We start from the raw sequence: 71,504 nt of genomic DNA, 5'->3' as shown, positions 1-71,504 counted from the left end.
TCCAACCATGATCTTGGGAACAAAGAGTCCCATGTTGAGCTATGGAATTCTTCTCCATAAAAGAATCAGCCCAGGTCGGTGAAAAGTGTGCCAAGTTCCCCCACTACCTGGATACCCCTGCAACCACTTCGCAGGCTCCACCCTCATTGTTAGACTTCTGCTGCACGGACTCCCTGCGATTCTCAGCATCTCACTCACCTTGGGTCAGGTAGTATTAACCTCTTTCTCTCCCTATCCTTGTCTCTTCCCCCTCATTCTCATAAGAACATAAGAAAAGCCCTGCTGGAACAGACCAAGGCCCATCAAGTCCAGCAGTCTGCTCACACAGCGGCCAACCAGGTGCCTCTAGGAAGCCCCCAAACAAGATGACTGTAGCAGAACCATCCTGCCTGTATTCCACAGCACCTAAGATAATAGGCATGCTCCTCTGATCCTGGAGAGAATAGGTATGCATCATGACTAGTATTCATTTTGACTAGCAGCCATGAATACCCCTCTCCTCCATGAACATGTCCACTCCCCTCTTAAAGCCTTCCAAGTTAGCAGCCCTCACCACATCCTGGGGAAGGGAGATCCACAATTTAACTATGCATTGTAGGAAGAAATACTTCCTTTTATCTCGCCCTCCAGCTTCAGCAGATGACCCCGCGTTCTAGTATTATTCTCAGTTTTGTGTGTGTCCATCTGTTTCGTGGGAATGAGAGGGTGGTCTTATTCTGGGTTTCACTTGTGTGATTGTGTTTGTGGTCTTACAGATTAGAGGCAATTTTGGTCTACCTCTAGTTGTGTGTCTGAGTGCTGGTAAATAAATATTTTGTTTAGTTTGAATCGATTGGTCTCTGTTGCTTTTTCTTTTGGGAATATTATGCAGGAAGAAAACCTCTGAATACATGGGCAAAAGATCCCTTATTTATCTGGCTGGAGACTGTGTAACATGCTAATGTCCCCCTCCCTGGGTCCAGATGTAGGGAAACTTCCAGAGCTTTGCAATGCTCCAGAAGCTCAGCTGGAATAAGGCATAATATCAATCAATCTTTATCGTCCAGCAAACATACAAATTACAGTCAGTAGTTGTAAAAAGAAAAAGAAAAAAAACTGTATAAAATCTAAAAACCCTGATGGAATAAATAGGCTAAGGATAGCTATATAACTATCATAAGTAAGTTATGTGAACAGCAGCTATGATATACATTAGTACTGTGAATGTAAGGCCATTAATCCACCTCCTTAATTGTGAGTGAGTTTCTCCTCTTAATAGCCAAGCAGCAGAATTTTGCCATTGCATGGGATACGGCAGCCTCCTTATTCTCAAGCAATAGTTTGACCAGGGCTAACTCTGTCCCTCCCCCCACCCCAGAAGGCATAATATCAGTAAAGGGCAAATCCCTCACTTGCAGTATCTAATGGCATCAGCATGAACACTAGGTAAAGCCATCAACCCTGCAACCAGTTGGAGGGACCTGGATATGGGGCTTCAAGACATTACCAAGCCCTACTGTCTCTTTCGGACAGGCATATGGTAGGTATCCACCCTACATGTAATTAGATCCCCACCAGCAGGAAGTCCCGGGGAGGGGGGGACAACTTGCTCCATTCTTCTCTCTGCTTATTGATTTCAATAGATTATTCAGATATTTTAATTAATTGAAAATGATCTGTATCCAGTTTTTGCAATGAAGGCAGATTACACAGCCTGAGATGTAACGTTTATGGAATGTAAGTACAATTTCGCTAGACTCTTCAATTCTGAATTTAGGCAAATCGCTTCCACTTCTGATATATACTTAAATTTTCCCGTCTGCAAAATCAAGATTATATTATCTCCCCACTAAGATAATTTAAAAGCCTTGACTCACATTTTACAGTAAAGGCAATAAAGTAAGAAGTACAGTGTTAATGCACCTTTGTACATTACTCTGTGAGACTAGCAACTGCCTGTAATATCTCCACAATAAACTTTAGTTGTTGTTTTTTGTGTGTCTTAGTCACCAAAGGCTCAGAAGCTCTCCATTAAAAGACTGCAGGTGAAATCACAGCATACCAGCAAAGTATTATGTAGCTTCTATTTGTCAATATTTTATTTTAACAGGGCAGAACATTTCTGAAGTATGATAAATATTTAATCAAAAGAATTTCAACCTTATTGAAAAATGTTCACCTTCTGACCCAGCTTTCTGAAGGAAGCTTATGGCATGAATCCAATGCTCAGTACACCAGTAGCACCCAGGCTTTTTACTTACTCTTGGTAGACTAGCACTTGGCACAACTGGAGCTGTGCTTTACTAGGCAGCCACTGAAACCCTCGGATTGTCTTCAAACATGCTTGAATCTGAGGGGGAGAAAGAATATTTTAAATTTAATATTAGCATTGGGGTAGAGCTATATTAACCATTTTTATGCTCACATGTAATAATTAGTGGAAGTAACATGCATTATGGCTAATTACAGGTAACGAATAGCTAGGGTTGCCAGGTCCCTCTTCTCAACCGGCAGGAGATTTTGGGGGCGGAGCCTGAAGAGGGCAGGGTTTGGGGAGGGGAGGGACTTCAATGCCATAGAGTTCAATTGCCAAAGCGACCATTTTTCTCCAGGTGATCTGATCTCTATTGGCTGGAGATCAGCTGAATTAGCAGGAGATCTCCTGCTACTACCTGGCAGTTGGCAACCCTACGAATAGCAGAGAGCTGTACTGCAGCAGCCAGGACCTTCCAAGAAGTCGCACAACAGAAATGCCTCCGCAGCCAGATTTTAAGGGGCCAGTTTTGCTGCAAGTGAAACAAAAGTTTGTCTGGCTGCAAATAAAGAAAGATGCAGAGTTGGTTTTTATATGCCTACTTTCTCTACCACTGAAGGGAGAATCAAACCAGCTTACAATCACCTTCCCTTCCCCTCCCCACAACAGACACCCTGTGAGGTAGGAGGGACGGAGAGAGTCTGACTAGCCCAAGGTCACCCAACTGGCTTCATGTGGAGGAGTGGGTAAACAAATCCAATTCACCAGATGAGCTTCCGCCACTCATGTGGAGGAGTGGGGGAATCAAACCCGGTTCTCCAGATCACTTAACCACTTATACCACATTCTTAACCACTACACCATTCTGGCTCACATCTTAACATCTTAAATACTGTTTAGGTTGCACTTGTTCTGCTTTCGACAGTCAGTATCCTGATATAATCTTAATGGGTCTAGTAAGATAAGCAACACACAAGACCTTGATGGCCTAGACTGGCTGGTTCTTGTCAGATCTCAGAAGCTGAGCAAGGTGAGCCCTGGTTAGTACTTGGATGTAGTGTTGCCAGGTCCTTCTTCGCCACCGGTGGGAGGTTTTTAGGGCAGAACCTGAGGAGGGCAGGGTTTGGGGAGGGGAGGGACTTCAATGCCATAGAGTCCAATTGGCAAAGCAGCCATTTTTCTCCAGGTGAACTGATCTCTATTGGCTGGAGATCAGTTGCAATAGCAGGAGATCTCCAGCTAGTACCTGGTGGTTGGCAACCCTACTTGGACGGGAGACCACCAAGGAAGTCCAGGGTTGCTATGCAGAGGCATACCACCTCCACTTGTCTCTTGCTTTGAAAACCCTACCGGGTAGCCAGAAGCTGGTTGTGACTTGGTGGCATTTTCCACCACTAGGCCTCTTCCAGGGCCCCTGACACTCAAAACTAGCATGCATGTCACATGGGATGCATGTCACATGGGAACTTTACAGAGAGTTCTCTCATCGGGAGTATGAAGGCATCTTTAACAGAAAAACTCCACATTTTATAATTATAATGAACTTTCCTTGCATCCATTTCTAGGGCAAAGCTAGTAATTGAATCTATACACCTGCATTACCAGATACAACTGCCAGGTGACGGATGGTTTAAATTTGTTAACCCTAATGGTTTTGAGAAATAATGATTTATACAGGACATTTAAATAATTCCAACAAATAAATTTCTGGCGCGGAGAGGCCACCATACAAAAGAACTTCATAGTTTGTTGTTTATGGATACAGTACATAAAGCAACATCTTGTGATGCAACATTAAGAGGAAGAAAGTTTTGTCAATATTTGTCAAATCTACATTGAGCCATGCTTACAAAAAAGCTTTTTATATTGAAACACTTAAAACAAAAATCTATGAGCTCTAAAGGCCTGTTTATTTTACAGATAGCTAACAAAATGAATTATAGGTCTCTTTATAACCTAGTGTATGAGAGGTGATTACCCAATTTACTTAAGGATGAAAAGAGGGGAGGGAGAACCTTCCACACAAGTCACCATGGACAAAGGGAAATAGCCAGTCCTATATAAATACTCACTACACATATCTTATTATTTAATAGCCATTTTTATTATAGAATGGCATGATTAAAGACTACTACATATAAACAACAAGTTTTATCTGTATCAAAACAAGCACGTTCCAATGTATCCAAGTATAATAACATACCATAACAGAGGCTTTTAAAAATCTCACACCCTGACCCTAAATTAGGGTTGCCAACTGCCAGGTAGTAGCAGGAGATCTCCTGCTAATTCAGCTGATCTCCAGCTGATAGAGATCAGATCACCTGGGGAAAAAATGGTCGCTTTGGCAATTGAACTCTATGGCATTGAATTCCCTCCCCTCCTCAAACCCTGCCCTCCTCAGGCTCCGCCCCAAAAATCTCCCGCCGGTGGCAAAGAGGGACCTGGCAACCCTACCCTAAATGCATTTCTTTAGGAACCAGTCTCACTGACTATAGGTTTTGGGAATATAATTGCCGTTTCCAAGCACATTTATCTAGAATGGAGGTATGTAGTTGAACTATGATCCTTCTAGGCCTCCCCTCTCCTTCCTCCTTTAATTTAAGAAACAATCCTCCACTAACTTTTCATTAAAAACATAAATACCTTGATCCAGTGGCTAAGTTTCTATGCTCATATCCCTCGAATCATGTTATATGCAAAAAACAAAAACAAACAACCCACCCCAAAACACTCTGCATTCAGCACCTGAATCCACATGCAGATTCCTTAAAAAAAAAAAAAAACCCTCCCTGTAAGAACTTACGCATTTTAAAATGACTACCCTGAGAATTGGGATAATAATTAGATCATTAATTATAATCACACACTTTTAAGTTTATAAAATGAGTATTTTCAACAAAATCCACAGGATGAATTGTGCTGAACTTATCATTTTTCATATGACTACTTTGAATACTGTTATTTATATAACAAGCTGTTCTTACTCTTACCTGCAGAAGGTCTTGCTGACTTCTTTGTTTTGGGCAGATGTGTAACAGATGCTTAAGCTTTTCAAAACCTTTCTTCTGCTACACAAAGAAAAGGCAAACATTACTTTCTCACTGACTATAGCCTAGCTGTTCTCTTGGATGTTTGAGGCAACTTGAACAGCATAATGGTAACCAGTGCTGCCTTAGACACATCTTTCACCTCTATGTTTAATGTTCATCCAGGTATAGAATATCTTAAAAACAAATATTACTTTGTAAATATAATAAAGCTAGAGAGTTAAATCACATGTAGCACAATCTTATGCATGTTTTTTTAGAAGTAAGTTTCACTGAATTTAATTGTCGAGTGTGCATATTGGCTACCTTGCTATCCACTGTCACTTAGGAATAAATCAAGTTACCGTAAATTCAGTGGGACTTACTTCTAAGGAAACAATCACTGTACTGAGTTCTTAAACTTATGGACTGCACTGTGCAAGTAACAACTCTGGTAATAACCTTGGTATTCTGTAGTTATTACATGCAGAAAGTTCCAGGTTCAATCCCCGGCATCTCCAGTTAAAGGGGCTAGGAAAGTACGTGATGTGGAAGACCCCTGCCTGAGACCCTGGAGAGCTGCTGCCAGTCTGAATAGACAATACTGACTTTGATGGACCGAGGGTCTGATTCAGTATAAGGCAGCTTCATGTGTTCATGTGATTTCCCACCTCCCAATTCATTGTTTGGACACAGAATTTCAAAGGGAGTTCTACTTGTACAACAGGACGCTCCTTTCTCTTTCACGCAATCCCTGAAAAACTAACACAGGGCCCTCTGGCACCCAACATGGCAAAGTGTGTTATGAGGTATCAGTGGAAACTGGAGTACCTTTTGCCCATGAATAGAGTCTCTGAATCAAAACTATAATAAGCTTACTGGAAACATATCCAATTTAAGGTCTTGTTCTGCAAGATGCTGAGCACCTAATTCTTGAACAAAAGCTATTCCCACTAACATACTCAGCACTTTCACACTGCAATCAAAGAAGAAGAGTTGGTTTTTATATGCAGACTTTCTGTACCACTTAAGGGAGAATCAAACCGGCTTACAATTACCTTCCCTTCCCCACAACAGACACCCTGTGAGGTGGGTGGGGCTGAGAAAGTGTGACTAGCCCAAGGACACCCAGATAGCTTCGTGTGTAGGAGTGGGGAAACAAGTCCAGTTCACCAGATGAGTGTCCGCCACTCATGTGGAGGAGTGGGGAATCAAACCCGGTTCTCCAGATCAGACTCCCCCACTCCAAACCACCGCTCTTAACCACTACACCACCCTGGCTCTTAAAATAACCAAAGAAATTTTTATTTATCAAAAGCGATGTTTTGATGAAGAAAACACATTAACAAGTTATACATGTCATTTATTAATGTTGATTATTAATAGCACACTTCTTTGTATGATTATTTGTTTTGCTGGGCCAGAAAAATAAATACTTCAGGTTGGGCATGGCATCTATCACTAGGTATGCTGTTACACAATGTCACACTTCACAGAATGCAGACTGGTATAAATTATTACTAGAGGAAGCCATCCCACAAACAGTGTCCAAGCCTTGGTGCTATTACTGCCATTTGTAGACAGGAAAATGAGGCTGAGAATTCATAACTAGCCGTTATGTGAATCCATAACAGAACTTAAAACTGAAACCCAGTTTTTCCTGGGTCCACATGTAATATTTAAGACATGCTGGTTTACAAATTAAAATGCCTCCCCAGATTTGAAAACGATTTTAAATTAAACAAAAGCACATGGCTTCTGGGGGATTTCAAATGAGCAACTAAGCACTGGAGTGGGGCCAAATAGTATATAATTATTAGATCTGAATAAAGAGAATCACAGAATTCTTAAGACAAAATATTCTAACTGGCACCCCGTCACCCCTCAAATGCATTCTGTATCCCAGCTGTAAACAATGTTCTGAGTGATCTACCAACCAGTCTGTCACACATTTCAGTAATAATAGTACTTAGCATGTATATCATATTTAGGGTTGCCAACCTCCAGGTAATAGCTGAAGATCTCCTGCTATTACAGCTGATCTCCAGCCGATAGAGATCAGTTCCCCTGGAGAAAATGGCCGCTTTGGCAATTGGACTCTATGGCACTAACTCTAAGTCTAAGTCCCTCCCTTCCCCAAACCCCTCCCTCCTCAGGCTCCGCCCCCAAAACCTCCTGCCAGTGGGAAAGAGGTTCCTGGAAACCCTAATCATATTTCAAATGTTCTCAGTAATCCTTATGACCACCTTGTAAGGGAGGCCAATATTATTCTTCCCATATCAAAGACAGGAGGCTGAGGGGCACCTAAGGGCCATTGAACAAGAGCCCCAGCGCCCTTAGACATGAAACACCTATGAAATATCATAAATACTCACAAACTGTTTTTTAGAATAATCACTGAGGTTGAACATGAGGTCGCTTTTGAAGGTCGTCAGCTTCTCCAGGTAAAACATTGCCCACTGCAATACCTGACTCCTTTCAATGTAGCTGCACAAGAAAGTGAGACAGTCTGAAAGTAAAAAGCTCGAAAAGTAGCACCTGTAGAAGTCAATAGGCTTAGAAGGGCCCAACTCTGTTGAGGGTTGCACAGTTAATTGCTAAAGGGAGCATGGGCCACATTCAAATCCAGGTGAAGTCAGCCCTCACTAATCTCACCTTTATGTAACTATTCAGCAAGGAGGGTAATGCATTTTGCACATTCTCAGAGTCATTTGTTTGTTACCACTTGCTGCCACCACTTCTGATCAGTTCAGATCAGAGAGCCAGCATGGTGGAATGGTTATAAGCAGTGGACTCTAATCTACTCTACATGAGCGGCGGACTCTAATCTGGTGAACCGGGATGGTTTCTCCACTCCAGCAGGGTGACCTTGGGCTAGTCACAGTTCTCTCTGAACTCTCTCAGCCCCACCTACCTCATAAGGTGTCTGTTGTGGGGAGGGGAAGGAGATTGCAAGCTGGTTTGATTCTCCTTAAAAGGTAAAGAAAGCAGGCGTATAACAACCAACCCTTCTTCTCTACCACTGAAATAGAATCCAGGGCTCACTTCTGCTTAAAGGAAGACTCAGTCAGGAGGGGGTGGGAAATCCTGGGTCTTCAGGGTGGTAGGAGACAACAAGGGTTTGCTGTCCCTAGAAACCATTAAAGGAGCAGGAAGAACTTCCTTGCATTAAACACCCTCCCTTTAGCACGTGGGAAGCAACAGCGCCAGGGTCTCTGTGCGCGTTCAGAGTGCATTCCCTTCACCACTCCCTAACTGCAACCCTGCCTGAAACGAGGCAGGCAGCCTTTCACCCCAGCCTGCGGAGGTTGCAAACTGGGTCTCCAGGGATCAGGAAGGGAGGGATGTCGATGTTACCTTTTGCTCCTGGCGAGCAGCCCGCAGAGGTGGGCGACCATCCTGGCTGCTCGGCGGAAGCGCTGCACTCCTGTCGCTCCCTGCGAAGAAGAATTGGGCAAGGATGGAGAGAGGGAAGAGAGAGCCAGGTCGGAAGGAGATCCAGCCAAAGCTTTTACCTCCACCTTGGCCACTGTGTGAACAGCCTGCTGGACTTGATGGGCCTGGGTCTGATCCAGCAGGGCCTTTCTGATGTTCTGATGTTCTTACCTTCTCGGCCCCCTCCATCACCGGGTCTGCAGCAACCCCAGCTTCGCTCTGGGCAGCCCTAAGCAGGCTCAGTCCTGCAGGAGCACAACTCGACGGACAGAGGGGAGTCGCCGTCTCTTCCCCTGTAAGAAAAAGCCAGGGCGGGGACTTGCAAGCAGTCGCCTCGGCCCCTTTGCCTGAGCAAACAGGGATGTTGTGCAACTGCTGACAGATCCGCCCTAGGCGTGGACCGGCGCAGGTGGAGCAGGATGAGTTCCAATCTCCCCTCAACCGTGTATGGGGTTGCCAGCCTCCAGGTAGCACCTGGGGATCTCCCGCTACTACACTTGATCTCCAGGCGGCCAAGATCAGTTCCCCTGCTTTGGAGGGTGGACTGTATGGCGTTACACCCAGCTGAGGTCCCTCCCCTCCTAGGGTTGCCATCCTCCAGGTAGTAGCTGGAGATCTCCTGCTATTACCAATCCAATCCACCTTTATTGGCCTATACCCAGAAACGTACCATTAGCAGTGCACAAAATTATCTGACCCTTCGTTTTCAGTTTAAATACAGTTTAAACTTTGGTCCTAGTTTTGACAACTTCCGTCAGAAATCCCGCCACTTTAGAGTGACTTCAGGAATAGAATCATTCAATAAAAAACAGCGTTACGACTAATCTCCAGCTGATAGAGATCAGTTCACCTGGAGAAAATGGTGGCTTTATCAATTGGACTCTACGGCATTGAGGTCCTCCCCTCCCCAGCCTTGCCCTTCTCACACTCTGCCCCAGAAACCTCCTGCCGGTGGCGAAGAGAGACCTGGCAACGCTATCCCCTCCCCAAACCCTGCCCTTCCCAGGCTCCACCCCCAAAATCTCCATGTATTTCCCAACCCAAAGCTGACATCCCTAGCCGTGTATAAAACCCACAGGGTAGCTTTAGGATTTCAAGTGTCCCCCCCCAAAAAAAAATAGGGTTGCCAACCTCCAGGAGATCTGCTACACTATGGATCCTTACCCTGTTGGGGATGTGTGATGTAATCTACAAGGCATTGATAAAGTTATACAAATATAAGAAGACCATTGCTTGAAGGACTGATGAAGAATTATTTATTAAGAATTTGAAACAGCCGTATCCTCATCAAGACTTTGGCTTCAAAAAGACTACATGAAATTGCAATCCAAGGATATTTACTGTACTCTGTAAAGAGACAATTTTGAAACTTTCATGCACATTTGTCACTTTGTTTGTCATATCGTAGGTCATGTCTATGTATGTTCACTTGTTTATGTAAATGTATGTAATTTAGTAGCTTATAAAATCACTTTTTGCACCTTGTTCGTAAGCATCTCGCTCTTGTACTAATTTTCTAATCTATTGATACTAGTACAGTGGTGCCTATTTTCTCCCCAACCTCCATGAGATGGCTGGAGATCTTCCACTATTACAAGTGATCTCCAGGAGACAGAGATCAATTCACCTGGAGAAAATGGCTGCTTTGGAAGGTGGACTCTATGGCGTTATACCCCATTGAAGTCCTTCCCCTCCTCCAAACCTTCCCCTCCTCAGGCTCCACCCCCAAAATCTCAAGGTATTTCCCAACCTGGATCTGGCAACCCTACCCCCCAAACCTTACATTTAAGTAGGAGTCACTGTTTGGTTTATACACATCTGAAAAAGCGAACTGTGACTCAGGAAAACTCATGTTGAAACAAATGTTAGTCTTTACGGTGTTACTGCAGTCCAAGCTCTGCTCACGACCTGAGTTCGATCCTGACGGGAGTTGGTTTCAGGTAGCCGGCTCAAGGTTGACTCAGCCTTCCATCCTTCCGAGGTTGGTAAAATGAGTACCCAGCTTGCTGGGGGTAAAGGGAAGATGACTGGGGAAGGCACTGGCAAACCACCCCGCAAACAAAGTCAGCCTAGGAAACGTCGGGATGTGAGGTCACCCCATGGGTCAGGAATGACCCGGTAGTTGCACAGGGGACCTTTACGGTGTTACCAGACTTTTTTATTATTATTTTGCTACAGCAAACTAATACAGCTACCCTTTTCTAGCTCCCTGGCCCTGAATTTATATTTGGGAGAGCACTAGATTTCTCTAACGCCAAGAACACAAAGTGAAACTTCTCAAATAATTAATTAATTACAGTTAAATATGTGGTAATTAAGACCCAACAGGAGATGGACTGACTCAATAAAGGAAGCCACAGCCTTCAATTTGCAAGATCTGAGCAAGGCTGTCAAGGATAGGACATTTTGGAGGACTTTCATTCATAGGGTCGCCATGAGTCGGAGGTGACTTGACGCCACTTAACACACACACACACACACACACACACAATTAAGGTTTGCATTTAGGGTTGCCAGGTGTCCCCCCCCCCCGGCCACTGGTGGGGGATGGGGGGGTAGGATGGCCAGATCCAGGTTAGGAAGCTCCTGGAGATTTGGGGTACAATGCCACTTCCAAAGCATCCATATTCTCCAGGTGAACTGATCTCTGTAGTCTGGAAATGACCTGTAATTTCAGGGGATCCCCAGGTCTCACCTGGAGGCTGGCATCTCTATTAATATGGAAGTGCAATTGAAGAGACAGTCCAGTAATATATTCTAGCTAGCATTTTTGTCTGTCCATTTAATTTTGAAATATTCCTGATTCTTTTTGGGGGTTTTCATGGCAAGAGACTAACAGAGGTGGTTTGCCAGTGCCTTCCTCTGCACAGCAACCCTGGTATTCCTTGGTGGTCTCCCATCCAAGTACTAACCAGGGCTGGCCCTGCTTAGCTTCCAAGATCTGACGAGATCAGGCTAGCCTGGGCCATCCAGGTCAGGACAGGAAAAGACTATCCTTCCTGAAATGCAAATGTAAACCCACTTGTTTGGATGGCTACCAGTTTAAAAATCAGATCTCTGTGCATATTCATTCATGTTTACTGTGTGAGAGGGCACTTTGAAAATAAAAGGATGTAACTGGGGTCTGATGCACACGAAAGGACCAGAAATCCACGTACTAATCGCGTTGTACCATCTCTTTTCTAGCCAACAATCTCCTGTTTTACATTTTCAACTCACAGAACTAAATAATCATTTGAAATAACATTAAACGGCTAAAGCATGTATTTTAAACATCTAGAACATACATTAAAAAGGTAAAGGTCCCCTGTGCAAGCACCGGGTCATTCCTGACCCATGGAGTGACGTCACATCCCAACGTTTACTAGGCAGACTGTGTTTATGGGGTGGTTTGCCAGTGCCTTCCCCAGTCATCTTCCCTTTACTCCCAGCAAGCTGGGTACCCATTTTACCGACCTCGGAAGGATGGAAGGCTGAATCAACCTTGAGCCAGCTACCTGAAACCAACTCCCGTCAGGATCGAACTCAGGTCGTGAGCAGAGCTTTTGACTGCAATACTGCAGCTTAACACTCTGTGCCACAGGGCTCCTAGAACATACATAGATATATACACTACTGTGTATATAGAACATACATAGATATATACATAAAACTGTGTGATAGTCATTTCATCCAAGCGTGCCCCTGAGTCCAGTGAGACTTACTAGTATTTGCACTCAAAGATGCCTAAAAGTGTCTTTGAGCTTTCTGTGCATGTGTGAATGTTATTAATGCAGGGCCGAAAGTGGAAGACAAGTTCTTTAAAACCGAAGGTGCCTTCTAGCCAATATATATTCTGCATTTAAATTACAGGTACGGGAAACGCAGAGCTGATTTAAGCATCACTTATGAAAATAGCCTAAAGTGGATGTGTGTTGTTAAGGATCTCTGAGTGTTTGTGGGTGAGAGGAGGCAAGTCAGAAGGGGGAAAAAAGGAAAGCAGTTCTACTAATGAGCGAGATGAATTAAAGATATTATTCAAAATCAATAGTGTATGCAGATGCTCTTTCCAAATTGTACTGGCAAGGCTCAGATGGCCGGCTTAGGGTAGCGTGCCAATCTAGCACTTCTAGACATTACTTTTTCCTGAGGGCTTGCTGTTGCCCCTCTTGAAATCACAGAATCAGTGGGAAGGGTCCATACAGGCCATCTAGTACAACCCCCTGCACAATGCAGGATCAGCCTAAAGCATCCCTGACAAGTGCTTGTCCAGCCTCTGCATAAAGACTGCCAGTGAGTCACCACCTCTCCAGGTAGCTGATTCCACTGTCAAACGATTCATACTGAAAAAATGTTTTCCTAATATCCAGCTGGTACCTTTCCGCCCTCAATTTAAACCCATTATTGCGAGTCCTATCCTATGCTGCAAACAGGAACAGCTCTCTGCCCTCCTCTAAGTGACAGCCCTTTCAAATATTTAAAGAGCTCAATCATGTCCCCCCCCCACCTCCTCTTCTTCAGACTAAACATTCCCAACTCCCTTAGCCTTTCCTCATAGGACTTGGTCTCCAGGCCCCTGATCATCCGTGACACTCTCCTCTGCACCCGCTCTATTCTTCAGACAAGTTTGTTAAATGTAAGGGGCAAAAAAAAAATATAGAAATTAGGAGGGAATGAGCCGTTAAGGTTGAAGAGAAAAAAATTAGTGGTTCAGATAATAATTTCCTGCTACACAAGATCAATTTATATGATATATTTTGAAACCTTTGGTATCGCATGGGTATAAAATGTTAGCAAGGAAAGGGTTACAAAGCGAAATATCAGCTTTCCTCAATACTATGGCACCATGATAGGCTGGACCCCCCCTCCTTTGCTGGCACATCTAAGAGCAGAGATCTGGATTAGTGCTGAAGCTCTTTCTGAACTGGCAGGTGGTTTTACTGCAAGGACTGGCTGGCTCTTCTGTGCCTCTGCACGTAGACTTGTGGGGAAAGTTAAGTGATCGGGAGCAGCGGCTGTGCCGCCGATGGGGGGTGGGTGGGCGAGGAGATGCAGCGCCAGCTCCTGTCTCCTCTCGTGCCAGTGGTAATATCCTTAATGGAAGGATCATCCCAATCAATACCTCGAGGCAGCTGTTAACTGACTGGGATAATGGAATCAAATGAGTTAGCGCGAATGGAGCTTTCTTGCTGCTTTGGTATGAAAGATGTCTCTGCCCTGTGATCGTCAGGGGGCTGCTAAGACCCACAGGGGGGGATGCCTTGGCACCCTGGTGAACTATAGCGGAGCAGCGGAGCTTTTTTCATTGGGCTGGATGCCGGATGGGGTTGCTCCTGCTTCTCTGGGCAACGAACTGAAACATTTGAAGCTGGGAGCTGTGGCCTGATAGCTGTGTAACCGAGTAAAACCCCTAACTCCTGGAGGGACCCGGGAAGGAAGGAAAACAAGCAGCGTTGGCCTTGACCAAAGACACGGCGATGTCATCGTTGGTGAAGGAGGATCTTAACAAGAAGCTGTTCAAATCCCTCGGGCAGAGCTTATACGAGTTCATTGAAGTTGAGTTCTCAGGCCAGGACCGCTTCTACCTTTGTGCTTCAGGTAAACCGCACAGGACTAAGGGGAGGGGGGCTAACTATTACCATGATCCAGGGTCCAATCGGACATAAATAGGTAGCAAAGAATGTGAGTTCGGAGTCAGGAAATGCTGGTTCAAAACTCACCTCAGTCAGAGACTGGCTACATAAACTTAGGTAAACTATTGTTCTGCAATAGGGAGATGATAATATTGACCTACTTTACAAGGGTGTTGTAACAAATGACTGAAATAATACATGTGAAGTGATTTAAGCATTCTATATAAGTGTTAATTGTTATTTAGCAGGGACTCTACAGGTAGGTTGTTATCCTGTACAATTCTCAACTGTAATTTATTTGAAAGTGGTGTGTTTTTTTAAAGTCAGCAATTTGTTTATTTGGAAGCAAAATTCACAGGAGTCAATAAATTGCCAAATATGACGACGACTGGCTATAAGTCAAGCACTCCCCTCCAGTTTGATCGCCAAAACTTATAATTTAGTTTATTTGGACATTTTTATTGTATCCCACTGTGTGAAATATGGGGGGAGGAGTTTTAATATTGTACTAGCGAAATGGACGTGCCAGTTCTTGAATGCTGGCTGCACTATAAAACACATTTCAATGGACTTGTTTTCAGGTCAGTGAGCTCAGGGTTAACTTGTCTATCTTACGAAGCACTTTTAGCATCAAGACAGCCTAAGTTACCACTATTTATGGTTTCCTTGTATTTTCAGGTTGTTGGGAACTGTAATTAACCATATGGATCTAATAATTAATTTTCCTAAGAGTCAAATTTCAAGAAACAACAAGACACATGGATTTGTTTTAGTAGGTCAGATACATTTTGTTTGTTGCTGTATCTAATGCACACGGTCAAAGCAATTTCCTGAAACTCTTAGTCTGTGGATTTTTTTGGGGGGGGGGCATCATATTTCTGGCATTTAATTTCCAGCAAGCACTGCAGAATTTGTTTTTTGCTTTTGCTTCTGATTTCAGTAATGCTGTACACTTGTTTAGATAGTTAACAAACTGTTGGGGCCCTTAATATTTTGAGGTTCAACAACAGAAATGAAATGCTGTGCAATAATTTTATCTCTGTATGTTACCACAAATTAATTGATGATAGTGCAGAGATAATAATTGGAAGTACTTCAGGGAGATTTGTGTGCATGTTTCTGGATATTTGAGTATGTAAAAATCTCTTATGAAAAGATATTTTCTTGCTCGTAAGAAAAACATTTTTTATTGCTAACTTGATAATATGTGACATCATGGCACAGACACAAATCACTTTTAGTATGCCTATAGTGTAACCAAGTAGATGGAGATAATGATTATTTTGATTGTATTATTTCATTATAGTTTACTGTTTACAACTGGTTCCTCATTGTGACTAAACCTTGGAGGGTATATGTAATTAATATAAGGAAGCACTGATTCTGCCTTGATAGGTATTTCCAAATAAAATGAAAAACCAACAACACTGTGTAAAAACAGGTGGCTGGAAGGAAGATCTATGCAGCATTTGGCTGTAGAATGTAAGCAGAAGTAAAGCTGGGAACTCTCACCCACATTATTTTCATTGATTCAAATCACTGAATTGATGTGATGAATAAATAGAAATTGTATTTTTAAAGAAGGAGACAATAAATGGAAGCATAGTACTGGAGTATGACTTCTTTCATGATCGGAAGCTAATGACATGAAATTGCTAGCCATTATAAAGGAGTCTGCTCCTAAAAAAATCTTCATTTGTTGTTCCTGGCTTGGCATATTCATGTTTTTGGTGGTGGTGTTTTTCAGTCTTTAAAGAGGCTGTTGTCTAAAGCTCTTCCCAAACCATCATCATTCTTTGCTTTAATGTCTGCGCATTTCTCATTTACATCCAGTATTTGCTTGCTCTTCGGCAGAGCAAAAATGACCGAAGCTTAAGTAAAGGGTGGGAAGTTCACTAGGGGATTTCAGAACCTGTCTGTATTGCTGAAATCCACATGGGTAATTCACATTCTTCAGTTTGCTTTACTAAGGGCTTCACCCTGGCCTCGATGTTCCCATTAACTTTAAAAGAAAACTAAATTTCAATCAATATATTTGATAGCAAGGCTGTGCAAAAAGGAACTATATAATATTCTCTTGTTCCAAAATCATTTCAAAAGGAAGATTATATTTATCTCAGACAGCCCAATGAACAATTCAAGGATGGCCTTTTAAGTTGTTTAAAATTGGATTGGAAAGTGTTCAGTATCAGTGGAGTACTGTCAGTCAATCTTCCCTTAACAACATTAGAAACTATTAATCTCTTCTGGGGTTTGCTTTCAACAGGTAATTTGTGTATACTATTGGACTTTTAAAAAGTTGTACACCCCATCCCAAGCAGATATGCCCCAGTGAATTGAACTATTGTCCCTCCAGGATCAAGGAACATGCTAGACATCAGGATTTTGTTTTTTTAAACAGCCACATAATATACCACTTTGGAAACTATAGGACTTTCCAAAGCAGGTTTTGACGTGCCATGATGCTTTGCTGTAAAAAAAAAAAAAAGGCAAATCACACTAGGCATTCCTAAGCTCTTCAGTATGCCTAAAGTAGTTCTTGAAATTTTGGCCAATGTATTTAGGATTTGGGGTGTTGGTAAAATAGCAATCCTACCCATACCTACTTAAAAATAAAAACCGCTTTAGTGAATGAGGCTAACTTCAGGGTCCCCTACAGGGTCCCCTGCAGTGGGAAAGGGGTGGCAGTAAAGTTCCATTTCACTGATGGAATATGTATTCTAGATCCAAAAATGTTGTCTAGGTCCAGAGTGCTAGACTAGATGGACCTCTGGGCTGATCCAGAAAGGGAATCAATCATGAGTGTAGATCATGATTTTGTACCCCAACAAAAAACCTTGCCCCCAAGTTCTGTGCCAGTTGCCTCTATCAACACTTATAAAAAATAATAATAACCTTGCTCCAAATGTCAGCTGGATCACTGTTAAATAAATTTACATTAAAGTAATTACAATCTATATTCCCTAGAAGTGTGTTTCAGGAAAAATGACATTCTAGTATCAATAGGTCTAAATGCTGTTTTTTATAGGTTAGCTTTTTACTACTAGGTAAGCAATACCTAGCAATAAATAAAAATAAGTGGGCAGGAGGGACTTTATTTTGCTAGGAAGATGTGGGAGCAAGCAGTGTATAAAACTAGGCTACGTGGCAGCTTTTAATGCTGCAACTTGTCTTTTCAAACAACGGCACACACATATTAAACAACTCCTGTTGAGTCCTGAAAATCTCCTTGGAGTAGTATCCTTAATCATATCTGTTTACTCTGCTGCTTTTTTGCAGTACTCTGCTACCATTCAACATGACCTTTTCCAAGCAAACCAATGGGAATGCAAGTTGTAGAAACAAAGCACAGTTGTTTGAGAAAGTTGTCCTTTATGGAGGCAACCGTAATTCTTAATGAACTTTCAGTTTGTTCCAGATTGTGAGGGCAAACAATACTTTTCTGTTTTTTTGTACATCTCAGAAAACAGTTGGCTTCTCAGCTGAGCCCCAGTGAAGACACTTGCCTTCTAATTAACCTACCCATCTGTAAACCTCAGTCAGCACCCTGGACAGTTCCATATGCGCTTGAGTTTAGGCGGTATTACAGGGGCCCACAAGCATTTGGCGGGTAAACATGTTCAGTATTGCCAGTATTGCACTATTTCACAGTAAAATGGCAGATTAGCCAAGCATAGCTAAGCCAACATAATCAGTGAGTGCAGCAGATAAGCCATGGTAGCATATCATTTGTGCATGCATAGAAAAGAATGTATGAAAGCTACAGTGCCATCAAACACAAATGTACGAATGAACTAAAATTTCATTGCATTGCATTTTCAAAATGTATTGAAATTAATTCAGTAGTCCAGAATGGAAGACTGCAGGGTGTTTTTTTAAAAAACAACAACACATTATTCTCTTGTGTTTCCATGCTGCTGAAAACAGCACACAATGTCTGTGATGTCGTCACATAATTTAATTAGGAAAATTAAGTGGGTGGCCAGTGAGCAAAACTCTTCTTACGGAGCATTCCTAAGGTGCACCCGCGTCCCAGGCGAAAGTGGGCCCAATGCTGGCGAGAAGGGCCAGACGCTGGTCGTGGGGCCCTGCCATGGCACCGCTGCCCCAGGATGCCAACTGGGCCTTCCGGTGGTGTCCGAACCCTGGCAAAGGCTGTGCCGGTGTTCCAGGAGGCGATCCTGGGGAGGACTCCTAAGCCATTTCAGCCCAGGAACACAACACCCCCGCCCCGAGATACACCACCTTTTAGGTATTTCCCATGCAACCCCATGAGGGTTGCATGGATTGTTTGTCCCCAGAGGCAGCGCAGCCGCGTTGCCTCCTAAGCCCGGTGCAGGCACTCCACTTAGGAATGCTATATTAGTCTTGGTTAGGATCCCAAAGGCTCCATGACTAACTTTGATTTCACAGTAAGTCTTCTGCAACCTACTCTCTCCCATTTTCAAAAGGAAATCCTTTCAACTGCTTAATAAATTGGTCCTGATTGTTATACGGGCAATGCAAGGAATTGCAGGGAGAGGAAGTTGGGACAGAGAATTCTGGGGGTACACAGAGACACAATGGAATGTGCGCATAAAGATTTTAGAACAAGACACCTTCTTTCCATACAGTTGCACCAAAGACGTTGACATTTTAAAAATAAAGTTAGAGCAGCATAGTGCTCAGAGTATCTATCTAGGATCTGGGGGACCCAGGTGCTGCCATGGAAGTTGGCTGGGTGAACATGGACCAGTCACTTCCTAACCTACCTCACAGGATTGTTGTGAGGATAAAACAGAGAAAGGGTACAAGGTTGTGTGCCTCTCTATGTCCCTAATGGGGAGGAACGTGAGATATAAGCAACTAAATAGCTGGACAGAAGGGAGGAAGATGGCGACTGACCTATGGCTTGGTGATTAGCTCCATGGTAAAACTAAATTTTACTCTTCTCGGCTTGCCTGCTTGATAAAACGGCAACTAAATAACTTTAAAAAGCATGTCTTCTTCTATTCACAAATTAAAAATCAGCTCAGTTTGACCTCTGGGGCATGAAGAAGTTTTAGAGCATGCTAACACCAAAAATCTGGTCACATTTGATTGCATCTTTTGTCCATCACTGTCATGATATCAGCCTCCTCATATTTGCATATATGCATTTTTTTACCCTTTTTCCCCTGAATGTATAGCCCATTCCTGAAAGGGGCCCTGAATGCCCATAGGAGCCAGCATGACCCCTATGCCAATGTCCATGCCACTTGCACCATGCAAACTAGCACGGATGCCAGCATAGGGTGACTTGGGGAATCAAGTAGGGAATCAAACCTGGCTCCCCTAGACCCTGGCGGCAGTGCGGTGCTCGGATGCTGGCACAGCCTCCCGCTGGCGTTTCCCAGGCATATCTCCCCGCTCCGGCATCCTGGAAAGTGTTCCCTGGGCATTCCTGGGGGTGGGGCTGCCAGCGTGGTGTAGAAGTTAAGAGAGGTGGTTTGGCGTGGTGGAGTCTGATCTGGAGAACCGGGTTTGATTCCCCACTTCTCCACATGAGCAACGGAGGCTAAACTTGGGAATGGAATTCCCCCCCCCCCCCACTCCTACACATAAAGCCAGCTGGGTGACCTTGGGCTAGTCTCACTCTCTCAGCCCCACCTACCTCACAGGTTGTCTGTTGTGGGGAGGGGAAGGGAAGGTGATTGTATGCCAGTTTGATTCTTCTTTAAGTGGTAGAGAAAGTCGGTATATAAAAACCAACTCTTCTTCTTCTTTAGGCAGGTTCTTAACCCCTTTCACCCTGGGAATGCCCCCTCACGCTGCGGCATTAATACACCAGCTATTTTGCTGGCATAGCCTTGCTAAAGGCAATGGGGCTATTCTAAACTTTTCAATTTTGAATGAATGTTTTTCATTCTGGCAAGGAAGCCTTTGTGGAGGCAGCACGGCGGCGTTGCTCACAGCAGCTACCTAACTCCCCTCCCCCCTTCAGGAATGGGCTGCCCAAGTAACAAATTTTAATGCATGCTTGCAACCCATGCTTTCTCTGGCTTCCAAATAATACAGTATTCTGAAAAGAGGAGAGCCATGGAACTTCAAGTAGCCAATCTCTGGGATTATGAAGGAGCAGACAGGTTTAGCTAAAGAAGAAGAAGAGTTGGTTTTTATATGCTGACTTTCTCTACCACTTAAGGGAGACTCAAACCGGCTTACAATCACCTTCCCTGCCCCTCCCCACAACAGACACCCTGTGAGGTAGGTAGGGCTGGGAGAGCTCTAACAGAGCTGTGACTAGCCCAAAGTCACCCAGCTTGCTTTGTGTGTAGGAGTGGGGAAACAAATCCAGTTCACCAGATTAGCCTCTGCCGCTCATGTGGAGGAGTGGGGGAATCAAACCTGGTTCTCCAGATCAGAGTCCACTGCTGCAAACCACCGCTCTTAACCACTACACCACGCTGACTCTCTAAAGGAATTCAGTAAACAATAACATGGGTGCAACTGTTCTAATTCATCATTACAAAAGGCTTTAATAGTATAAGTTGAAAGAGTATCACAATGACCAGGAAGGGGATAGGTTTCCATTCAGATCGTCTGTGGCAAGGTCTGTACTGCTTTAAAGGGCTACAAGAGTTCACATGAAAAAACACAGAAATGGACCAATACATAACAAAAAAACCACTACACTTTTATCATCTCGTGTGATTATCTATAGTAGATGGTGGCCTGAACAGTTTGGGCACACATTTTTTGTGTAATCTGTGCCACTGTGGATGAATTACTAAACAAGACCAGAACTTGCATGTGTTTAACTACGAATTTACTTCCAAGTAAAATTTCTCCAGTAAATTTGCTTGTTTTTATTTTTAAAATACTAACCATTTGCTTATGACGTTTTCTTTTGCTTTTCTCCCAGAAAGACTCACGGCAGGCTCTCAATTAACCATTCACATTTTAAAACATTTTACCATCTCTAAAAAAGCTATTTACATTATGGTCTGCTGCTTATGGTTTTTTGTCTGTAAACGTTATAGGAATATGGGATACAGTATATCTGCTAAAAGCAACCAAGCTTAACAAGTTTCAAACGCTTCCGCTCCCCACTTGCCATCATACATGTTTTTAACAGGATCTATTTTCAGTTGACTTGTTCTTCCCCTTCCAGTGACCAAAGCAGAAGAAGTACAAATATCTATGGTGAAACATTTTAGAATAGACCTTGATGAGAAGTATGAAATCTCTGAAAAATGGTTTCTCAATGACCTGGAGATGATTGATGGGAAAGAAGCAGATACCGTGAGTGCTGCATTTGATTATAAGGCATATTTGTTCTTCCATTTGTGATGAGTTATTATGTTAAAATGGCATCGTGGGATTTCAGGCTCAATATTTCTCAGCATCTCTATATTATGCTTGCTCGGCTTTATAAGCAGTCTAGGATACAGAGGGGAAAGTGCCTGCCAAAAACCTTTTATGGTTGCTCTGGGCTCCATAAAGTTTAGATAAAGACGAAGCACACACACTCAGATCTCCAGAATCCCTGCTAATCTAGCTGCTTAGAACAAAATAACTTTCTATGAAGAAACTCCCTCTCCCTCTCCCTCAATACTAGAACACGAGGTCATCTGTTGAAGCTGGAGGGTGACAGATTCAAAACAGATAAAAGGAAGTATTTTTTTCACACAACGCATAGTTAAATTGTGGCACTCCCTGCCCCAGGATGTGGTGATGGCTGCCAACTTGGAAGGCTTTAAGAGGGGAGTGGACATATTCATGGAGGAAAGGGGTGTTCATGGCTATTAGTTAAAATGGATACGAGTCATGCTGCATACCTATTCTCTCTGGTATCAGAAGAGCATGCCTATTATATTAGGTGCTATGGCTTCCTAGAGGCACCTGGTTGGCCACTGTGTGAACAGACTACTGCTGGACTTGATGGGCCTTGGTCTGATCCAGCAGGGCCTTTCTTATGTTCTTATGGGCACTGACAGCAAAATGTCATCGCTACATAAAAAAATAGATATATTATGGGATTAAGTTGGTCAGTGTCTCTTTACAGAATGGATTGGATTAGCATTCATAGGTTAGAATCATAGAGTTGGAAGGGGCCATACAGGCCATCTAGTCCAACCCCCCTGCTTAATGCAGGATCAGCCTAGAGCATCCCTCACAATTGCTTGTCCAGCCTCTGCTTAAAGACTGCCAGTGAAGGGGGGCTCACCACCTCCCTAGGTACCCGATTCCACTGTCAAACAGCTCTTACTGTAAAAAACTTTATCCTAATATCCTTCCTCCCGCAATTTAAATTCTTTGCTTTCATTCTACCGGATATGTTGTTTATATGTGTGTGTTAAATTAATATTGTGTCGTACCCTACAGCCGTTCCACTGGTGGAAGCAGACCTTTCCCACTTTTCCCCCCAGTAGAATCCTTCAACCATCAAAAAAGGCATTGCTAGGGGAAATGGAATCCTCAAAGAGTAAAAGTTAAGGTCCGAGTGCTACAGTGAGGAATCTTATTGGGCTAGAACACCCATTTTCTCTCTTTGTCAGGAGAATGGTAATAGGATACAATCCTTAACATTTGTCATTGTTCTTTAAAGTATATTAAGTCTCCTGAGGTCTTGTTGGTGAGGCATTAATCTTAAAATAAATTTAAAAATAGGAATGCCAAGGATTTCTTCTGATGTTTTCTATGTTAAAACAACATTTGATGCTTGTGTTGTTTCTAGATTCCCAACAATAACAAGGTGCTTACATAAAATAGATCAAATTCACACAGGCTCAGACCTGATGTACACAGTCTAAAAAAGTAAGAAAGCTTAAGAGGACACAGTGGAAGGGAGGGACAAGATAGAGGTGATAGGAGATGACCTATTTTGAGAATTTAATGAACTAAACTATCTTAATATCGACCATCGTAGGGATGAACAAATTACTCAGGCAAACCTGTGGAGATTCTGTTAAGAATGTTATGATCAGCTTTACTATAAGATTGCAGGAACCTAAAAAGCACAGGGATATGGACATCTTATTCCAGACATTGGGTTTTTAAAAAAAGTATCGGCTGTTCCAAATCGGCCAGATGTGATTGCAATGATCCCAGTGCTGATCCTTACTAGTCCAAATAGCAGATGAAAGACTGTCAGGATCTGGAAAGGTTACATCCTCCAAAGTAGTGAGAGTGGCACAAAAACGGTGTTGGTTGAGACCTTTTGCACGTGGTACCTCCCCCCTTTAGCTAGTCTCTTGTGTATAGCAGGTTTAATGTGCTTTGGGTGGCTGCTTCTTCAAGCCATACATTTCATTACGTGATGATGATGAGTGGAAAAATTCCGATAATTCTGCTCTTGTGATGAAAGTTGATCTGGTTACCAGATGGGCAGCCCATTCTTGAAGAGGGTGTGTATGCTCCTTAGGACTTGGTGTGACCCCACGCCAGTGTAGGTGCCACCTTATCACAGAATAAGGTGGCACCTACGCTGGCACGGGGGCAAACACACCGGTGTCCGGGAACTGCCAGTCCCCACTGCCAGTGCAGCCATGCTGGCAGGGATTTCCCTGCTTTGGGCAGCTTCCTAAACCTGATTGCCCCGGGAACGTCCCCTCAACCTGGAGGATGGCTATTCCACCTTTTTGGGTGGCTCAGCCTCACTTTGTGCAATGGGGCATTTCCCCCTTTATTATTAATTTTTTAATTCTTTTTTTGTCTCCGTGGTGGCTGGGAAGCCTCTGAGGTGGCGGCATAGCTGCGCCACTCCCAGCCACTGCGGATCTACTCCCCCTTCGGGAATGGGGGTCTACTGCTCTATCTCTTGTCCATGTGTAATATGATAGGAATTTACCATGTGTTCAGAGCCTGTTCTGGATTTGTATGGATTGACCTAGTTGTTGCACACGTATTTCTGTACATGCTGTTTGGTTAGAATAAGATGTACCTATCCCTGTGCTTTTTAAAAGGTAAAGGCAGTCCCCTGTGCAAGCACCGGGTTATTACTGACTCATGGGGTGACATCACATCCCGGTGTTTACTACGCAGACTATATTTATGGGGTGGTTTGCCATTGCCTTCCCCAGTTCCTGCAATCTTATAGTAAAGCTGATCATAACATTCTTAACAGAATCTCCACAGGTTTGCCTGAGTAATTTGTTCATCCCTATGATGGTCAACATTAGGATAGTTTAGTTCATTAAAGCTATTCTAATGTCACTCTGGCATTCTCAAAATAGGTCATCTCCGATCTCCTCTATCTTGTCCCTCCCTTCCACTGTGTCCTCTTAAGCGTTCTTACTTTTTTTAGATTGTGTACATCAGGTCTGAGCCTGGCCCTACGAAACCTCTACTGCAAGTCCATTGCAGCGATATTCTGCTTCTAGTTGGTGGCAACGGAGGTACCAAACAGTAACCAGGTTCTGTTGGCGTGATCAATGAGATTTCCAAAAGATAGAAAACCATTATTGGCCGCGGAAGCTGTTCTAAAAAGGTACCAACTTAAGTACATTTTCCCCAGAGTATTATTAGTGTGGTACATTTCAGAAACACATTTAAGAACTATTTAAGGAGGCAAAATTTCTATGTCAGCAAAAATACTACTTACTTCTGTGAATGTATTTCTTTCTGCTTGCGAAGGATTGGCATGGGAACAGCTCAAGTTTTGGAAATATTTCCAAAATCTATTTTGGCTTAATAAATATTTTATGAATCCACAATAATGTGCCAAATGCTATGAGGAGGTTGAGTATAGAATGATAGAAGTTTTCGGTGCTGTAGTATAAATAATAATTATTCTCTCTTGTTTTTTTTTTTAAGGATAATCCCTGGTTTGATATGCATTTCAAGAAAGTCTATAGTTGGGAAGCTTACAGCTGCGCATCTAAATATTCATTTGCACGAACATTAAATAAACTGAATGAGATGTACCTCCAGAAGGACCTGAAGATTGTGAACTTTGATTTTACCTACATCAACGATGATTCATTCTGGTCATCCAACTACGGGGACTGTTTGGTTCTTATGAGGATCTGCTTCTATGCGTCTAACCTTCTTTGTCTGTCTCTGTGCCCTCTGCCCATAGGGTGAGAAACTCTCATTCTTGCCTCATTTTGGACAGAAACGCTAACGGGAGTTGAGTACTGTAGCAGTTATATTTTTCACTATCATCACAGTTGTTTAAGCATTTGCAGACATTACAATATATGTGTGTTTACATATTAAATTCCCACCTAGCTATCTCAGCACCTACCCAGCTATTTTAGTTAATATGGATACTAGTCCTGATGCATACCTATTCTCTCCAGGATCAGAGGAGCATGCCGAATATATTAGGTGCTGTGGGACACAGGCAGGATGGTGCTGCTGCAGTCATCTTGTTTGTGGGCTTCCTAGAGGCAACTGGTTGGCCCCTGTGTGAACAGACTGCTGGACTTGATGGACCTTGGTCTGATCCGGCATGGCCTTTCTTATGTTCTTATGTAGCGCCATGAATCACATGTGTCAAATGACATCTACACTACAAACTTACTTCTGTTCTAAAGAATTCTGGGAATTGTAGTTTAGTGAAGATTCTGGGTGTGAAGTTGTGCTTGCACGTGTGCATGCAATGAATTGTATCAGAGGGGCCATATTAGTTAGTTTTAGAAGATGATCTTCCATTTCTGATTCCTCTGGTTCTTCTAACAGCTTAGGGTGCAAAGCACAGCCATTCATTCAATGTTCATTGCTGGGGGACTGACTACAACAAGTCTGCACAACTTGTGGTGGGCCAGAGCCTTGACAGACCTGCTTGAGACGCAAGCCTAGGAATGCATAACACTGGGCTTGTCTGGAATTTGGGAGACTGAAATTTGGCTTTGTGGATCACAAACTGCGCAGGGTTAGATGACAACTAAAGCATTTCCATTAAATCTGGATTGCAGCTGGCTGTGAGTGGATTTTGCATATTTTGGAAACAAGCTCTACATAAGCTTCCTATATTATGACATACGACCCTTTTGCTTATGCACTGTTGAATAAAGCATAACGTTTTTTCCCTTCAATGTAGTTATTCTGTAAGAGACTATAGTTCGGGGTTGATTGTGTGTTGTGTGTGTATTGGCCTCTCGGTAGGGTTGCCAACCTCCAGGTACTGTTGTATACAGTAATAGTATGAGGCTCTCAATGCTTATCAAAATGCTATATTATACTTGTTACAAAAATGTGGTGAATACATACAGTGTCCAAATTTATACAATTCTATACAGTGTGACAACTAAGACAATACAAAACATAAAGACAGAGAAACTAAGTAGTGATATCTCTTTGCTACAATAGTATCAAAATGAATTATATTTCACTTCAGTTAATAACTTTTTCTTTTATAAATTTTGTTTCAATCATCAACTTCTTCAAGGGAACATGGAAGGAAGCATATTGAAAAAAATGGAAACACTGTCCGGATGAACAATCGTGCTTTCACTACCAAAGGCAGCTTCTTCAGCCAATAGCTTTACATATATTGTTGTTCCTTATTTGCAGTCAATTAAGGTATAGAATTATTCAGTGGTTCAGGTTCTCAGTGCGCCCAGCTGGCTGCTAATCTGTTGCTGTAAGAGACTATAGTTCGGGGTTGATTGTGTGTTGTGTGTGTATTGGCCTCTCGGTAGGGTTGCCAACCTCCAGGTACTAGCTGAAGATCTCTTGATATTACAACTGATCTCCTGCTGATAGAGATCAGTTCCCATGGAGAAAATGGCTGCTTTGGCAATTGGACTCTATGACATTGAAGTCCCTCCCCTCCCCAAACCCCACCCTTTTCAAGCTCCGCCCCCAAAACCTCCCGTTAGTGGCGAAGAGGGACCTGGCAACCCTACCTCTTGGGTTTAATTTCCAATCTCTCCAGTTAGGGGACTATATACTGGGGCTGGGAAAGGTTATGCTCTACCTTGAAGGCCTTTCTTTCAGCGGTGAATTTGATAGGTAGACTGCCTGATTCCAAATGGGATTTTCATTCTAGAAACATCTTTTAGCCTTTTGCACATTTGAACGCTGGAGTGAATGTCTACTTCGTGGATCTGCTGAAGCGGGCCTTAACCACACAAGTTCATTCCCAATATAAGCTTTGCCTTCATTGTTTTAACATGGCTACCCCTGTGGAATGTGAGAATGTTAAAGATGCTGGAGGACAGAAAGCACAAGAGACAGAGTTATTTGAACATCAACTGTGTGTTGAAATTACAGGCACAGAAAATATAAGCTTCACTTTGAAAACAGTCTGACAGCTCCTTCTAGCCATCAACTTTATACTTAATAGGGCTTGAGGAAGTACAGAACGTTGCAGGAATTAAATAAATGAACAAAACAACTGTAAATGGTCCATACCGTTGTTCCTTATGAAATGTACAGACAATGGGTTATGGGTATCTTTGACAGGCTTTTTCGTGCTAAAGATTAACTTGTTATGTGAAACTACTTTTGCTCCTCATTGGGGAAGAGGGGCAGTCCAATTCTGAAGCGGGGTGGGGGCAGATCCGCACCAGCTGGGAGCGGCACAGCCGCACTGCCTCCTCAGAGGCTTCCCGGCCGCAGTGGAGGAAAAAAAAGGCTTAAAAAAAATAAAAATAGAGAAAATGGGGGAAAACCCCCATTGCCTCCAATGGGGCTGCACCACCAAAACAGGTGGTGCAGCACCGCCACAGTGCAAGTGGGAGTTCCCAGGGCGAAAGGAGGGAGGAAGCGGCCTAATGGCAGCTCCTCCCCCAGGAACGCCCTGGGAACTAGGGTTGCCAGGTCCCTCTTCATTACAGGCAGGAGGTTTTGGGGTGGAGCCTGAGGAGGGCGGGGTTTGGGGAGGGGAGGGACTTCAATGCCATAGAGTCAATTGCCAAAGTGCCTATTTTGTCCAGGTGAACTGATCTCTGTCGGCTGGAGATCAGTTGTAATAGCAGGAGATCTCCAGTTAGTTGTAATAGCAGGAGATCTCCAGGCTGGCAACTCTACTGGGAACGCCATCCCCTCACGCTGGCGTGGCTGCACTGGCAGTGGGGGCCAGTGGTGCCCAGACACTGGCATGTTTGCCCCCGTGCCAGCGTAGGTGCCACCTTATTCTGTGATAAGTTGGCACCTATGCCAGCACAGGCTCATGCTGGATCCTAAGGAGTTTGCACCCCTCCTTCAGGAATGGGCTCTATTTTTAAAAAATGTATATCCTGCACCTTCCATAATTTCAGGGCAGCTAAAAAATACTGTATACTTTCAAGAAATAATACACTAATGCAGTATATACCTTGAATACATCTCCTGTGAAAAACTGCCTTGTGTACAAGGTAGCTCATTTAAAACCACTTTGCATGTTAGCTCAGGCATCTTTGTGTTTACTATTACAGCAAAGTATTCTACAGTAATGTAATTTGTAAAAGGTTAGGTTTCATTGGTTTTGACTGAGAATGAACAAATGCTAAGGACCTGTGCCTCAAAACAGAAACATCAATAAACTGTGGGATAGTCCACAGTTACCACCAGCGGCTTTGGAGTATGCAGGAATTGCTTGTGAACTTCCAGCCAGGCTGTGCTCATTGAAAGATGTGATTTGTATAATTGGTCCTTCTGTATGTGTGGAGACTGTATATACAGACATTGTGTTTTCTGCGGTCACAATGGCACTTATGTTCTATCCCTTTATAGTCTTCACACAAAGGAGCCAGATCAAGTCAAATCAGGTTTTCGTATCAGGGCAGTCTAGGCATGAGTCTCTGATGTCCAGAGGAGGGCGACCAGAATGGTCAAAGGTCTGGAATCTATGCCCTACGAGGAGAGACTTAATGAGCTGGCTTTGTTTGGTCTGGAGAAGAGAAGGTTAAGGGGTGACATGATAGCCATGTTTAAATATTTGAAGGGATGCCATGTTAATGATGGAACTAGCTTGTTCTCTGTTGCTTCAGAGACTGGGACACGGAGTAATGGATTTACTAAGAGAAAAACTAAGAGAAAAACGATCCCACCTAAACATTAGGAAGAACTTTCTGACGGTGACGGCGGTTCGATGGTGGAATGTGCTGCCTGGGGGTGGCGGTGGAGTCCCTGTCTTTGGAGGTCTTTAAGCAGAGGCTGGATGACCATCTGTTGGGAGCGCTTTAATTGTGGGATCCTGCATGGCAGGGGGTTGGACTAGATGGCCCTTGTGGTCTCTTTCAACCTTGTGTGATTTTTGTGATTATGTCACTGCGCGTTCCCATGGTGTGAACAGGCTCTGTTTAATGAAGAGAGAACATTAGAGGTTTTAAAAAACAATAGTAGAAGATAGAGGCTGCAGTTCTAAGAACACTTTCCTGGGAGTAAACTGCACTGAATAAAATGAAACTTCTGAGTAGAACAGCATGAGAGTGACAACTGGGAGTACTTTTGGAATGTCAGAGACTCTGACCTGAAATACCCTTCTCCTTGGGATAGGGTTGCCAGATCCAAGTTGGGAAACTCCTGGAGATTTGGGGATGGAGCCTGGGGAGGGCAGGAACCTCAGTGGAGTACAATGCCATACATTCCACCATCCATTTTCTCCAGAGGAACTGATCTCTGTAGTCTGGAGGTGAGCTGTAGGCTGGAGATGTAGTCTGGGGGGGGGGGAATCTCCAGGTCCCATCTGGAGGCTGGCATCCTTACCTTGGGAGAAGGGTGTTGTGACTACATTGTGGGGAGAAGGGGGCATTATTATTATACCCAGAGCTAAACAATGGAATGGAAAAGGGTCCAAGTGGTAGGCATGGGACAGACTCTACCTCAGTTCTTAAGAAATGAGTCACCTTCTTAGGAAATGTGCCATTGATTTCAGTGGAGCCAAGCAAGTGAGTCAGGGATCCTAGCCTAAATCACAAACTCTAGTTAGATGATTTGAAGAAAATGTCATTGAAAATATCTTAAATGTAAAACTCTCTTCTATGAAGCCAATGCTAACATGTTGGTACAACAATGTTCTATAACTGGATTTTACAACCAACATGTTAGTATATTCCACCTATTCTTTTCCAATAATATAAAATCTGGCTTCTGTAAACAGTTTTAAAATAATAATAATAACTTTCATTTTGACAAATCTGGGTCTCTTCTCACATTATCTTTTTAGATGTACATATGTGGATGTGACACATCTACGTGTTTGCAAAATACCTGTTGTACAAGGACGTTCCTCTGAAAACCAGGCTTTTCTGATATTTGCCTTGCATAATACATGAGATGCCCCTAGAGCATGGGTCGCAAAAGTGCGGCTCCCGAGCCGCATGCGGCTCTTTGAGCCCTTGAGTGCGGCTCTTTCCATGTGCGGGCCTGACTGAGTAGCGAAAGGGGCGGGGGGCGGGAGAGAGTCTGTGCAGGAGGCGCTTGGGTTACGTAGAAGCGACCATGTGCCGTTGCTGCTGCTGGCGGGCCTGCTGTGGGGAGAGAGTCTGCGCAGGAGGAGCTTGAATTACAAAGGAGCGACCACGTGCTGCTGCTGCTGGCTGGCCTGCTGTGGGGATTGGGGGTTTCTTAAGCAGCGGAGGAAGCGGCTGCCGTTTCGATATTTGCACGGTAAGCCCGCCTGCTGCCTCCTGGCTTCTACTGTCAGCTCCTCGAGTCCCTCTTCAGAAAGGCTCAAGAGAAATTCTCATTGCTTTGGGTGTGCTTCGCCCGGACGAGGAATCCCTGCGCGGCGCCTTTCTCGCTTCAGGCCGCCCGCAGCCCGGAGGGGAGGGGGAGGCAGAGAGCGAGCTGCCCCGGTGGCCGCCACCTCCCCTTTCCTTTCCACGCGGGCCTCTCTTTCAGTACGGCTGCTCTCGCCCCCGGGGCTGCAGAGCGGGCCCAAGGCCATGCTCAGGCTGCCCCTGGGAGGGGGAGGGGGCTGGCGCCGTGGCCTCGAGGGAGGGGAAGTTGGGGGACTCTCCTTCCCCCCCCCCGTGGAAGCCGCCTGGGCGCGCGGCCCTGCCTGCCTGCCCCCCCCAGCTGGGGGGGGGGGCTCCTCCAGCCAAGCCACTTTGCTCGGGCGCCCGCCTGCCTGGCCTGAATCTGGAGCCCGTTGGTCCCAGAATGGTGGGGGGGGTGAGCACCTGCCCCTCCCTCTGGCCAGGAGGGAACTGGCATGTCCGTGGCGGGGGGGGGGAAGGATGGATGGACTGTGCATCTCCACCTTGTTTGTTTGCATGGAACACACACAGACCGGGGACCTGCTGGCCTCTTCCTTTGTGCCTGGGATCCCTGGACATCTGGACCCTCACTGGGTGATCGTGGGGGGGGGGGAGGAAACAGTGGACCTTTTTGTCTGGCAAATGTTAGCCCTCCCCTGGCCTATTACTACAGGTTTCCCCTCTTCCTGCTACTTTGTGCCTCTTTCAAAAGGAATGGGGGGGTTACACTCTCCCCACAGCCATTCACCACCCCACTGTGCAGTAGGTGCTCTACTGGTTTCCACTTCTGCTAAACTTTAATTAAAGTTTATTAAGTTAATAAACAGTGTACCTACCTATATAGTTTGAGTTTAAAAAATTTGGCTCTCAAAAGAAATCTCAATCGTTGTACTGTTGATATTTGGCTCTCTTGACTAATGAGTTTGGCGACCCCTGCCCTAGAGTAACAAAAAGATCTGCAGGAAAAACAGGGGAGGAGAAATAGTAGTAGTAGCAGCAGCTCCCAAGCACAGGGAAATATTTACATGTGGGTCTTAGATTTAGGAGCCTTATAGTGCGACCCTAAGAGCACTTTCCTGGGAGTAAGCCCCATTTAATAAAATGGGAATGGTTTCTCAGTCAACCTGCTTAGGGTCTTTTATGCATGGCTGTTTCACTCGTGGTCACCCCTCTGACGACTTCGGATCTTTGTGTTGATTATGCATGCTATTTCCGACCCTCAGAGGTCGCCACGCTCTTCCCCTGTGTTTCCCAGCGTTTTCAGAGACCTGTTTTATCTCGAATTTGAAAACGTGGCAAAATGCGGGGAAAGGCAGGGGCAACCTCTGACAGTCAGAAATGGCACTCATAATCAACACAAAGACCCAAAATCATTGGAGGGCCGACCACAAGTGAAACAGCCAAGCATAAAAGACCCAGGATTGTTCCCTTAAACACCTTATTTTGTTTTCAGGCTAGTACAGTGGTATTGTGGGATTATTTTCTTGTGTCATTAAGGTTTGGGATGGTAGAACACAATTTCCCTGCAGATCTGCAATCAGCAAAATTTATAAACAGCCAATCTCTCAAATCATATAATCCACCCTAATGCTAATGGAGAACAGTTCCCTGCACTGCTGCTTTAGAAAATGCTTGCAACACACAGTTTTGAATGTTTGGCACAGTATAGCTGAAGGATTTGGTATGACCAGTGGGAGATTAGGCCACAGTTTTATCGGCCGTTTGGGGGAAAAAATGAAAAGTTTTATGAATTTCTAGAAAGCATCAAGGATGGAGTGGTTTGCCTCCATGATTACAATTTGTCCTAGAAGAATTAAATTTAAAGGGAACCGTCTTGCTTGTCAAGATGGCAACTATTTTTCAAGACTACATTTATTGATGTGATCATATAGCCCAAAAGATGTTCTGAGCCACACCAGGCCATTTGGCAAGTGGAGAATATAGGGTTGCCAGTCTCCAGGTGGTGGCTGGAGATCTCCCAGAATCCCAACTGGTCTCCAGATTACAGAGATCAGTTTCCCTGGAGAAAATGGCTGCTTTGGAAGGTGGATTCTGGAATTACATCCCACCGAGTTCCCTCTGCTCCCCTAATCCTGACCTCCCCAGGCTTTACCCCCCAAAATCACCAGGAATTTTCCAACCCAGAGTTGGTGACCGTACGGAGAAATGGCTTTCTTTAGCCTGTGGTGTAATCTGGTAGCTGAACAACCAACATGAATATGCAAATTTCAGCCACGTTGCCAAGGCCAGCTGGAACCATCCTGGATGGTGGTGGTAGCATGCCGGCTAGGAATTGGGCCTCCAAAACTGGTCTGGATTTGATGGAACTCAGGAGCAGATTGATGTTGCGAGGAATCTTTTACTGCCTGTGTGTTTGTTTCTTATTTGCTAAATCTGGATACTTGTAAATAAATCATTACAAAGATGCCATCAGTCTTCAGTGTTCTTTCTGTCAAAGGAAGCTACAAAGGATGTTAATATTTATTTTTCCCCTAATACCAGTCATCATGGGTGCTGTGTGACCACACTCAGTTAAACTGGCTGGTTGCTGGTGGCCAGGGATGATCAACTGATATTTCCTCAACGGAGATTAAAGGATGGGAGATCTTTTTCCTGAACGAGCAATTCACCCACACAGAAGGGGATCTGGCAAACCACCTCTGTTAGGGGTCGCCATAAGTCGGCTGCGACTTGACAGCACTTTACACACAGTAATAATATAATATAATATATAATACAAATCCAACTATTCAAACATACAAAATATACAATCATGTAACAACCAGGTATAAATAAATCCACTGAATAAATCCACTGTAGGGAAACAACATGAGTCCAACACGATGCTATAGGATTTCAAAGTTTGTCCAGTGTTGTCCACAATCTTGGCAGGATACAATCAAGTTGTCAAATAGAAGGTGGTAGAAAGGCTTTCACGGTCGAAGGCTTTCACGGTCAGAGTTCATTGGTTCTTGTAGGTTATCCGGGCTGTGTCACCGTGGTCTTGGTATTTTCTTTCCTGACGTTTCACCAGCAGCTGTGGCCGGCATCTTCAGAGGAGTAACGCTGAAGGATAGTGGTAGCATTTCCACTCGCCAAAACATAGGCAGAGGAAAGTTCATAAACCCATCAAATCAAAGACAGGGATCAGTTCCCCTGGAGAAAACGGCCGCTTTGGCCATTGGACTCTATGGCATTGAAGTCCCTCCCCTCCCCCAAACCCCGCCCTCCTTAGGCTGCGCCCCAAAAAACCTCCCACCAGTGGCGAAGAGGGACCTGGCAACCCTAATCAGAACCCACTTCATCAGATGCCTGGAATGTACAGCAGTATGAGATATATTTGTTATCTCCTAGGGATATACGCTCCATTGCGTCTAATGACGTGAGGTCCGACTCACGAAAACTCATGCTGGAATAAATGCAGTTAGTCGTTTAAGGCGCCCAATGGACTCCCTTGTTTCAGTGCAGTTCATTTACAATCATGTTCTCAGTCGGGGGTGTGTATGTGTGTGTGATCAAAGGAAAGAGCATATCCCGCCCTTTCGATTCATACTTATGGAGATGGATGTCCCCTTTCTCCTCTTTGCACCTTGTAACAGCAGGACAGCAGGCTGAAAATCCGCAGCCGGGGCAATTTTGCAATTTTGGGTTCTAAGTTTTGATTGGGATTTTATTATTTTAAATTTAACAGCAGGGTAGCAAGCTGAAAATCCGCAGCCGGGGCAATTTTGCATTCTAAGTTTTGATTGGGATTTCATTATTTTAAATTTAACAGCAGGATAGCAGGCTGAAAATCCGCAGCCGGGGCAATTTTGCAATTTTGCATTCTAAATTTTGATTGGGATTTTATTATTTTAAATTTAGATTATTTTTTAATTGACGTTGCAATGTTTTTATATGATGTTTCCCGCTCTGAGCCGGCTTCGGGCGGGAAGGGCGGGTTATTAATCACAAAAATACAATTAAATAATTAATTAAATAAATAAGTTCTTGGCCGGGAAGTGGGAAAGCCGCACCTGTTGATTTCTGCCTGCCATGCTCCTGTGAACGGCAAGGCTTCCAAAGCCGAGGAACAAGGCGCGGGGAGCGAGAAACGGATGCACGCTCCCGGTGCAGAAACACGACATACAAACTTGTTAACGCAACGCCGCTTTTGCTCTCCTTGGGACAGAAGGCGAAAGAGAGCTTCCCCTCCTCTCCTCTAGGGGCCGCGCTTCCTCCAGCCCAAGCTTTTCCAGCCTTTCCGCATGCTGCGGTCATTCCCTCTCCCCCGCCCGCGGTCTCTATGGTGCACGTGCGCGCGCAGCTCCGTATTATTCCGGTCCTGTCACGTGAACGGAAGCGGGAAGTAAGGAGTGGGCGGGTGTGGGAAGCTCAGCCCCGGGTGGCCGCCGTGGAGGAGGAGGAGGAGGACGGGGGCCGAGAAGGGATTTGGGCTCGGCTCGAGCTTTAGGGTAAGGAGCGGGAAGCCGCTTTCCGAGGCGGGGTTGGGGCGCGGGCTTGAGTTCCTGGAGCCCTGGGTCCCATTGACGGTGGCTCGTTGGCCTCCCAAGGCCTCCCCCTCTCCCCCTCACACCACAGTCGCCCCTTTTCCTATGCACCCTTGGGCAGGGGGGCACCCGCAAGAGTCTCCTCTCTTCGGTTTTGTGACAGGACCCCAGAGATCTCCCGGTAATAATTGGCTTCCGGACTGCCAGGGAAGGAATTTCTGCCTAGCAACAAGCCTGCTCTGTGCACTGGGTCGCTGGGCTAAGAGGCATGGGGTGTCAGAGTGAACGATCAACCGTGATAGGAGAAACGGGAGGCAACTGCAACTGTCCTGAGTCGCCTTTCTGTCTGTAATACAATCAGAGAGGCAGAACTTGTTGATGCACATCGGCATAACTTGAATTTGGATCAATCTCTCTTCCCCAGTATCAGCGGGACTCAGAGATTTCTGCCCATTTCTGCCCATTAGAGTCAGCAGCTGCAAATAAACTGTTTTCTTGATAACGATCTTGGGTCTCCCTCTCCCCCGCGAACCCCTGTTTTACTGCAACAGTTTCTATGGCAGCCCGGTGCAAATGGGTATCTGTGCATGTCACGTAGGCTTAGCTCTGTGCTTATCTGTTCGAATCTCTGGCTGTTACCACACTAGGTATTCCCAGCGATGTATCAAGAGTTTGGAAATGTTACAAAAAACATCGCTTTAAAAGGGTTTTTGGATACTACGGCAAAAAAAATGGTTGGAAGACGTCTTCGCAGCTAAAGGGGCCAAACAAAGGGGGTTACCGCACTAGGTATTCCCAGCGATGTATTAAGAGTTTGAAAATGTTATAAAAAATACTGTTTGCACTTTCTATGTATTCCCACCAATGTATTAAGAGTTTGAAAACGTTATAAAAAAATACTGCTCACACTTTGTTTGGCCCCTTTAGCTGCGAAGACGTCTTCCAACCATTTATAAGCCGTGGTATCCAAAACCCTTTTAAAGCGATGTTTTTTACAACATTTTCCAACTCTTAATACATCGCTGGGAATACAAAGTGCAGTAACCCCCAAAGTGCGAACAGTATTTTTTATAACACTTTCAAACTCTTAATACATCGCTGGGAATACCTAGTGCGGTAACTTTCTGCTGCCACTTTCTCTCCCATGAGCTGGCTGTTTTGACACGTATACTTTAAAATCTTGGAGACAGAACACCTTTGGCTACTTTTACACTGTAAATTGCTCTGTTCACACTTAAATCTGGTTCGTTTTCTTTTAAGTGCAGCAGATTTTGACACAGACAATTGAGTAACCACTGACTTAGTTGTGATTGCTTTTCTGTGTGGTTAAGGTTATGGCTTATATAGCAGAGATTTGTAAACAATTCGTAACGCTAACCATTTTTTCCCCTCTGGTAGAAAAGGGAGGCTAGGGTTCCCTTTGATGAACAAAAAGGCTGTGCTGGGAATCCTGGGTGCTGCATGGGCAAAAACCGCATGGCACTGTAGTAAGGAGAGAAATTGGATGAAATTAAGTGAAAAACCTGTCTGGCCCCTTAGTATGTGTGAGAGTCCTCTATGTAGTCCTGCATTTGGCATGTTAAGCTGATGGTTACACATATATTATGTGTTTGGGAAAATACTTAAAATATGAACTGTTGATATTCCTCTAAAAATTAGTTGTTCAGTTGCACTTTATGGTAAGGGTTTTATGCTTTCTTTGAATTTCAGAGTAGTGTATGTTGTACCATTCATTTTTGAACCTGAAGCGTTCATACATCTGAACAGTTCTTTCTTTGATTACAAGGAGATCAGAGTGTCTTGTAAGTGAACCAGACAAGCAGAATATATTCAGCTGTGGTGAACTGAACATTATCCATAATCTTTACAGCTCAGAGAAAATGACCGCCATCAAGCATGCCTTACAGAGGGATATTTTCACTCCAAACGATGAACGCTTATTGAGCATTGTCAATGTCTGCAAAGCAGGAAAAAAGAAGAGAAACTGCTTTTTGTGTGCCACAGGTATGGATTTTTGAAGCTTTTACAAGTATTTTCTTACAGCCCTTCTATGATTTACACTGAAATTAATTATTTCTAAAGCTTACAGTGAATCTGTCTCCTTGCACTGCACAGGGAACATTGCATAAGTGCTGTTCACATTGATGGCACAATATAAAGTAATATAATTTGATGGGGAAGTTTACGGGTACAGGTACTTGTGTACTGCAGCTTATTTTATATTTTCAGTTGGAAGGCCCTCCTGTGAAAGCTAGCATAGAATGTCGTCATTTAAGGTCATGAGTAAGTGGTGGTTTAGAGTAACACCCCAAACCCTAGTATATACTTTGCTTCTCCTTTCTGTAGAAGAGATTCTTGTCAAGTAAGGCAAGATGAGTAGCTTTGCATTTATGGACATTTGAGAAAAGCTGAAAGTTGAATGTTACAGTGGATACTGGACTGGAAAACTTGCAAGTCTTTATCATCATCCTTATTCAGGGATAGCAAACGATGCCAGATTTCTTGGTCACCGACATTTTTTTATGCCTGGAATTTTTCAAGCCCTATTTGTTACATGGGGACTTCTTACGGATGCCATCTACTTCCCACTGAAATCATAGTCTATCTGAAGTGGTATTTCAAGCCTATGGTCTTCTGTCTCATTACAGGAAAATGTAAATCTCATATGGTTGCAGAGCTGGGGAATCTGTTTTAGAGCTGCTGTCTTCTCTAATGCAGCAAGGGGGAGAATCAGCCTCTGCTTATATAAATGCCTTCTTCTTCTAGAGATTAGTTAACGTACTTTTCTTTTCAGTGACGACTGAACGCCCAGTGCAGGTGAATGTAGTAAAGGTGAAAAAGTCTGATAAAGGAGATTTCTACAAGAGGCAGACTGCGTGGGCACTTCGCGATCTTGCGGTTGTTGATGCCAAGGATGCCATCAAAGTATGTCCTAGTTGTAATGGCCTTTGTTGCAAAATCTACATTCTGCTGAGGCTTTGAAATCGCCAGTTAGCTTCAAGGCCAGGGTTACAATCCTGTGTGAGTTTACTTGGGGAAATAAATCTCACAGTTCTTAGTGGGACTCACGGGTGAGAGTAGAGGCTAGGAATTCATATGTAATCTATTCAGGAGATGCCCTCTTTTGGAGGGACTTTAGTTTGGACACTTGTTTTCTTTGCTTCCATGTACGAACTAAGACATTTCTACTGGATAATGAGCAAACATTACTTAGAAACGTTCTTCTGAATAGCAACATGTTTGAATTTGTGTGTTGCTTGTAAGAAATATGCTGATCTAGAATTCATCAGGAGTTCTAATCACCAGCCTTTCATTGACTTCCCTATGGGAAGTATTAAACCTTTGTTCTCTTTTTTGGGATAGGGACCATGTCATTTCCATGTTGCAGAGGCAGCATGTTGCACACTGTTAGTACTCGAAACAGTCCACGGTCCTCTATAACATGGCCCTGTTTCTTGCCTGTTTTTAGGAAAATCCTGAATTTGACCTACATTTCGACAAGGTGTACAAATGGGTTGCCAGCAGCACTGCAGAAAAGAACACTTTCATTTCATGTATTTGGAAACTCAACCAGCGGTATCTTAGAAAGAAAATTGACTTCATAAATGTTAGTTCTCAGCTTTTGGAAGGTAAAATGTTTAGACTGATTTTTTTTTCATGGTACATTGTGGTTGAAAAATTAATTCAGCCTACAAACTAAGGTGTTTTTTTTAAATGTGCATTATTAATAAATGCATGAATGAGAATAATCCTAACAGTAAGTGAGGTTTATTTTGAACTGTTGTATGTCTTGCACTTTCATCCTAAACACACTGCAGTGATTTCAATGGGACATTCACCTAATGGTTGTGTTCTAGAGCTGTTGCCTGCTCCTATTTTATTTATTAATCTTAAAGCAGAAGCTTCAGATGGGTTGCAGCAATTTTCATTACATTTGTGCCTGCCTGCCTTCCAAGGGGTTTGAGGCAGTGCCGTAGGAATAGCAGCAGTAATAATAACTTTGCCACTTTATCCTTTCAACAACTGAGTGTGATAGGTTAGTCTGAAAGACATTGGCTGGTCATCCAGTGAGCATGGCTAAGTGTAGAGATTTCAAGACAGGATTCCTTGGCCCAAGTCAAACACTCTGTCCATCATTTCACACTGGCTCTTATAAAAAGTCTGATGAATCATTCAAATCATATCATAAATTCATCAGCCAATACGACAGTCTATCAAAGTTGCCAGAACGGCTCATAAAAAGACTTGGCAAAATGGTTCCTCGTGCCTCCTGAAAAGGAAAAGGAGTAAGCAGTGAGCAATGTCTCTGGGAGTGGGGGGAATTCTGCAGTTTCATCCTCCAAAATGGAAACATGCCTGCCCTGCACAGCCGCCGATCACACACTAGCACAGATGGAACTCAAACAGCGAAGAGTCTTAACATGTTTGGAAGCAGGGTGTTTAATATAGGGAGAAGTGTTCTTAGAATGTACAAGCATTTAGAGCTTGTAAAGGTACTAATTGGTGCCTTTAAATTGAGCCCCTAAGCAACCTGATAATTGAAACGGTTGAGAGAACGGTTGTGTTCTTGATGCCTCAAACACGAGAAACAGGCAGCAGGTTTGTGAAGCAGTTATTAGCATCTGTGCTGGCCAATGGCTGTAACAATAAATGTAAATGTTATTAGCATCACTCCTGCTAGGGCTTGAGGTGGATAGATTTCTCTAGGAACATCGCTCCTTAGCCGGCACGGAGGGGAAGCCCTGCTTATGCATGTGAAATGAATGAATGATTCATGCATTTGCTTCATTGGAAGCACCATTGAAATCAGTGATTCTTGAGAGTGCTGCAGTGTTTTATAAGAACCATGAAGGACGTTCAGCAGTCCTAGTAAGTGGTGTGACTCCTTTGCAGAGAAAGAGCCTGCATAACGCTTAATGTTAAATTTGAGCGGAGTAAATAAAGGGCAGTCAGAGGTTAACGGTCAGAATAACCACTGGATACATATTCAGAGTATTGAGAGGTCTTACAGGTGGTTTGTAATAGTAATTATAAACTTGCATGCTGGCATGTCTATAACATGGTAATTGACTACATTCACTTCCTGCAGTCTCCCAAGCATTGTGCATGTCAAGATATGATATGGTTTTTTTTGGTAATTGTAAAAATTCTCAACTTTTCAAACCCTTGAGACTGTAACTCTCAAAACTTGTTGCCATTTAAAAAAAATGTGTTTATTCTCTGCTTAGCTAATATTCTTTGCTTCCTTTCTTCTGCTTCTTTTATACCTTTTAACTCTCCAGAACTTCCTAAAGTTGCAGAAGGTGCGTAACACCTTTTTCCTTCCTTTTTTCTCCTCTTCTATATGACCAACTCAGTTGCTTTTTCTTCTGTTAAAAATTGTCTGTTCTTCTAGGTAGGAAAGTTAGGAGTATATAGAGAATATTATTTAAACAGTTTTGAAATCAGTAGTTTTTCAGAGATCTTCATACTGTAAGGAAAAGTTAAGCTGTTAAATTGGGAGTCACTGTGCCTATGTATAAAACATGCATCTAATATTGTTATGGGCCAGTCTGAATTTTCAAAATCTGCCCCATAAAGTACAGCCCTTATTATTACAAGTAAACTATTCATAGAACTAAAAATGTACATCTGAAATTTCTGGCAATCTTAGTGTTACTGAGAAATTCACATTTTGGAACTGCCAAATGCAACGTTGTATTTGAAACTTCAATCAGATCATTTTCAACATGTTTCTTTTAAAATATCTTGATTCTGAAAGATTTGTTATGCATTAAATATTAGTCCAAAATAATTAGTGTCAATTACTTTTAGCTTTTCTTAACTAAGTTATTAAGGGGGAAACGATACATGGTGTTTACTGTTATTATCTAGATAGTCATTAAAATCTGTACTTACCTGATTGTGCTTTTAGCTTGTCTTAAGCTTAATAGTTCCAAGTCTTAGGATTTCATTTTAGGTTAGCTTAAACATGTTGACAAAATGTCAACTATTGTGTTATTTTTCTTCATTGGGACTATTTGCCATTGATTGGGCTAACTCTGTTCCAGGGGAGAGAAGGCAAAGTACTTCTGATATTAAGAAAAGCTGATGCCATGATCCTCAATCACTGAAACTTAAAAGAATAGAATAGAAATAAAACAGGACAAACCTGCAGTGGAGTAGTGCAGCCCAAATCAGAGGCTTACCTCCTTAGTGAGGTTTTTTAATTGACACATGGTATAGCTGTAGAGCCCTGACCTGGATGGCCCAGGCTAGCCTGACCTCGTCAGATCTCAGAAGCTAAGCAGGGTCAGCCCTGGTTAGTATTTGGATGGGGGACCACCAAGGAAGTCCAGGGTTGCTATGCAGAGGAAGGCACTGGCAAACCACCTCTGTTAGTCTCTTGCCTTGAAAACCCCACAAGGGGTCACCGTAAGTCGGCTGTGACTTGACGGCACTTTACACACACACATAGCTGTAGAGCTGTTTGTTTACCTATTGAAATGACAAGATCTCTGGAGAACTGTGGATTAAACAGTTCTGTAGGAGAAAGGTTGTCTGGATCATACTTGCAATGATGGAGTGGGAATTGAGAAGGTAATTTATGGACCGTTCTAAACATGTGCGCCCTGACCTGGATGGCCCAGGCTAACCTGATCTCGTCAGATCTCAGAAGCTAAGCAGGGTCAGCCCTGGTTATTATTTGGATGGGGGACCACCAAGGAATACCAGGGTTGCTGTGCAGAGGAAGGCACTGGCAAACCACCTCTGTTAGTCTCTTGCCATGAAAACCCCAAAAGGGGTCTCTATAAGTCGGCTGCGACTTGACGGCACTTTACACACACACAAACATGTGCAATGTGTACATAGATTGTGTCAGGATGCCTCCCGGATGTTTTGCTTTCTTCGGTTATCATGTTGCTCTTGTGGTTGATGGGAATGCTGGGGGTGGGGACGTTTTTAGCAGCTGCCTCCCACATATAAACGATTTCAGTCTGTGATGCGTGTCAGCGGTTGCTAGTTTAAAAATACTAGCAGGATCAAGCACAAAGAGATAGCAGAACCAGAACTAGCAATGGTAGTTCAGGTTTTTCTTCTGTAAAGTACTGCTATATCATTTTTCATATCCAGGTTTGCAGCTACAGTTGTTAGTAAGCCACATGCGGTTTGTACTGTAATGCTAAGGAAGGCTTAGCACCACCTCCTTTAGTAGGCAAAAACATGGAGGCGATTTTTAGAAGGTTCTAAAAATTCCAAGTAAGCCACTCTTAGAACTAAAAATGTACATCTGAAATTTCTGCCAATCTTAATGTTACTGAGAAATTCACATTTTGGAGTGTGCCAAATGCGACACTGTATTTGTTGTATCAGATCATTCTCAACATGTTTCTTTTAAAACATCATGATAAAGATTTGTTGTGGAAATTGTTTGGGAGCTCTTCCTGATATGTTTTTTTGTAGCGCTGAAGGACGTTTCTTGAAAGAAACCATTCCTCAACTGCTTCCACCCCTTGAACTGTTCTTTAGTTTTACATAATACAAAAATCACACTCTTGTGAACTCAGAGTTGGCAGAGATTCTCACTGTTTGTTCCTAGAGCAGGACCATAACTTGTGTAACTGTTAAAATCATGTTGCTGGAGAGGCAGTAGAGATTGTGGTGGAACAGGCAAAACTGTTCTGCTGGGTGCTACTGGGTAGACCACCCACCTGCAGGTGGTGAAACGTCAGTCCTACCATACCCGGAAAGGGCCTGTTCTTGCTCTTCTGGCTCTATTGATTCATTAGCTCATGCCCTTTTGGAATGCCACTTTTATGAGGAACTGACCCATGGGGTGACATCACATCCCGATGTTTACTAGGCAGACTTTGTTTACAGGGTGGTTTGCCAGTGCCTTCCCCAGTCATCTTCCCTTTACCCCCAGCAAGCTGGGTACTCATTTTACCAACCTCGGAAGGATGGAAGGCTGAGTCAACCTTGAGCCGGCTACTTGAAACTGACTCCCGTCGGGATCGAACTCAGGTCGTGAGCAGGGCTTGGACTGCAGTACTTCAGCTTACCACTCTGCACCACGGGGCTCCTTATGAGGAACTTAGATCACATTATATCTCTCGCCTTTTAATATATAAATCTAATGCCTCTGTGTCTGACATAATGCCTTTTTTATTAAGTGACAGGGATCCCAAGGCTACATTGTCAGTGGCAAGATTTCGTTCAGTCCTTATATCCCTCAAACATTAAATTTAAAATTATGCTGCTCAAGATCAATGGATCAAGGAGCTTCTAAGGGATAAAGGAAAGGAAACTTCAGTCCCTTTGAGAACTGGGAGGCCCGCACTCTTGAGTGTTGGAGGGGGGAGAGAAAACGCAGTACAGTCCTATGCTGAGTAACTCCAGTCTAACTAAACCATTAACAGGTTTTGAACGGGATAATTCTGCATATGATTACAATGTAGGATAGTAACTAATTTTGAAATTAAATCCAGTAGATTGCTATATTGTTTATGTTAATTTGAGTTTTAAAAAATCCCAATTAAGAGAACTGCCATTAGAGATTAAACATCTTGGCTTTATACTTGTAACATTAATCATAGCCTGTTGACTGAGTGTAGTTTGTGACAACAGGGAACATGTTATTTGGAGGAAAAAAGAAATGGTATTTGGAAGGGGTTTGTAAAAAACACCACCAAGTATTGTTAAACGTTACCATATATCCTATTTCCTGCCTTAAGGTTATTGATTTAATCTAGAAAGATTGATTGCTCCGATATCTGCCTTTGGCTTGGAAGAATATATTGTAACATGGGCCAAGTTAGAGACCTTCCATTTTTGCATATTATTGATAAATTTATGCATGATATGAGGGATATTCAGGAACAATCTGCATTCAAACAGATTTTAAAAGGACCAGTAAAGACTGAAGGAATACTTTCTAAAATATGAAGGATTTTTGTTAGCTTCAGTTTGATGGTAAAGACTCTAATAGAACTATTCCTTTAATAAATCGGACCAATTAGTTGATAATCTTGGTATTACCCATCAGACGAAGTTAAATTTATCATTATTTTAATATGCTAGTAATATGTTAGAAGTGCTAACTCTTTGCATATAGTATTCTGATAAAATTCAACCCTAACCCCCCTTTTAAAGCTCGGTTATGATGTTGCTATAAGGACAGAATGAGAAGGGAAGGCAAATCTTTCAGTAAAGTGCCCAGAAAACAAAAATGTCTTTCAAGAACTCTATTTCTCCATTCCTTCCTCCTAATTTTTAGATGCTGGAAAAGAGCCTTACAGGAAGGCCCTTCCACAGCAAGGGTAAAGTTGCTGGCTGCCTGTTATGCAAACTTGGGATCCCCAAATGTTGTGGGTTGGATCCTACAAATCTGTACTGCTAATGGCATAAGGAGCTTTCTGCAAGTGCTGGAAACACATCTGTTGTGGAAGAGCCTCATGCATTGGTAGAATGCTCCTTTTGCTAGGAGAAAGTGCTTCCGTTATCATGATAGATCCGTAAGAGCCAACCCAGTGGCCACTGGTGTGACATTCCAGGCGTAGTTTTGTAATTATGGCCTTGACTGTTCAGCATCTTAAATAAATTACCACTCTTTCAGTTCAGAATTAGGGGCCTGCGTTGTTCAAAATAGAACAATACAGGATGTCTGATGTCTGATGAGGCTTACAACACATTCATGTTTATTTTGATGCTGTTGACTTAGCAGTCGGTCTGTGATCAAGTTGGTAGCATCATATCCATGTTTTTTTTATTGCTTCTTTTTTCCTCCCTCAAGAATCTGTTCCAAGTGGAGAGAATCAGAATGTGGCTGGGGGAGATGAAGAGGTGGTGGATGAATATCAAGAGTTAAATGCGAGAGAGGAGCAGGACATTGAAATAATGATGGAAGGCTGTGAATATGCCATTTCTAACGCTGAAGCCTTTGCAGATAAGCTGTCCAGGGAGCTTCAAGTGCTAGATGGGGTAAGGAACTTTTTCTAAATAGGAATAAATTTGCTTTAGACCTCAGGAGGTTCTGAAAAGTTCTCTTAAGTAGTGTGTGGTTGAGTTTGTTCTCAGGGCAGGAACTTTGGGACTCATCCCATAATAGCTTGGGAATTCTGAACTGAGGCAGCTTGTTTCTGAAACACCTTCAGTTCTGAAATTTGGCACTGTCACCAGTTCACAAGGGGCAAGTATAATGATCATATGGAAGCATTGTTTTCCATTTAAAAAAATGATTTAGCTGTATTCCAAGATGGTGTCATATTTTACTGTTACTCCCCATCATCAAACAGATTTCCCAGGAAATCATGAATAAAGGTTGGAAAGGGATCTTTTAAAAAAATGCAGTGTCTGCTCTTTGCTTTGTAGGCAAACATTCAATCAATTATGGCGTCTGAGAAGCAGGTGAACATCCTAATGAAACTGCTGGATGAGGCGCTGAAAGAAGTGGACCAAATTGAAGTGAAGCTGAGCAGTTATGAGGAGATGTTGCAGAGCGTGAAGGAACAAATGGACCAGATATCCGAAAGCAACCATCTCATTCATCTTAGCAACACCAACAACGTGAAGCTGCTGTCAGAGATAGAGTTTCTCGTTGTAAGTATTAAGAGATTTGTTCATTCACATCTGTAACTCACCCCATCCAAACACTTTAAAGAGTAATAAAATAGTTATAAAGTAAAGACCCATTAAAAGTACATTAGAAGTGGAGTATAAAGCTCTCACAGGCACAACAAACACCTTGTGAGGTAGGTGGGGCTGAGAGTTCGGAGAGAACTGTGACTTGCCCAAGGTCGCCCAGCAGATTTCATGTGTAGGAGTGGGCAAACCAACCCGGTTCACCAGATTAGAGTCCTCCGCTCTTAACCACTACTCCACACTTGAGATCTGCTTTCGGAATGGGGTTTCCCATGGTTAGATAGAAGATTTCCTAAACCAGGAAGTCTTTGGTTTTGGCTCCAAGCATGAGGGAAGGAAGGAGCAGGCAAACCTGAGAGCCAGCCAGGTTCATTCTCATTACAAATAAACCTGTTTGTGACGTCTGATTACAGCCTAGTTCTTGTTCCCTGCTCTTCATCTAGGAGGTGCAGCATTCTACTCATTTATTCACATAAAATGCTAACATGAAAATCTGTTTCCAGAATCATGGATTAAAATGTCCCTCTTCTAAATTCGTCTAAAAAAATTACTCTTTTTTTCTCCAGAGCCTTGAACATAAAGGGAGTTTTTAAAAGTTGATATTTTGTTTTTCCAGAATCATATGGATTTGGCAAAAGGTCATATCAAGGCCCTCCAGGAAGGAGATCTCTCCTCGTCTCGGGGCATTGAGGCCTGCACTAACGCGGCAGATGCTCTCTTGCAGTGTATGAATGTAGCTCTTCAGCCAGGTAAGATTATCTTCTACAAACACATAAGGGGGAAGTGGCTTTTGACTTCTTTAGTGCTCAGAGCGTTCTGGTTCCTTTTTAGTTCTTTTTCTTTTCACGGATTCTAGTAATTTTCTTGCATGCCCAGGGTAGTGCTGATCGCCACTTTAGGGTCAGGAAGCAATTTACCTCCAGGCCAGATTGGCCAGAGATCCTGGAGGTTTTTTTTGAGGGGGGCATCTTCTGGGCATGGAGTAGAGGTCACTGGGGTGCGTGTGGGGGAGGCAGTTGTGAATTTCCTGCATTGTGCAGGGGGTTGGACTAGATGACCCAGTATCTCTCCAGTATCAGAGGAGCATGTCTATTATATTAGGTGCTGTGGAACACAGGAAGGAGAATGCTGCTGCAGTTGTCTTATTTGTGGGCTTCTTAGAGGCACCTGGTTGGCCACTGTGTGAACAGACTGCTGGATATGATGGACCTTGGTCTGATCCAACATGGCCTTTCTTATGTTCTTATGACCCCAGTGGTCCCTTCCAACTCGATGATTCTAATTTGTTTCACTCTTCTGATTCGAGGGCATGACATGCTCCACGCGGTCCAGCAACAGCAGCAGCGGTTCAGCGACCTGCGGGAGCAGTTTGCACGGCGACTGGCCAGCCATCTGAACAATGTATTCGTTCAGCAGGTATCGTTCTTCGGTTTTCATGGCTTTCAAGCACCTAATATTTTTGTTATAGCTTTTCTTATGCCACTTGACAGGTTTCCACATTTACAGGCAGTGGTCCATCACCTCAGTTAGTGAAGGGTGACCAAGAAAATGCTATTATATTAATTGGCCAGTAGCCACACTTTTTAACTGGGGGTGAAATAGTCAAGTGCTTACATTTCAGTACTGGGACTCCGACTATGCACAAAGACCCTCAGCGTTCTGGTTAAAAAGAGGAATTTAATTTAAGTGCACTTCAAACTGTGATTTTCATTGCAGTCCTAAGCACTGTTGCAACCTTCTAAGTTCATTGAAGCCAGTGGGCTTACAAGGGTGTAACTGCATCCAGGATTGCACTATTCAAATTGAATCAGTTGGCAGGTTTGAAGAAAGAGAGGGATGTGCCTTTGGGGCCCCAAGCAACGGCCGTACCCTGCAGTCATCCCCTCTTCACGCTACTGATGGCAGTGACTATGGTGTAAGGGTGGTCCATGCAGGTGGAAGCCATAGTGTGATACCACAGCCCACCCCCCAAAACAAAGCCGGCCCTCTGCTTTAATGGAAGCAGCTTGGCTAGCTTTGCACGTTCCACTTTACTTAGATGCCAAACAAAGAGGATGCGAATGTGCAATATGGTGGGTATCCTTCATCTTCCTTCTATTTTATATGTATCCTTGTGTGTGTGTGTGTGTGTGTGTGTGTGTGTTTCCCCTTTATGGTCCTTGCATGTGAATAGATTTGCACTGGCTTTCAGTGCTGTCATTGATGTGTTGCATTCACAGTTTATGTGGTGCATTTACAGTGTAACCTCTGGGAGTCTTGTTTTGTTCAGGCAACCTCTACTCAATGCAGTGTTTATCCCTGTATTTTATCTCCAAATAGTTTACTGAGACCCTTCTCCAGCTCTATAACAGGCCCTACTATCTTTCAGTTCCCGTGAGTACAGAGAGTTTGAACTGAGCAGCTTTTATGATACTGAACCTGTACTTACTTTTTTGTTTTTAAAGCTTGCTAAACCTAACTATCCTGCATTGTTGCCCCAGCCAAATAGAAACTACAGCTTATGAACTGAGGGATCAAATCCTCCCAAGTTGCTCCCTCAAGGTCTAAAGCTCCCCGCTTTTGTGATTAATATGCTTTGTAAGAGATGCACAGTGCAGACAAGGAAATAGCAGAGCAATGTGGAAGTGCCAAGAGTTTGCAGTTGGTGATAAGTGAATTGTTTGCATGTGATTGCATTAAATCTGAATCAAGGTGGGATGGAAGTAAATATGGCTGTCATGGTTGATGGTAATTAACAGCGTGGGGGAAAGGCGGGGAGGCAGCGCCTCCTAAAGCCATTCCTGGCATGCCGTGGAAAAAAGAAGCCTTTTAGCAGCTTTTTTTTGTAAAACGGGGCCTTTTTGCCCCATAGAGAAAAGCTAGGCTACGCCTGCTAAAAAGCAGGCACAGCTTCGCTCTTCTCTGCGCCGGTGCTCACGGGGCAAAAGGGGACAGGAGGCTGCCTAACGGCAGCTCCTTCCCCCAGCCCACCCCAGGAATGCCTCCTGGGACACCTCCCGGGACGCCAGCATGGCCTTTTACACCAGTGGGATGCCGGTGGAAGGCCCCGTTGGCGTCCCGGGGTGGCGCTGCCATGGCAGCGACCAATGACTGGTGTCCGGGCCTTCATGCCAACACTCGGGCCACTAACACCGACATAAGTTGCCCAGATGCTGTGGGGGGAGGGGGGACGCCGTCGCGGTGCCTTCCTGGCCTACTAAGGGCTTTTGCCCTGGAGGCTCAGGAATGCGCTGTGTGAATGTGGCTTTCTGTGAGCTGCAGACTTAAATAGTTTCTGTGAGCTGCAGACTTAAATCGTTTTTAAGAGTGCCACTGATTTAAATTGTTATATCCTAATTCTGAATCATGCCCTAGAGTGTGGACCAAAAAAATCACACAACAGAGCCAGGGACAGATTGGGGGGTGGGATTTTCCTACAAAACTGAGGGGAGCTTCCTCATGATGAGAATGTAGAAAAATCTGAATTTTAAAAAAAGTTTTTTTAAAAGAAACCCTCTAAAATAATATAAGCAGTGTCTGTAACTCTGACAGATGATTGCCCCACTGAGATCGTGGGAGGCTGTGTTTTGAGACCCTGGTACCCATTTGGGGTGTGTGGCTGGCCAACCATTAACAGTATTGCTGATCCTTGGTTTATGTCAAGTGAAAGGTACTGGAGAATAGACTGAAAAAAGTAAGGAGGGAAGGAAGCAGGGAAAGAGGAGAGGAAGAGAAACAAAAAGGGAAAATAGAAAAAAAGATAGTTGGGTGGAAGAGAAGAGGAGAGACTCTCTGGGCAGGGAAGGAGGGAAAACTTAATACTGGGAAGGAATGTAAAGGTAGGTTGGTTGATGGGTAGGAAGGAGAGAATGAAGCACTGAAAGGGAAGGGTCTGTGGGAGGTGCTGGAGGGGTTCTAAAGAGGGAGATAGTAAGGGAGGGAGAAGACGGGGGAAATAAGATGCCTCCTATGAGACCTTGTGGGTCCTCTGCTTGTAACATCGATTAACTAGCCCTGCGTTTGTGTTGAATGTCTTATCCAGAGTTGCATTTTAAAAGTGTTTATCAAATTTCGTCCTATTTAAAACCAAAGCTTTCTGGAAAACGTGGCTCAGTGAAAAATACACACCCACACAAAAAGAGAAGAAAATGTTTCATTTGTTTTTTCTCACAAGTGACTATGGAAACTGATTACATGTGATCAGCTGAGGCATAGATATATATTCACTGTGTTTCAATATGTTATCCCTGAAACACAAGGTAAAGGAGAACAATCTTGAAGTTTCAAGCAGAAGAGCAACTCCTGATGAGAATGCGTTGTGGTTGCAAGAAATTATTCCTAACGCATAATATAGCTCAGCATTTTGTCCTTTAAACATCCGTTTTCTAAACGTTGTATTCTTAACAGTTTTCTATCTTTCAGAGTACTGATAGAAACACGAAACAGCTGGAAATGCTTACCTTAACAAATGGCAAACAGCATTGTTTGTAACTGATAAAAGTGTGGCAGCTTCTAAAGTTTGCAAGGCTTACCTGTGTGTCTGCACAAACGGTTTTCTTCTATTGTTGTCTTCTGTCAAGGGTCACGATCAAAGTTCTACTCTGGCTCAGCACTCTGTGGAGTTAACACTGCCAAATCATCACCCCTTTCACAGGGACTTGCTGCGCTATGCTAAACTCATGGAGTGGTTAAAGAACACAGATTATGGAAAGTATGAAGGACTGACAAAGGTGAGTTGCTCAGAGTGGAATGCTTCACTCGAAGCACGAGAGGCCAGGAACACAGGCTGGATTCCTACCAATTTTTCTGCTGTGTCTTGCCCAGTTCCCTTCCATGCAGCCCCTGTTTCATGTGGCTATGTCATGCAGCCCTTATTTCATATGGCCAGCATGGTGTAGTGGTTAAGAGCGGTGGTTTGGAGCGGTGGACTCTAATCTGGAGAACCGGATTTGATTCCCCACTCCTCCACATGAAGCCAGCTGGGTGACCTTGGGCTAGTCACAGCTCTCTTAGAGCTCTCTCAGCCCCATCTACCTCACAGGGTGTCTGTTGTGGGGAGGCAAAGGAGATTTTAAGCCTGTTTGATTCTTCCTTAAGTGGTAGAGAAAGTCGGCATATAAAAACCAGCTCTTCTTCTTTTTCTTGTGCCTTTTAGATTGTCACTGAAGGACCCTCCTTTCTCTTTGCCAGTAGAAAATGTGGTAGACTTCAACCTATAGTGCTACTTAGCAAAAATCAGACAGGCCTGCTACTCACCAGCACATGGGCTGCTAACTCTTAAATGACAGGGAAACTATACATGTTGACTTCCATCATGTGTGTGTGTAATTGCTGTGGGCTTTCTTTGTGTGATGCTCTGTGATGATTTGAGCGTACCTGAAATGGTGTAATTTGTTTTTCTTCAAGAACTATATGGATTATTTATCACGATTATATGAAAGGGAAATAAAGGATTTTTTTGAGGTTGCCAAGATTAAAATGACAGGTGCGACTAAGGAAGGAAAGAAGTTTGGTAAGTTTCCAGCCAGCATTTTTGTGTTTTCAGTTTTGTGTCGCAGTGGCAAATATCATCAGACACATTCCCACTTTTCTAAGGGGCAACAAAAACAACAACAAAAATGTGCCCATACGTTTCTGCCAATAAATTATTCCATTGGGGATGTAGGTGTGCCACTTGCTTTGTTGGTTACATGATGTACTTGTTACCAAGTCTAAAAGCAGTTCTGGGGTTCTGCATGGGTTGGGAAAAGGTATTGTGTGTCCACTAGCACTCTATTTACCTGTCATTAAGAACATAAGAAAGGCCCTGCTGGATCAGACCAAGGCCCATCAAGTCCAGCAGTCTGCTCACACAGTGGCCAACCAGGTGCCTCTAGGAAGCCCCCAAACAAAACGACTGCAGCAGCACCATCCTGCCTGTGTTCCACAGCACCTAATATAATAGGCATGCTCCTCTGATACTAGAGAGAATAGGCATGCAACATGACTAGTATCCATTTTAACTAATAGCCATGAATACCCCTTTCCTCCATGAATATGTCCACTCCCCTCTTAAAGCCTTCCAAGTTGGCAGCCATCACCACATCCTGGGGCAGGGAGTTCCACAATTTAACTATGTGTTGTGTGAAAAAAATACTTCCTTTTATCTGTTTTGAATCTGTCACCCTCCAGCTTCAACAGATGACCTCGCGTTCTAGTATTATGGGAGAGGGAGAAAAACCTCTCCCTGTCCACTCTCTCCAAACCATTCATAATTTTATAGACCTATCTCTCTATCTCTCTCTATATAAAGAAAAATATGTATATAATATACAGGGGCATTATGTTGTACTTTTGCCCCACTTCAAAAATATATATAAATCCAGCTCTGCCAGCCAAATATATATAGATATATTTAGATCCAGCTCTGTCCTCTGAGCCATCGGGTTTGTCCAGAAACACGATTCTGTGAGTCTTCCAAAATGGTAACCCTAGTATCCACAACTGAGCTACATTCAGAGGTCTTAGTGAAACACAACATCACTAAATCTTCATGAGTGCAAAGAATAAGAATGTACAAAGGTCTGTCATGACATTTTATTGCAATGGGAGCTGGATAATGCAGTACAGTCAAATGGTGATGGTGTTTCTGTCCTAAGAAGAGTATGGCAAATTCAGTCTTGGCTGCAGTTTTCAGGAAACGAAAGGAAGTTTCCTTTCCTGACCATTTTAATGGGACGTAAATGTATCAAAAGGGCAACTGTGTGCTGCGACCACCTTTGCCAAAGTTATCTTTTATAAATATTAACCAGTGATTTTTGGCTCTTCTGCCTAGGGAGGAGCCATGGCTCAGGGGCAGAACTGCTGCTTCACCTGCAGAAGGTCACAGGTTCAGCTCCCTGGCAACTCCTGTTGAAAGGATCACGTGGTAGGTGAGGTGAAAAGACCTTGAGACTCTGGAGAGCCACTGCCAGTCAGAGTAGATGATACTGTCCTTGACAGTCCAGTGGGTCTGACTCAGTATGAAGCAGCTTCTTGTGTTTATCGGCTCAGCTCTGTGCGTACAAGTAGAGTTCCCTCCTTACTTAAGCCAGCTCGTCCATATGAGCATTAACACAGTGGCTAAGAATGGCAGCTGGCCTTCGGTACCAGGCAACCGAGGGAAGCAGATAACAGTGCACAAGGCAAGACCTGCATCTGGGATCTTTTGCCTTTTTGCAGGGGATATATTAGGACATAATTCCCAGATTGTGGCTAGCGGCTGCTAATAAAACAGAGAAAACCCAGAGATGTGCACAAGGAATTGCTGTGGTTTTAGAAGGGATCCTCCTGAACCACATCCCTTGAGTTTGCACACTGTGGCCCCTTTGGGCAGCCGGTAGCCTTGAGCCAGGCCTAGCTATTCTGCATCAATGCCAGAGACAACCTCAGGCCAGAGACAGAGCCTTGCAAAAGGGAAGCCCTTGAACACATGAAGCTGCCTTATACTGAATCAGACCCTTGGTCCATCAAAGTCAGTACTGTCTACTCAGACCAGCAGTGGCTTTCCAGGGTCTCAGGCAGAGGTCTTTCACATCACCTACTGGCCTAGTCCCTTTAACTGGAGATGCCGGGGATTGAACCTGGGACCTTCTGCATGCCAAGCAGATGCTCTACCACGGAGCCACAGCCCTTCCCCAAGCACACCCAGGGCCTCACATCCATTGGTGGTTTTTTTGTTTTTTTCCCCGTTTCTTTGTTCTCTTCTGAATACATATTGGTCAATCTGAAATGAGCTACCCAAACGTAACACTTGTTTCCTGTATAACAAAGTATTCTAGGCCGGTCCCTCCCCCCCCGCCAGCTATGTATGTTTGCAGATGTAGTTATTTGCTTCTCATAGTTCTCTGCATGTTTCTTTCCAGCTAGTGCTTAACTTGCATCTCGTGCATGGTTTGTGCCAAAATGCATTTTTAACTTGTCTTTGTCTTTGATGCTTGCAACCTAATCCATCCTAGCTACACTGCCTCGAAAAGAAAGTGCTGTCAAACAGGAGACGGAGAGTGAGTATGACGAGCGCTTCAAGCGGTTCTTGCCAGTGCATTCTTTGTCTCTGTCGAATGTTAACTTTGTCACGGCAAAACCTGTTAACACCAAAAAAACTGGGGGTTGCGATGACTCGGTACACATTTTTTTCCCCGGTGCGCTGCATCAAGTTTTCCACTTGGGAGAGGAGCCGGAGCCAGACGTGCCCATTGGTGCCTGCATCTTCCATCTAATAAGCAGCTTTTTCAGTGGCAAAGATGGAAGAGATCTCTAAAAAAGCTTTGACCTGTAGGTTATATACAACGAAAATGTGCTTAGATTTGCTTCTAGGTTTGAGTATGACGTATCTGCATAGGACCTTGTGTGGAGGCCAGATAAGCATCAAGTTTACGCAGAACCCATGCTTCAGTCCCGGGTGGTTCCCACCAGCCAGTGCTGTGGCTGGGGTGGCTGCAGAACCAACACAGGAATTGCACCCAACGTTACCGGAGGAGCATGGGAATTTTCTTGCCACACATAATCATGGCCTTTGGTGGGGACGTTCACTTGTCCTCTTGTGCAGAGTGCAGCTTGGGCGTCACATCCCAGGTCCAGGTGCCTCTAAGGCAGGGGTATCAAACGTAAGGCCCGCGGGCCGGAGTGAGCCAGCCGAGGCAGCCACCACCGCCACCACCCCACTCTCGATCTGGTCTGGTGAGGCATGGTCATGTCCGGCCCTCGTAACAATTGACTTGGGCACTCCTGCTCCAAGGGCTTGTCTGTCTTGCAGCTCAAATTTCAGCTGTTTGAGTTCAGTCTGCTGGGCTGCTTTTTTTTTAATAGAATCATAGAGTTGGAAGGGGCCATACTGGCCATCTAGTCCAACCCCCTGCTTAATGCAGGATCAGCCCAGAGCATCCCTGACAAGTGCTTGTCCAGCCTCTGCTTAAAGACTGACAGTGAGGGGGAGCTCACCACCTCCCTGTGTAGCTGATTCCATTATCGAACAACTCTTACTGTAAAAAAAAATGTTCCTAATATCCAGCCGGTACCTTTCCGCCCGCAATTTAAACCCATTATTGCAAGTCCTATCCTCTGCTGTCAACAGGAACAGTTCCCTGCCCTCCTGTAAGTGAAAGCCCTTCAAGTACTTAAAGAGAGCAATCATGTCCCCTCTCATCCTCCTCCAGACTAAACATTCCAAAGTCCCTCAGTCTTTCCTCATAGGGCTGGGTCTCCAGGGCTTGCCCTTCCATCTGTCCCTGGCGGTTTCGAATAGCTTTCATTCGTTATTTGTGTTTACAGAACTCCAGCCGATCCCCATTTCACATCTCCGCCTTGTGTCTTGGTGAGGAAGGCAAACCATACGTGAGATGGAGTAAATAAATCTAATCCCCAGGCTTGATGAGTTGTGGACTTTGTTCCACGTGTGGCCTCTACTGCAGAGCTTTGCTTGCCCGAGAATGGCAAAGTAATGTTTCAGGCCGCCACTGTGGGCTGGGTCAGCCCACTTCTGCTACCCTTAGCTTTTAGGCCAGGGGGATTGCATAAGCTTACTCCCTTTAATAAGCCTCTCTGCAGGGTAGCTCTTGACGCCAGGGGAAAGTTTGGAGGTTGTAAATTGCTCTATAGAGGAAATAAAATTCTTACAACTGAGCGGAGTGCTTGGCGATAGTGTCCGTCAGGGTGGGGCCGGAACCGGATCCCTTCATAAGCTTACTCCATGGCATGACCACCTCCATGGGCATCTGTGATCCATGCACTGATGTGAGCTTCTTGGTGGCAAGTCTGAGTCAACAGTCATAGCGTTGCATGGGCTGGAGGCTCCAGCAACTTGCTCAAGGTGCTCTAGGGCGAGTTGTGAGTGACCACCTTGCTTCAGGGAGTTGTCTGGAAACCCATCTGCGTGTTGTCCTGTCAGAAAAAATATCTTTTGCTTTTTTAAGTTTTTCCAGCAAAAATTAAAAAAAAATGCAGTGGTATCTTTCCATACCAGTGGCACAAACATGGGCTTTGCAGTTCTGTGCAACTGAAGAGGGAGAACCTGAATTGGGAAAAACCACAAAAGGTACTTTAGCATTTAAATACCTGCACATAGTCCAAAGGCAAACTGTCCTAACACATGTTGAGCTAAGTACACTCTTCACCAGGATAAAAGTTTGTGCAAATAAACGCATCTTGCAGTTGAGATTCTTAAACCGAAAGGGGCCCTGAAAATGTGGAGGGCTCTCGTATCTTTCCAGCAGGTGTTTGCTACTATTTTCTTTTTCCCCCCTCAAGAAAATAGTAATTTTTTGCCTTTGTCCTGCTTTGCTTTTAGAAGATGCCCCTTACGAATTGCACCTGCCCTTTCTCTCTCTTCTCACCTGTGTTCTTTCCAGAATGTTACTGGCCCTACGATAGTTCTTTTGTTTGCTGCTCCCAAGTGTCCGTCACTCAAGTGTTTGTTTCTCGGTTTCTTCACCTGAGTGAAGAAACATGTGAGCGCAACAGCAGAGTGCTTTATTTTGGAGGGAAAATACTGTGAGTCTTTAGGTATAATGGGAGGAGAGAGGCAAGAGTGCCGAGTAAATAAGTATACAGTGCTTAATGTGTTAGTGATGCTATTAGTCCATCTGGGACAACTTTTGATACAGGATCAATTATACCATAGGTCTTCATGGAAGCTCTGGGAAATTGACCGGTTCAACATCCAGCTTGAACAAACTTTCCGTTCAGAGTTCAGGAAGCCGCAGGTCTCAGTCATCCTCGTTACTGGATATGGGGAACATGTCCACCTCGGACCTTGACGTGGCCGATAGAACAAAGTTTGATAAGGTAAAGCGTCAGAGTATTGCCTGATACTGTATATCTTCCTTGTAGTAGGGAATAACCATATTGTGTGCGTCAACATGTTAAATGTGGAAGCCTCCTTCTTGTGTGTGTTGTGGCACAGGAGTTGCAAAGGGAACATCGTGAGCCCCAGGTTGCTTGGAAGGACAGCATGCAGAGGCTCTTCCCCACAACGCTGCTGCTTCTCCTAGAAACTGGGGTGGGAAGGAGCTGCGGCATGCACTCGTCCAATCACCCAGGGCTTCTGACGTTACTTTTTTTTATGATGGGAAGGGCACCTAGTATTTAACCGGTGTCTAGAATCAGTGGGCGGGCCAGAGGGGAGGCACTCTGGAAGTGTGATCACCCGTGGTTCGAAACAAAATGGGAGGGGTTCATATAGCCAATAATAATAGCCTGTTGCTAAGTAAGCCAGTGAAGCTCTTGAGTTTTACTTCATTGCTTTGTCACATGGTGTAAACAATGATCAGAATTGTTGACCGATGGATTAGGCATGGATTCCTCAGCATGGCCAACACCTGTGCGAAAACTTTACATTAATTATACCCTATTCTTAAATAATTTTGGTGAAATCCAAAGAAGCTGTTTAGATGTGCAGGGTTTTTGTTTTGTTTTGTTTTTTAAAGCAGCTTGCCTCTCCAGCTAACGAGCTTCTTGCATCCTGAAATAACTTTGAATCATGGTCATTGCTTAGAAGCAAGTTCTATTTAAATAGAGCATAAAGGCCACCCTTGGGAGCTTTAGATTTCAAGAATAGGCAGCAATGCTGCTGTAAAGGTGTAAATGGTGTAAATCCCCCCCCCCCAAAATCCTAAAGTATAACAACTAGATTAAAGTATTTTAGCTGTTTAATGGTTGCAGTCCAGGTTATCGAAATGTACACCTTGATCCTTTCAGATCTTTGAACAAGTACTGAGTGAACTGGAGCCCTTGTGTTTGTCAGAACAAGACTTCATTAGTAAATTCTTCAAACTTCAGCAGCATCTTAGCCTTCCTGGAACAGCGGTGGTATGGGCTCTTAACTTTACAGATTTGTCAGATCAAAAGAGGAATTGTGTAATTAATGAATGACCATCATCTTAAATGATCACTTTTTCAGGGTGATGCCGAAGAGATGGATGGAGGAACTTTATCCAGGTCACACAATGCTGGTGGTCCACAGTCAATCTCCTCTGAGTATGTTAAGTTGCATGCATCTAGCGATGAGATAATAAAAGTTGCAGAATTCCATATGAGGCATCTGTAGGCCTTTTTGGGTGCAGGTCCTATGAATACAAACATACCTCGGAGATATTGCGGGTTCTGTTCCAGACCACTGCAGTAAAGCGAGTTACACAAATTTTTGAGTTCCCCAGTGCATATAAAAGTTACGTTTACATTATATGTGAACTGTAGTCTATTAAGTGTGTAGTAGCATTGCATCTGAAAACAATGTACTGTAATAATAATGAAAAAGTTTGAGATACTGCGAGAATTACCAAAATGGGATACACAGAGACATGAAGTGAGCACCTGCTGTTGGGAAAATGTTGCGGATAGACTTGTTCAAAAATGCAGTATCGGCAAAGCGCAATAAAGCGAAGTGCAATCAAATGAGGTATGCCTGTACTTTGTTTCTGGTGTGTAAGGGTTGATTATCCCATAGACTGAAAAGTAATCCACTAGAGTTCGTCTGTGGGTAGAATGTTAGCCTAAGCCCTGAGAGGATCAAATTCAACCATGGAGAGGATTGGCCAGCTCTGAGCTGCTCCCAGCCTGTTACACCAGCTGTGGAATTGTGAAAAAGGATCTGGTTTACAGTGTCCTAGATCCTCAGTGGAGCTCATCTCCACTAGGGTGGGTGGGAATTTTTGCCAGTTCTCCTTGCCAGCTGCGTATCACCACTTTGCTGTCCACACTCTACGTGAAGCTATACTGGCCACGAGGTGCAATTTCGGGGAGCACAGCATCTGCGTCCATGGTGAGGTTGGAAATGTGAGTGCTTTTAAGCGTCACTTGGCATCTGTGCCAGCGTTCTTACAAGAGTGAAAGACTGCAATTCCAGAGAGCTTTAAAATTCCAAATGTTACATACAAGGAAACAGAACAGTTCTTTCGACCGTAGAATTTCAAGGGATAGAGTCCTAAAAAGCCAAATGCTCTAGACAAGGGATGTCAGACTCAATTGTTACGAGGGCTGGCTATGACATAAATGTCACTTGGTTGGGTTGAGCCATGCCTCACCAGCCCCGATAGAGAATGGGGGGTTGCTGCCTCGGCAGGCTTGTGGGCCGGATAAGAGCTCTCAGGTGGCCTAATTCGGCCCTCGGGCCCCTGCTCTAGAACTTGGGATAATTTTAAATAAAAACTGTATTCTGTTTACAAGCTGTGCCAGAAAATCTGGAGACTAATTGTAACCTGCAAGCGGGAAATACGTATTTCTAAAGAGGTCCATTCAATAATTGTGATACTGGGGGTAAGTCTAAATCTATATTTAATGTGTGTCCGTTTTCTGAATTTCCCAGGAACCACATGATCCGGCAGATGATGATAAAAATATTTCGCTGCGTTGAGCCAGAACTGAATAACCTTATTGCTCTAGGGGACAAGATCGATAGCTTTAATTCGCTTTACATGCTAGTGAAAATGAGTCACCATGTATGGACGGCACAAAATGTGGACCCTACTTCCTTTCTCAGCACAACGCTTGGAAATGTTTTAGTAACTGTCAAGAGGAACTTCGACAAATGCATTGTAAGTTTTTCAAACATTTTTGAACAATTAAGTTATTTTGGTCTGAGTACCCATCTGGCAAGTTAGATAAGATTTCATGAAGCAGCATGAGTACCCTGCCACCCATTTGGTTTCCAAATGTTGGCTGTAACGTCTACATGGTGTGCATGCATGTGTAGAATCCTCTGTGTACGCCAGTAACTTGGAATCCCTGAAAATCTAGCCTATGCTTATTGGGCAAGTACACAGACCGATCTTTCCGTATATGAGCCATTTTAGACATTACAGCAAAAGAATGGAGAGCTCAGGGCTAGATGGTCAGAGTTGTCCAGTCCTGCTCTGCATTGTACCCAGTTTTCTGAACATCAGCCTTCTCTGTGTATTAAACCTACTATCTCCTTTAAAATTAGGAGAACATTAACTGGGAGGGGGACTCTACAGCCCTTATTTAAACTGCCCCCCATGGCTGTTTTTAGAAGGTTGAAAACTACATTGGGAGATCGGCTCCCTGTCACTACATTCCTCTGAAGGCCGAAGTCACTGTTACTGATGTTTCTTTTCTGAGACCATAGGAAGTATAAAGATAAGTATTTCTCAATTGAAAGGTGGCCAAAGAGTAATCAGGCAGATAAAAGTGTGGGTTTTAAAAAGCTGCCCACTTTATAGAAGGATTCAGAGAAGATGGGGATGCAGACGTTCAGGTAAATGAAGGTGAGGTATAATCAGAGGCCCCTGGATCCCATGGTTTTCCTGTTGGCGGACATATCTCTTGTTATACAGGGTGTCAAATGCAAAGAGTCTGCTCAGGTGGCTTCAAAAGACCACACTGATTAGTGCCTTTAAAGCCCCTGGATTGTCCTATAAGGATGTTTTCCACCTTCCACATTCCCCTTCTGCCCCCTTTGACCTGTGAAAAGGCATTACTTGACTTGGGGGACCTTCACAGACAAAAAAAATCACAAGGGGAGGAGGAGGAATCGGCAAGCTCGCCCCTCTTCATTCCATCAGTAGATCATCCAGGACATACAGCCCAGTTGCTCCTAGAAATTCAGTTCCTATATTCCCTTCCAGCCACTTGATCATGCCAAAGCATCTCCATCGTGCTCACTATCACCTTGTTTTATTGCTAAAAATGCTTCAAATCCCCCTTTCTAGCCCAAATTAAACATCTACACATTCATGCTGCCTTACAGTTGGCTGCAGATTGGAACTGTCTGCCTTTCTTTTTCTCTCTTTCCCATGCAATTACTTCAGGGTACAGCATTTCCATCCCATTGCAAACTTGAGGCAAAACGCCACGGACTTGGCTACCTTTACCTTTTCATTTCAGAGTAATCAAATAAAACTGATGGAAGATGTAAAGATATCAAAGAAGAGTAAAGTTGGAATTCTTCCCTTTGTGGCTGAATTTGAAGAATTTGCAGCACTTGCTGAATCTATTTTCAAAAATGCAGAGCGTCGAGGAGATCTAGATAAAGCCTACTTAAAACTTATTAGAGGCGTTTTCACGAATGGTAGGGTCCATTTTATGAATAGAAATTCAGTGTTTTTCTGTGCAAAAAACCCCAACTTTATTGAAGAAATGGGCGAAATCAGTAAACAATAAAACAGGTTTAACTTTTACCTGTGAGTTGTGTATTTAAATTGTGCTGATTGTATAATCATTTGTCAGTTCTCTGGATGCTAATTCGGGATGCTGTCTTGCCCCTTTACTAATAAAGAACATTCACAAATATTTCCCAATTGAGGGATGGAGTTTTACAGAGGATTATGGCAGGTCGTTAAGCAGAAATTTTATGTACTGATCCAGCATTTTAAACATACTTAACTTGTTTGTTAACCTTTATACAGTTTATAAGTGCTGATTTTTTGGAGGATTGTTGCCTTTATTTTTATGTGTTTATCAGTGCAACTACAGTACTTCTCGTAAATGCCTAATAAAGGTAATGATGATGGTGACAGTACTTCTCCAAACACTTTTTAATTAGTTCTGTTGTATACACCTCAGAAATCCATAGTTGCTAATTTTAAAATCCCATGGACATCCTGCCTTACTTAAGAAGTTCCTGTAATGTCTTCTTAGTTTATGTGATCAGAGGTATACATAGATTCTTTCTAGCTGTTCTGTAAGCTGGCTTTTGTGATCATCTTTTTTTTTTAGTGGAAAAAGTAGCAAATGAAAGCCAAAAGACGCCCCGGGACGTGGTCATGATGGAGAATTTCCACCATATCTTTGCGACGCTGTCTCGGTTGAAGATCTCGTGTCTGGAGGCTGAGAAGAAGGAAGCGAAACAGAAATACACCGATCATCTGCAGTCTTATGTCATCTATTCTTTGGGACAGCCGCTTGAGAAATTAAATGTAAAAGACCCCTCTTTTATACCTTTACTTTGGAGCTCAGTCAAATTGGTTAATCTATGATAACGTGTTTTGTGAATGTTTTCCCAATCTTTGCTATACACAAACACACCAAATGGAATCAGGAGAGGTTGCCTCTCCTCCCTTAGCAGAACACTGACAGCCTACAACCCATTGAATGGTGTCTACTGTTTCCAGTTTGGGTTAACCCAATTCTTTTTGCTGAATAATGAGATATAATGTTTTAACGGATTGCTAGCTAGCCTTTTAATTTTGTTCTTGCTGCCCTAGGACACTTGTCTTAATAGCTTTCTAATTATCGGCTTAATTGTGCAAGCTTGTCTTGTAATGAAAATATGCGAGGGGGCGGGATTTTGTGACCTTTGTGAATGGCTTTTCTTGTCTTGAATGTATTGAGTACAATGGAAGAAAGGCAGAATATTAAAGTGTGCAGTGATACTAACATAGACCAGATTCATAGCTGAAATGGGAATCATGGACTTCGCTTCCACAACAGACATGGGTTTGAATCCAGCCAGCTTTTCAGATCAGTCTTGCTCAATTCTCCATGCTGCAGCTGCTATCCTTCATGGCTTATGTCCGTGCAGGTCCCTTGCTCTCCAGTACAGACTTCTTGGGTGGTCAAAAAGGACTCCCTCCTAACATTTTTACCAAGCAAAAAAATTGGTTGGCTCCAACCCAGACTGTTGTATGGAAGACTCGTGTCCTCATAAATATTCAGCATGCATCTGTCTGTAAAATGTTGCCCTGGTGATCAGTTGTGAGTATAAAGGAGGAGGGGGAGACCCTTGTAAACAGTCATACGTTTCTTGTAGGAAGGGAAGTATAAAACTGACAGATACATAAGATCCATTCAAAAATTGAGTTGCACAAGTATCACCACTAGAAGAGACTGAAGGTGAATAGTCTCTTGCACTACTTTCATGCAGTAGAACAGAAAAAATCTGCAGTATAAACAGGGGATGCCATATGGTAACATGGTTCTCCACTGCCACCAGTTCTGACAAATTCTGAAGCAGCAAGTTTGTATATAGTTCTACCTTGGTTTTTAATAAGTTTTGGAGTATGAGTGATCAACTTATGTGACTTGTCCCCTGCCTCAACTTGGTTTGAGCTGACTAATTTTAAGGTGGACAATGCTGGTGGGCATTGGTGTCCCCAAAAATTATATCAATCTGAAAGTGCTTGTTGCTCCCCATAGGCTGTCATGTACTAGTAGAAACAACTTCCTGTGTTGTACCCTGTATTTGAAGGACAGTCTCCTTCCATATATCCCTGTGCACCAAGTATGGTCATCAGACATCCATCTGTTGGCTGTCTTACCACTTAGGGAGGCCCATCTGGCATTGATCAGAGCCTGGGCCTTTTCCATTATGGCTCTGGCTCTGTGGAATGGGCTCCCTGAAGAGGTGGGGGTCCTCCTTGGAGATCTTCAGGAGGCGCTGCAAGGCCTGCCTGTTTGCCAGGGCTTTTGAAGGAGTCTGAATAGAAAGAATATTGTAAGGCGGGGAGGGATTTGGGGTTTGTTTTATCTGGTTTCAGCTGGGGATGTTTTAATTATTATTGTGAGCTTCCTTGAGCCAAGAGGAAAGGTGGGGTCTAAATGTTTTAATAAATAAAATAAATGTGGGATTTGCTGGGCCATGGGCAAGGAATTTGTGGGTGATGTGGTACCTACCCTTAATCTAGATGGTTTGTGGCTTCTAGCAGATGAGAGAAGAGTCTTCGCTATCTGAACAGCCGAATAGATTATTTTGAAAACCTGTAGACACAGGGCTTGCTTATCACAAGCTTAAGCCTGAGCGCCTGGTTTGAGAATTTGAATGATGTGTTATTTCATTTCAGCATTTCTTTGAGGGTGTTGAAGCTCGTGTGGCACAAGGTGTGAGAGAGGAGGAAGTGAGCTACCAGTTGGCCTTCAATAAGCAAGAGCTAAGAAAAGTTATAAAGGAGTATCCTGGAAAGGAAGTGAAAAAGGGATTGGACAATCTCTACAAGAAGGTGGATAAACACCTGTGTGAAGAGGAGAACCTGCTTCAGGTAAACGTGGAGAATGGCAGAACACAATGGAGGGGACAAACCTCGTAACCCCCTGGCTAATCTTGTATTCACCTGCTGTGCAAATATCTTTTCTATTGCTTCACTCCAATCAGACCCAAAACGTCACATGAATGAGGCAGGAGAATGTCTGGCCTTGTGTCAATGGGAATAGTTATGTGGGTTACAGATCGTTATTCAGATTGTTCAAGCACTTGAGGGTACATATCTTTGGGGAAGGGAGAGAGGGATGTATTTGATGAATGGTTCCCATTGGGTCACTCCACTTTACACACCTTTACAGTTATCTGTTAGGCTTTGTTCTCGCAGAAGTGGTAAACCTGTATTATTCAGACGGAGGTTGGTCATTCACACGCTTGAATTCCTCCTCCAATTGAAATTTTCTCCCTCATAATACTAGAACGCGGGGTCATCTGCTGAAGCTGGAGGGTGAGAGATTCAAAACAGATAAAAAGTATTTCTTCACACAATGCGTAGTTAAATTGTGGAACTCCCTGCCCCAGGATGTGGTGATGGCTGCCAACTTGGAAGGCTTTAAGAGGGGAGTGGACATGTTCATGGAGGAGAGGGCTATTCATGGCTACTAGTCAAAATGGATACTAATGATGCAGACCTCTTCAGGATCAGATGAGCATGCCTATTATGTCAGGTGCTTTGGAACACAGACAGGACAATGCTTCAGTCGTCTTGTTTGTGGGCTTCCTAGAGGCACCTGGTTGGCCACTGTGTGAACAGACTGCTAGACTTGATGGGCCTTGGTCTGATCCAGCATGGCCTTTTTTATGTTCTTATGAAATGTAGATGGCTGCATAGAAAACTATTTCATGGTGGAGAGAAGTTCCCTGATGGACTCTATGTGAATTTCTTGAATGGAAGAACGTTGAATCATCTGAAATGGTACAGACCATACATAGTTTACCAGACAAGTGAGAAGTAGGCTTCTGTGATAGAACACTGGGGCTTATACCTTGGTAAATTACAGTCGTTGAGCCTTGTTGGGAGCTGCCTCCACGTCCTTAGAGACCAGTCTGTGGGTTCCTACTTCCAGGGCTGGGTCAGAGCTCCTGCCCCCAGTATCGAAGTTAACATAAAGGGACCTGTGGAGGTTTGAACTGGAAGCCTGGATAGCCTTATTGAATGTTCTCTTTGCTTTCTCTGTCTCTGTGTTTTTGGTAGGTGGTATGGCATTCGATGCAAGACGAGTTCATACGCCAGTACAAGCACTTCGAAGGCTTAATAGCACGTTGCTATCCTGGATCTGGAATTACTATGGAGTTCACTATCCAGGACATTCTAGACTACTTTTCTAGTATCGCACAGTCTCATTAATATCTGCATGGGGGTAAAGCAAGATAAGCTACCAGATCTGCAGGAAAGGATGTGTTTTGAGAGACGGAGTTAAGGGTTCCCGCGATCATCCTGGTGCCTGTCGACAGGTTGCTTAAGCAGAAGTGTTGATGGCTTACAGGAGGAAAACAGTGTTAAAACAAGACATTTTTCTCACGCAACCCAATTCATGCATAAGATTGATTTTGCCTTTTGATCATTCTGTATATTTATAAAACATGAGTCATAAAACTCGCCTGCTTTCTCCTATATGCTGTAGCTCCTTCAGAATATATACACTTTGAAGTTATTGTAAAGGGCTGGGTAAATTTCCCTGTTTCAAAGTTTAATATATGGTTCCATGGGACATTCATGTTCACCTCTTAAGAACTAATGTACATGTAAGTCTTTCTGATCTTAAATAAACTGTACACAAAGGAATTCCTTTATTTCCTGAGGAAATGTATTTAGTTATAGCAGGGCATAGCACAAGGGGAAAATTGTCAGCCATTTCTCCAAATTAGGCATCCAGAGAGAGTGAGAAACTAACTTGAATGTACTTTGCTTTTCTCCGCAATGGGAACCCAAAGTGACTTTCAACATCAAACCCCCCCAATATTTTATCCTTACAACAACCCAGTGAGGTGGGTTAGTGCCACAGTTGCCCAGCAAGCTTCCATGGCAGAGTGGGGATTTGAACTTGGGTCTCCTAGATCGTAGTCCAGACCTTTAACTGCTACACCAAATTGGATTGAGGGGAGGGGCTGTGGCTCAGTGGTAGAGCATCTTGACAAGCAGAAGGTCCCAGGTTCGATCTCCGGCATCTTCAGTTAAAGGGACTATGCAAGTAGGTGATGAGAAAGCCCTCTGCCTGAGAACCTGGAAAGCCACTGCTGGTCTGAGTAGACAATACTGACTTTGATGGACCCAGGGTCTGATTCAGTGTAAGGCAGCTTCACGTGTGTGTGTTCATCAGTTCACAAACATGCAGTTGACATTTTCCGTGACATCACTAACATTTTATAATTAATGACCACAACTTTTAAATGTATGTCACTTACTTCCCTTATGAAGAAAACAGCAAGACTCAGGAAGACCTCCCACTCCCAATGGTACTATCTGCATTCCAGAACAAAGGAATTGTTAAGAGAGAGTTTGTGTGGCAGGGCACAATTGGAGAAGATGGTGGAAGAGCCTATTCTGTTGCAGGAAGGCTTCAAATTTGTCTGAGTGAATAGGATACAAGCTGCTCACAGTGGTCCCCATTGAATACAGTATTGGTCAGGAAAGGCTTGGATTGCTGTACCCTTAATTTGGGGGGGGAAGGGCAAGGAAATAAGTGTAGCCTTTCCCCCACGAGACTACAGTAATAAATCAACAAGAAGAATATTCAAGGGCTGAAATTTTAGTCATTTTATTACTGTCTCTTTCTGGGCAAATTGTAAAGCAGATCAGTACTGCTTGGATTTCAGTGTGAAAAAGACGTTAAAAATCAAAATAATCTTTATTTGCAGATCTCTCTATATGCCTATTAGGTGCTGTGGAACACAGGCAGGATGGTGCTGCAGTCGTCTTGTTTGTGGCTTCCTAGAGGCACCTGGTTGGCCACTGTGTGAGCAGACTGCTGGACTTGATGGGCCTTGGTCTGATCCAGCAGGGCGTTTCTTATGTTCTTAATTTCTCTCTATATATCTCTCTCTGCATGTATTGTAATTAGAACTCAATTGAGATTTGTCCTTAATAGTTTGGCTACTACGAGAGGTCAGAGTAAACAATCCGGTGTTCACTAATTTCACGTGAAGTGAGGGACAGTGAATAGGTTTTTTTGGAAGCTGTAAATATATATATATATCCTTCAAATCACAGCTGACATATGGCAACCCCATAGGGTTTTCGAGATGTTCAGAGGTGGTTTGCCATTGCCTGCCTCCGCGTCACGATAGCTGAGACTTTTAATAATGGTTGACAGTAACATTCCTGCACATGTATGAAGGCACTTTATATACTGCAGCTGTGTTCATGAAATACTCATACAGCATCAGTTGCATATGTGCGTTCTGAAAGGGCAGCAGTGATTCCAGAGGAGGTTGCCTTGTTAGTCTGTTGCAGCAAAAATAAAACAGTGGCGTGACACCTTAAAAGATTAACACAATTTAATTCCATCGTAACTTTTTATTGCCTAGAGCCCACATCTCTAGATGCTTATGCAGGAGAGTCATGCTTGCAAACCCTCCCCCTTTAATTTTTGTCACATTTAGACTGCTGAAGAGTTCTAGGAAACGTGCACACTGTTTTGTGTCATTTTGCTTGTTTGGATGGGAGATCACCGAGGAACACCAGGGTTGCTGTGCAGAGGAAGGCAGTGGCAAACCACCTCTGTTAGTCTCTTGCCATGAAAACCTCAAAAGGGGTTGCCATAAGTCAGCTGTGACTTGACAGCACTTCACACACACACAATAAAAAGGCATTATGTGGATTGTGTTTGTTTACTTCATTTGTAAACCATTTTCTCCCCCATGGGGACTCTTCTCCATTTTACCCTCAGAACAAACCTGTGAGGCAGAGTAATCAGTGTGTGCGAATGGCCCAAGATTACCCAGCAAACTTCCCATGGGGATTCAAACCTAGGGCTCCTAGTCCCACACTCTAACCAATGCCCCATTCTAGCTTTGGATTTGCTTTTGGACCAACACAGCTGTAACAGGGTTGCCAGCCTCCAGATGGTGATTGGAGATCTCCTGGGGTTACAACAGATTTCCAGGCAACAGAGATCAGTTCCTTTGGTGAAAATGGTTGCTTTGGAAGGTGAACTCCACATGTAGTTTATGAAGCTCCTCCCCAGACTCCAACCCCAAAATCTCCTAATCCGGAGCTGGCAATCCTAGCTGTAAACAACGTTCTCCACTGAAGAGCTGTGAGCCAAAGCTGTTTCAGAACAGGGGCAGGCTTAGGGTTGCCAGTTCTGGGCTGGGAAATACCTGGAGATTTTGGGGGTGGAGCCTGAGGAGGGCGGGGTTTGGAGAGGGGAGGGACTTCAATGCCATAGAATCCAATAGCCAAAGCGGCCATTTTCTCCAGGGGAACTGATCTCTATTGGCTGGAGATCAGTTGTAATAGTGTGCCTAGAAATGCTATCCAGATATATCTGATCAAGAATAGCGCACTGGAGATCAGGAATTAGTTTAACAGCTTACTATTTTAATGGTACCAAGTTTAAAACACTCCAAGCCCAAACAAGGATTCAGACTGCAAAAATAAATCATTATTCTGTTCTACAAACAGCAAGCTTTATACATTTTCTGGCAATAAAAGATACTTTTAGGAATCACCCCATAGCTGTCATCCTTAACAATGCTTCATTAAACCAGTTTTTAGTTGAGACATGAAGGTCTTGGTAACAAGATAGCAGCCTAGCAACGCGGACAAAGCCGGCAGCCTCTACTTATTGCAAACTTTCAGGAATGCTAGTGTATGTGTTTTTGTGCTTTGTGCAACTGTTTGAGTAAAGAACCAGAAGAGACAGAGAGGAAAGGGGGGGTCGATTCTTGACACGCGTTTATCTACACGAGTGTTCTGTCTAAAAGGAGGATCCCCGCGCCTGTTCATGTACACAGGGCAGTTCATAGTGCCACAGGTAAAATACCTTTATCGTGGGCACTTCAATAGCAGGAGCTCTTCAGCCACCACCTGGAGGTTAGGAAAACAGTATAGGAGCGAAAAACATTTACAAACAAGGTGCAATTTTTATATAAGCTACTGATTTTCCTATAAACATACAATGTACAAATACAAGTAACCACACTATAACCAACACACAGTATGTACAAAATATACAATAAAGGAGCAAAAAATCTTTCAAAGGTCTCAGCAGAGTACCAAGCATGTATAAGTTCAAGTTCAATTTTCAGATGAATAAGAAGCCACAATATTGTCGAAGGCTTTCACGGTCAGAGTTCATTGGTTCTTGTAGGTTATCCAGGCTGTGTAACCGTGGTCTTGGAATTTTCTTTCCTGAAACATTTCACACATTAACAGATCACTTCAGGATACAATGGTTCCATATTAACATACCACACCCTCATTAGCACATTATCTTGATACTTACAGGACAATGATTAGCACATTACCTTTGATACTTTTTGCAGGACAATGATTCAGCTCAAACCCAACCCCTTTCTGACTATATATTACTCTTCCTACACACTTGACACTGAGAGACACTGTCCTTCAGTGTTACTCCTCTGAAGATGCCTGCCACAGCTGCTGGCGAAACGTCAGGAAAGAAAATACCAAGACCACGGTCACACAGCCCGGATAACCTACAAGAACCAAAGAAGCCACAATCTTCAAGATTGTGGCTTCTTATTCATCTGAAAATTGAACTTGAACTTATACATACTTGGTACTCTGCTGAGACCTTTGAAAGATTTTGGTATTAGTATAGAGGTGCCTGTTTCTCCCCCACCACCTGGAGGTTGGCAACTCTAGGCAGGCTGGCTATTTACTTTGCCACAAAACTCCCCGTGGGCTGGCAAGGGGCAGTACAGCCCCAGTGGCACCCCCATTCCCTTTTTATTTTAGCCCTGCCCAGGCCTGCAACTCTTTGCTTTAGCCCTATGCCTCGCTCGCCCCACTGCACCAAGGCCAGCAGAGCATGGGATCCCGGAAGTCCACACAGCACCCATAGGCCAATTTTCTAGTGGATGTGATGAAAGTTCAAAAAGCCCAAAGTTTGTAATTTCTACTTTTGGAATTTACTGGCCTATGTTTAGTATCTTAATGACTGCATATTTTATGTACCTTCTGTAACAATTGTAATATTACTTATGCCATTAAAGGTTTTTCATTCATTCATTCAGCACCCATCAACTTCCCGCAGCAAGCGAGAGACTCGATCAGACAAGGCGCGCGCGCAGCTACGCTCACATCTGATTGGCTGACACTCGTTTCTACCCTTCGGAGGCCGGTGGAGGAGGTAGAGTGTGAACCGCTCCCACGAGCCGCCACCAGGGGCCGCTGCGACAACGCGAACTTCGCCTGGCGCGGCGGTTCGTGGGCTCCGAACGCCGGCGGTTGCCGGGGCGACCCCACGCCCGGCCGGAAGTCGCCGACGCTCGGCGCGCGCCGTTTTCAAACGGCTTCGCCCGGCCCCATCCGCCGCCTCGCCGGCCTTTCTCGGGCGGAGGATGCGTGGCGAGGTAGGAAGCGCCGAGGCCGAGTAGGCCCACTCCCGTCGCCGGTGAGTGGCCGGCCTTCCTGTGGGTTAAGGAATGGGGTAGGAAGAGGCGGGGCGGGGAAGGCGCCGAAGGGCCGCCGAGGTCGGAGGCCTGGTTTCCATGGCAACTTGAGGAGGCTAGGGCGGTGACGTCACTCGGAAGGGACCCGCCCTTCAGTCGCCGGGCTTCGGCGCGGTGGGCCCGTCGCTTTCTGGGGCCGCCAGGGGATGAGAGCGCGCTGAAGCCGGCTTCGCTCCCCGTCTGCCTCGCCAGGTCCTCATAGCCGGCCCGTCGCGCCGCTTCTGGCTGTTGCGCCCCCCCCCTTTTCAGCCTTTCACCCTCCCCCGACCCTCGCTTTGCTACCCCTTGGCTAGGTAATTCAGCTCCCGGTGGCTTCTTCCTCCCTCTGCCTCTGAGCTTCCTTTGCGTGGCCACGTCAAACGATAGTGGCGTTTCGAAGCCGTGGGGTGCCCTGGTTGTTGGCGCAAACCACCCACCCACAAGCTTCCAGATGGGTAGCCGCGTTAGTCTGTAGCAGCAAAATAAAACAGGAGTCCAGTAGGGTTTTGCTGCTACGGATGGGTAGCCGCGTTAGTCTGTAACAGCAAAATAAAACAGGGGTCCAGTAGGGCAAAATAAGAGTCCAGTAGGGTTTTGCTGCTACGGATGGGTAGCCGCGTTAGTCTGTAGCAGCAAAATAAAACAGGGGTCCAGTAGGGCAAAATAAAACAGGAGTCCAGTAGGGTTGCCAAAGCCAGCTTTGGCAACCCTACTGGACTCCTGTTTTATTTTGCTGCTACAGACTAACGCGGCTACCCATCTGGAAGCTTTTGGGTGGGTGGTTTGCGCCTGGGGAGGGGAGGGTTTGGGGAGGGGAGGGACCTCAGCGGGCGTGTAATGCTGTGGAGTCCACCCTCCAAAGCTGCCCATGCCTCCAGGAGAGCTGTTCTCTGTGGGCTGGAGAGCATTTGTGATTCTGAGAGGTCTCCAGGCCCCACCTGGAGGT

The 71,504-nt window shown here is 44.0% G+C and overlaps 2 protein-coding genes across 8 annotated transcripts; both read left to right on the top strand.

Annotated features, from left to right (window-relative positions):
- The first annotated feature begins 14,153 nt into the window (after positions 1-14,153).
- On the top strand, positions 14,154-25,355 carry EXOC1L (exocyst complex component 1 like). The gene is made up of 3 exons (XM_056855450.1): positions 14,154-14,274; positions 21,442-21,572; positions 25,086-25,355. The coding sequence occupies exons 1-3, from the start codon at positions 14,154-14,156 to the stop codon at positions 25,353-25,355; spliced, it is 522 nt and encodes a 173-aa protein (XP_056711428.1).
- An 11,870-nt stretch (positions 25,356-37,225) lies between these two features.
- On the top strand, positions 37,226-65,377 carry EXOC1 (exocyst complex component 1). 7 transcript variants are annotated; one of them, XM_056855440.1, is made up of 20 exons: positions 37,226-37,398; positions 38,189-38,319; positions 38,864-39,023; positions 40,677-40,697; positions 45,167-45,354; positions 45,745-45,972; positions 46,631-46,763; positions 47,321-47,430; positions 48,334-48,387; positions 50,574-50,723; positions 51,400-51,505; positions 53,970-54,014; positions 56,630-56,793; positions 57,706-57,816; positions 57,908-57,984; positions 59,312-59,540; positions 60,850-61,033; positions 61,681-61,880; positions 63,744-63,938; positions 65,133-65,377. In XM_056855440.1, the coding sequence occupies exons 1-20, from the start codon at positions 37,275-37,277 to the stop codon at positions 65,283-65,285; spliced, it is 2,763 nt and encodes a 920-aa protein (XP_056711418.1). In that variant the 5' UTR covers positions 37,226-37,274; the 3' UTR covers positions 65,286-65,377. The 7 variants fall into 7 exon arrangements, with proteins under 7 accessions (XP_056711418.1, XP_056711419.1, XP_056711421.1 ...); XM_056855441.1 differs by lacking the exon at positions 40,677-40,697; XM_056855443.1 differs by lacking the exon at positions 48,334-48,387.
- Positions 65,378-71,504: the final 6,127 nt, after the last annotated feature.

The sequence above is a fragment of the Euleptes europaea genome, chromosome 9 (genome assembly GCF_029931775.1).
Source record: "Euleptes europaea isolate rEulEur1 chromosome 9, rEulEur1.hap1, whole genome shotgun sequence".
Taxonomy (NCBI): Eukaryota; Metazoa; Chordata; class Lepidosauria; order Squamata; family Sphaerodactylidae; genus Euleptes; species Euleptes europaea.
The sequence above is the reverse complement of the archived record's forward strand: the minus strand, read 5'-3'. Positions and strand labels throughout refer to the sequence as shown.

Coding starts and splice junctions, on each gene's coding strand:
- EXOC1L (XM_056855450.1), top strand. CDS start 14,154: ATGTCATCGTTGGTGAAGGAGGATCTTAACAAGAAGCTGTTCAAATCC. Junction 14,275..21,441: donor CTTCTACCTTTGTGCTTCAG/GTAAACCGCACA, acceptor TTCCCCTTCCAG/TGACCAAAGCAGAAGAAGTA. Junction 21,573..25,085: donor ATGGGAAAGAAGCAGATACC/GTGAGTGCTGCA, acceptor TTTTTTTTTAAG/GATAATCCCTGGTTTGATAT.
- EXOC1 (XM_056855440.1), top strand. CDS start 37,275: ATGACCGCCATCAAGCATGCCTTACAGAGGGATATTTTCACTCCAAAC. Junction 37,399..38,188: donor CTGCTTTTTGTGTGCCACAG/GTATGGATTTTT, acceptor TTTTCTTTTCAG/TGACGACTGAACGCCCAGTG. Junction 46,764..47,320: donor GAATGTAGCTCTTCAGCCAG/GTAAGATTATCT, acceptor TTCTGATTCGAG/GGCATGACATGCTCCACGCG.